The sequence below is a fragment of the Lactuca virosa genome, chromosome 9, assembly GCF_052849685.1.
Source record: "Lactuca virosa cultivar CGN04683 chromosome 9, Lactuca_virosa_CGN04683_v6, whole genome shotgun sequence".
In the NCBI taxonomy this organism is placed as follows: domain Eukaryota; kingdom Viridiplantae; phylum Streptophyta; class Magnoliopsida; order Asterales; family Asteraceae; genus Lactuca; species Lactuca virosa.
Genome location: NC_136434.1, coordinates 59,363,192 through 59,435,280, shown reverse-complemented (window position 1 = coordinate 59,435,280; position 72,089 = coordinate 59,363,192). Strand labels below are relative to the sequence as shown.

At 40.5% G+C, this 72,089-nt stretch overlaps 4 protein-coding genes across 5 annotated transcripts; all 4 read left to right on the top strand.

The window, feature by feature from the left end:
* Nucleotides 1-47,121: 47,121 nt before the first annotated feature.
* On the top strand, nucleotides 47,122-51,575 carry LOC145136641 (testis-expressed sequence 2-like protein (DUF2404)). Of its 2 annotated transcripts, none has more exons than XM_079070757.1 (7): nucleotides 47,122-47,772; nucleotides 47,946-48,184; nucleotides 48,442-49,051; nucleotides 49,127-49,463; nucleotides 49,541-49,638; nucleotides 49,731-49,925; nucleotides 50,721-51,575. In XM_079070757.1, exons 1-7 carry the CDS (start codon nucleotides 47,587-47,589, stop codon nucleotides 51,417-51,419), a joined length of 2,364 nt encoding a protein of 787 aa, XP_078926883.1. In that variant the 5' UTR covers nucleotides 47,122-47,586; the 3' UTR covers nucleotides 51,420-51,575. The 2 variants fall into 2 exon arrangements, with proteins under 2 accessions (XP_078926883.1, XP_078926882.1); XM_079070756.1 differs by having other exon boundaries at nucleotides 47,123-47,772; nucleotides 49,538-49,638.
* Nucleotides 51,576-52,788: 1,213 nt separating this feature from the next.
* SMU1 (transducin family protein / WD-40 repeat family protein) lies at nucleotides 52,789-56,549 on the top strand. Its single transcript, XM_079073933.1, has 13 exons — nucleotides 52,789-52,957; nucleotides 53,399-53,609; nucleotides 53,701-53,853; nucleotides 53,962-54,010; nucleotides 54,097-54,180; nucleotides 54,684-54,787; nucleotides 54,873-54,959; nucleotides 55,053-55,106; nucleotides 55,217-55,312; nucleotides 55,407-55,534; nucleotides 55,639-55,825; nucleotides 55,983-56,090; nucleotides 56,188-56,549. The coding sequence occupies exons 1-13, from the start codon at nucleotides 52,929-52,931 to the stop codon at nucleotides 56,437-56,439; spliced, it is 1,542 nt and encodes a 513-aa protein (XP_078930059.1). The 5' UTR covers nucleotides 52,789-52,928; the 3' UTR covers nucleotides 56,440-56,549.
* A 1,052-nt stretch (nucleotides 56,550-57,601) lies between these two features.
* On the top strand, nucleotides 57,602-58,800 carry BETA-TIP (beta-tonoplast intrinsic protein). Its single transcript, XM_079072255.1, has 3 exons — nucleotides 57,602-57,874; nucleotides 57,954-58,207; nucleotides 58,339-58,800. Exons 1-3 carry the CDS (start codon nucleotides 57,742-57,744, stop codon nucleotides 58,726-58,728), a joined length of 777 nt encoding a protein of 258 aa, XP_078928381.1. The 5' UTR covers nucleotides 57,602-57,741; the 3' UTR covers nucleotides 58,729-58,800.
* A 1,977-nt stretch (nucleotides 58,801-60,777) lies between these two features.
* On the top strand, nucleotides 60,778-61,743 carry LOC145139265 (uncharacterized). Its single transcript, XM_079073152.1, has one exon. It carries the CDS (start codon nucleotides 60,778-60,780, stop codon nucleotides 61,741-61,743), a length of 966 nt encoding a protein of 321 aa, XP_078929278.1.
* The last annotated feature ends 10,346 nt before the right edge of the window (nucleotides 61,744-72,089 follow it).

Sequence of the window (72,089 nt, the reverse complement as noted above, 5' to 3'; positions counted from 1 at the left end):
CTGCAATCATCCCGATCTCTTCCATTTGAAAATTGGAGTACCTGAAACATAAACTGAAAACCGTAAGCACAAAGCTTAGTGAGTTCCCCAAAAATACCACGTAACGTACAACTACGGAATATCATGCAACATGTATATAGTTGCCATGGGCTCCCCTCATGGTCTTTACCTGGAATGCCATAGGCTCCCCCCATGGTCTAATATCCAAGTGTCATGGGCTCCCCCATGGTCTTTGCCTGGAATGTTATGGGCTCCCCCCATGGTCTGATATCCAAGTGTCATGGGCTACCTCCATGGTCTTTCATGCAAGTATCACAGAGACAAATAGCATTCCACATAACATGTAATGGGCTAGCATTGGTGCCTTCGACCCATGGATATAGTGAGAAGACTCACCTCGCACTGTTGGATTCCACGGATAAATCTCTGGCTGCTGGCTAACCGAACCCCGAACTATCAATATCAAAACAACACCTCATTAACAATTGGGTTCCAATCCATAACCATAAATCCATGCTTGGGGTAAAAATACCATTTTACCCCTAACATATATTGGCCAAGACTTAGGCCCAAACTCACAATCTGCAAGACTCAAAGCCCAAATAATCAACCAAGGCCCAAATATGGCCCAATTTTCCAAATTGGGCCAAAACCCCTTACATGGGCCTTACCCTAAAGCCCAACCATTCTTCCTAGTCCAAAACACTTGTACTCAGATGGCCCATTAATAAATCAAACGCCCAAGCCCAAAAGAAAGCCCCAAATAAAGCCCAAGATGCAAAACCTCATCTGACTAAGTATGCCCCGCGTACTCAGTGGGTACGCTAAGCGTACGCCCAAGAAACCCAGTACGCCCCGCGTACTGACCCTTCCCACATCCAACCTAGAAACGTCTTAATCCAATAAGCCAACACGTCCAAAACCTCAGAATAGCTAAATATAAGTGACTTGATACATAAAGTCGAACGCTTTAAACCTTTGCATGGCTTAATGAAGCCCAACACCAAAGATGAACTCCAAATGTCAAAATCACTCCAAAATGTCTTAAAACTTCTTAATACCTTACGACCTTAGTCCAAACTTCCAGATATGATTCAAAGGGACTTCTTATGTCATAAAGTGTCACACCCCCAAACCGGAACGACGGAAACGTTCAGAGGCGGAGGACGTCATGTACAATATCACAACAATTGCATAATAGTAATCAAAGCAAACACAACCATTACATTGATAAAATATAGTATTTACATCTGTTTAATACATAATATGTATGACATCAAAAATGTATAGCAAAAGTATAAAAGACGCGACTCTATGATCTCCGTCTTCTCAAAACCTGTGGGTATACTTGTCTACCGGTTCCCTGAGAATACAAGTTATTTTGAAAGTGTATCAACATTAAGTTGGTGAGTTCATAAGTATGTTTTGAGATGGAAAGCTTGTTCTTGTTATTTGAAAATGTTATAGTGTACTTCCAGAAAATCCAATATTTTCTCTAGTAAATGAAATGTAGTCTTAGACCTTAAGACTAAAATGTATGTTTGTTACTGTACTCTGAAATAGTGATCCGTAGTCTTATTAATAGATTAAACTATATCATGAATGTTCTTGAAATTTTGTTTATTGTACTAGTATACTCGGTACTAGAAAAGTACTGTATTGTAGTAGTGTTTGTATGAATGCCTGGAATCCACCAGTTGTAGTGTATAATAGTGTACGGTAGTTTCATTATTTAAAATAAAACCTTTGAAGTAGTATTAATCCCATAAACAAATATTTTAGTTGATACTATTGTGAGTTTCATATAACCATGCTTGATATGACTAGTGGCCTCTACGACGTTCTTCAGGCGTCAGAATGTTATGACATTTGTCACCCCAGGCCTGTCGGCCTAGCTATTGCAAGCAGCTCAGGGGCGGGATTGTCAGTCCCGTATAGATCTATACACAAATCCACGCTCTCCCTCCAGGAGACTCTGGTTATAATTTATAGGACTTAGAACTGTACCCTGGTGGGTACTCCGAAGTAGTGCCTCACAACCATGTATTTACTAGTTTACGTGTAGTGTAGTAGTGTTCTCTTGTAATTGAAATTGTATGTAGTAGTAGTGTACTTTGTAATGTAAAATAATTATACATAAATAATTATTTTAGTAGTGTATCCTTGAGTTAGTGAAATAGAGTAGTGTTCCATAAACTATACCTATTATAGTTTATATACTTGTTCTTGTATAGTGTTCTTGAATTTGTAAAATAACATAGTGTTTCTCAAACTATACCAATTATAGTTTAAATGTATGTCATGTAATGTACTGAAGCATTTGCAATTTAACAGTGTGCATAAAGCAATAGTAAGATGTTTGTGGAAAAATACCCTTTTGCTCGACATGCTACAAAAGGGTTAAAAATATATATAATCATATTTTGATGAATGCAATGAAACAATTGCAAATGGTTTGAAACGGTTTTGAAATCGTTTGAATATTAACACAAGAGTCCTTGTGTTTAACTTGTATTCTCCCCTAAAACATTGAAAAATAGTGAAAACGGAGGGGTATGAACTCACCTCTAGTGTGTGTTCAAGTCTGGATAACGGAACTGTAGAGATGATCCTCGGGCTAGCGTACTTGGAAAGAACGGTATCCTAATATTATTTATACATGTAATCGTATTTAAATTAGCGAAATAATTAATTAAAGTGTTCAACAACACTTAATATATGTAAGGATTACTTACAAAGATTACCGAGGATTATTTTGGAGTGTTGATAGGGGTTTTCGGTCTAGCCTTCACCGCAATCACTTGATTTCGGTCTTAAATCTCAACCGAGAACCAAGTTCACGGTCTTAAAGGTGTTCTCGGTCAGGAGTGAGTTTTCGGTCTAAGCATTTTTCGGTCAGCTTGAAGATATGAAGATTGTTCTTGGTGTTCTTGGTGAAAATTATGAAGATTTGAAGAATTTTTCTTGAAGATATGAAGATTCTTGGGTGATACTTGAGAGCAAAATGGATGTGTTTTCGGCTGGAAAAGTGAGAAATGACTCAAGTTTTTGTGCGATATTATATATATCGAGAGGGTTCTCGGTCGGAAAGGGGTTTTTGGCCGAAATCTGTTTTCAGTGGGGGGGGGGGGTTGCGGTCCCGAAGGTTTTCGGTGCGAGGAGGGTTTTCGGTGCGAGGGTTCTCGGCTCCAAAGAGAAAAGTTTTGATTTTTAAGTGCATTTTATTCCTTTGCAATAAAATACTTATATAAAAACATCATTTATATAATTTAAATCATATACTAACCCTTACGAACTTAACGAAATAAATGAAACTCGGAATTTTATTTAAAGGGTTTGACTTTTATTGACTTGAAAATAACGGGTTGTTACATAAAGTTCCTGACTTTATGACTTAGCATGACTTAATGGGACCCAAATCAAAACCCTAAGTCCCAAACTTCACCAAAAGACTACCAAATCGTGCATGGAAGGTTTATACTCATCAAGATCCAAACTTTATGACTCCATAACCCAGCAAGGGCCAAAAATGAAGCTCAAAGGTTATGGAGTAACTTCTACTCACAAGAACCACCACAAAGGGACCAAAATCATAACAAAGTGCCACCTAGATAGATCTATAAGAAAGAGTTGTCAAGGTTGAGACTTTATACCTCCAGAAGTTAGATCTAGGTGAAAAAATCCTGGAGCCAAAAGTCCAAGTCAAGAAATGACTATTCAAGAAGTTCCTTCTTCCTCCTCAAGCACCAAAACACACTTAAATCACCTTGAACCTCAAGAATCACTCAAATGGAAGCTAAGGGTCGATTTGTAAGGTTTATTGGGATGGAGGCTGAAGATATTAGGTTTAGGTTATGAGATAAGGAGATTAAATATGGTCCAAGACCCTAAAATAGGGTTTGGGTCTGACGGGAGTACGCCCATCGTACATATGGTACGCCCAACGTACTCCGTAGAGCACCCACGACCATCCTGATCAGTACGCCCAGTGTACGCCGAGGTACGCCCTGCGTGCTGCCCTATTCACTAGTACGCTACGCGTACACCTGTGTACACCCCGCGTACCCGGCTAAGCCCTAAAACCACCAAACTTCCCAAGGCCATAACTTCTTCGTTATAAGTCTGTTTCCAACGAACTTTATATGCACGGAAAGGTGACGAGAAGCCCTACACTTCTATCAACTTACCTCCGCCTAAGAACTTTCTGAACAAAAACCCAAAATTCATAAAGGACCGAGATATCAAATTACGATTATACCCTTGGGCTCCGAAACACAAACGAACACCCGAATCACTTAGACTATAATACCCACATCCAAAAAGGGCCAAATACTTTCTTACGCAAGTCCCAAAGCCTTATGATGATTGATGACCAGGCCACGGCCTCGAACAATGAAACGATTCGAAACCGAGTGTTACAACAAGGTGGCAAGAACAAGGTCTCAAGCAAGGAGACCATTGGCATCAAAAGAGGCACATACTTTCTTTCTCACTCTTTTAGTAGTTGAAGTAATAGCGTGAAACTTTGATCCTATAAGTTGCATGAACACATATAAATTATTGTTATGTTTCCACTACACATAATCATGTGTTTAGATGTAGAAATCTTATCAGTAGTATCAGAGACATAGTTCATGATTACTTGCACTAATAAAATCCAAATTGATTAGAATTAATCTTTGTTTGTTGGTATGGTTTTTTGAAATTAGGGTTTCTATGGTGCGAAAGTTTTATTTTCGTTACTGTTGGTTATTTTTCATTTTTGCTTGTTCCCAAACTAGCGTTAATAACCATAACCCTAGAACTAAAATCAAAATGGAAACTTGGAGAATTGATAGGGTGTGGCGTGGCACGTTTTAGCCACTAGTTTCCTAACCTGTCTTGTAATGAGATATATACCCGATCTCACAGTTAAGTTACCCAGCTGCACCTATAAGGAGTAAGTATTGGATGAACCTACGCAAAGACGGACCTGCCTTCAAGAATGATGTAACATCCCGGAATTCAGGTACAGCTATTTAACCCTTCTCTTTTGTCAAGTTGTCAAGATTAGCCCTTGAGTGGAAATTATAGCAAATGAGTACGCTGGGCGTACTCAAGAGTACGCTGCGCGTACTCATGCGCTTATTTTGGACGCGGACTCGCCTAGGTACGCTGGGCGTACCCAGGGTTACGCTGGGCGTAGTTGGCCCAGGTGCAAAACCCTAATTGTGGCTTGAGGGCTATAAAAGGAATGAGATGGTCTTGTCCCCAGCCACCATCCCTCAGAGAGAAACCCTAGGAGAGCAATATTATCGTTCTAAAGCTAGTGTGTGTGAGTTCTTGAGCTAGAAAGTGCCTTTGTGTGTTAGTGAAGAAGAAGAGGAGGTTCTTGTGGAGGCTAGAAGTTGAAGTGCAAGTTTGGATCTGAGTTCTTCAGAGGGAGGAGCTTCATTTAGAGGTAAAAAGCTCAGAACTTTCCTCTTTATTTTGGTTTGGTGTTGCATGGACCATTTATAGGGTTAAAGTCCCAAAGGTGGAGACTTTATGAGCATAAGGGACTCCATGGACCTAGATCTGTTCCATTTCAGGGATATTTGTGTTATAGATCCATAAAAATTCCATCTTGGTCGTTGTTATGAGGTCATGCTTGAATTATGAGCTTTCTAGAGTTGGGAAATGGAATGTTATGGGTGTTAGTGACTTGTCCAGCCATGCAAAGGCTTAAAGTCACCAACTTTATGGATTAAGAGGCTTAGAAATGGTCAGATCTAGAAGTTGGACGTGGGTCTTAACTGTTTAAGACCTCAAGAGCTTAGAGTCTGAAACTGGGAGTTACGCGGGGCGTAATCCCAGTACGCGCGACGTAAGGGGTCGCGTACCCCGTTTCTGTGAGGACGTCGGGTACGCCCAGCGTACATGTTTGGTACGCACAGCGTAACCCGGAGAGTTGACTTTTGTTGACTTTTAGGGTTTGGTCAACTTTAGGGTCTTTGAGCCATGAGAGGGGTAAAATGGTCTTTTACCCTTCTGAGAGTACTAAGAGGGAATAGTCTAGCCTTGAGAGATGTATTGATTAGAGTGTTTATTTCATATGATTAGGCGGAGGCTAGACCATATTTTACAGAGTTCGAGATTACCGAGTTACCTGAGGTGAGTCTTCTCACTATACATTACCTAGAGTGGTATTTATGTGTAGACCAGAGGGTCTTGTATGCTATGTGTGTATATATATATATATATATATATATATATATATATATATATATATATATATATATATATGAGTTATGTGCATTGTGTTATATGTATGCTATGTGTGGAACAGACCGGGCTAGAGGGCCCAACGATATAGACCGGACCGAAGGGTCCAATGACACAGACTAGACCGAAGGGTCCGACGAGCTATGACCGGACCAGAGGGTCCAACGAGCTACGGGACTGGAGGGTCCCGCTGAGACACATCGACTGGAGGGTCGTATTATAGCCTCGAGTGGCGTATGTGTTGTATGTGGTATTTTAGGGAACTCACTAAGCATTTATGCTTACAGTTGTTGTGTTGTGTGTTTCAGGCACTAGCGAGGATCGCGGGAAGGCGCCGGCATGATCCGTACACACTGAGAGAATTTATGTATTTGAGGATCTTGGGATTTGTTTATTGTGATAACACGTGATACATTGGATTACTATGATATTTTGTGAATGAATTTATGTTTTTAAAATGAAAAAATATTTTGGAAATTTACGTCGTTACAAGTTGGTATCAGAGCCTTGGTTTGAGGGTTTCGGGTGCATCTTCGGATGAATCTGAACTCAAACTGATGAATTGAGAAAGTTTTCATAAAATAAACAATTTTTCTAAGAGAGTAAAAGATTTTGAGAAAAGCAGAACGGAGCAGTGTGTACGATCAGCCAGCGCCTGAACGATGATTTCCCCAAAATACCCTTACATTATGTGTTATGAGATATGTTATGATATGATATGCATGCTCGAGTAGGCTAGGTGTTCCTATTAGGACTAGAGTGGCCTGATCTGTGATGCCTTAGCCTAGGAGTTATTGCTACTATGAGATGCTTCGAGAGTAAGTAGGTAGCAACGAGGAACTTATGAGTGGTCTACTAGAGAGTAGCCTGAGTTTAGTGAGATATAGAGTACTTGTGATCTGGGATCCTAGGAGGAGGACTTGGGGTGAATACCGATGCGCTGTGGAAGGTAGTATAAGGGCCCGTACTACTGGAAACACCGGATCGGTGAGCAGTCCAAGTAAGAATCCTCAGGGTACTAAAGGACAAGTAGGGTTGAGTATCGAGTGCGAGTATGCTCGAACGAGTCTCTGATTCTTTTGTGTTGTGTTTCAGAGACATCATGGTTGGGACGCGCCACCACCCAGGAGGCAGTGGTACCAGTGGTACCAGCGATGAGGAGATTCGTAGGTTGATTCACGAGGAGGTGGCTGCGGCCATTCGAGCTGAGATACCAGAGATGTTCGGGTCTATCAAGACCACGCTGATCGAGTCTTTTGATGAGCGGTATGCTGCTCTTACTGAGGCTGCTGTTGCTGCGGCCACCGCAGCCGTCGCTGCTGCCAGGCCGTAGGGGGGGTGACTCGTTGCTGTACCGAGAGTTCAGCAACACGAAGCCACCAGAGTTTGATGGGACGCAGGACCCAATTGCTGCGATGAGGTGGATTTCTGATATCGAGGGATGCTTCTACACCTGCTCGTGTCCGGAGCATCTGAGGGTTCGGTTTGCGCTGAACCAGCTTCGCTTGGGAGCAAAGGACTGGTGGAAGTTTGTGACGGCAGACTTCACTACGGCAGAGCTTACTGTGGTGACCTGGGAGAGGTTCACCATGATGTTTCGAGATGAGTATGTTCCCCCTGTGGAGAGGCAACGTCTGGCCCAAGAGTTATTATCCCTCAAACAGGGAACTGAGTCTGTGACGGTGATTACGAGGATGTTTCACGAGAGGGCGTTGTTTTGCCCTGAGCACATGTCGACTGAGCAGGCACGTATGAGCCGGTACTTGAGCATACTGAGGAGGGATATCCGGGAGTTCGTGGCGAACTCGTCATACCGGACATTTGCCGAGCTTCAGGCAAATGCTCGGAAGAGAGAGATTGAGCTGGAGACTCAGGTCAGGGAGGAGGCCGAGTCTCAGAGGAAGGACAGGCGACCGGCACAGGTGCAGCCGGCAGCCAAGCGGGCAAAGCCCGCTGATTCGAGATCTGGGGGTCCGAAGGGCCGCACTTGTGGAAAGTGCGGCAAGAGCCACGAGGGAGTGTGCTGGGCTGGGGTGTGTTACAAGTATGGGAAGGAGGGGCATTACGCGAGGCATTGCCCCAAGGGATTCTCGGTTTGCTTTCATTGCAACCAGACCGACCATCGGAAGGCCAAGTGCCCACAGCTACTGCAGGGATCAGCGCAGGGATCTGCACCTGTTGCTCGAGCTACTGAGACCCGGCCAGCGAAGGCCGAGGCACCGAAGGCTCGCGAGAGAGCCTTCCAGTTGACAGCGGAGGAGGTCCGCGCAGCGCCCGATGTCGTGGCTGGTATGTATTCTTTCATTTATTTATGCTGAGTTTGAGATATTGTGCTTATATAATGTTATGCGTAGGTACTTTTCTTGTGAGTTCTGTACCTGCTTTGGTGTTATTTGACTCGGGTGCGAGTCGGTCTTTTGTGTCGTTAGCGTTTAGTCAGCACGTCAGTATCCAGCGGGAGGCGTTGAGTCGACCTCTACGAGTTTCCATAGCTGACGAGCGAGCGGTATATGCTACGGAGGTGATTCGGGGATGTGTACTCGAGATCTTCGGGGTTGATTTTCCGATTGATCTGGTCCCGATTGCGATGGGGGACGTGTGTGTTATAGTGGGTATGGATTGGTTGAGCCGTTTTGGGGCAGTTATAGACTGCGAGCGACAGTTGGTGACGATACGAGACCCTAGTGGGGGAGTTCTTACGGTGTACGGTGAGGGTACCCGTTCAGGGTCAGCATTCTGTTCGGCTGCTAGAGCGAGGCAGAGTCTACAGCAAGGCTGTAGTGGGTTTGTGGCCTATGTGATGGACATACGAGTAGCAGCAGAGAGACCTAGTTCTGTTGATGATGTGCCGATAGTACGTGAGTTCCCGGACGTTTTCCCCGAGGAGTTGTCGGGTGTGCCTCCCGAGAGGCAGGTGGAGTTTCGCATCGATTTGGTTCCGGGAGCGGCGCCTATCGCCAAGGCGCCCTATCGCCTTGCGCCACCAGAGATGCAGGAGTTATCCTCACAGCTGCAGGAGCTGCTGGGGAAGGGGTTTATTCGACCAAGTAGCTCACCGTGGGGAGCGCCGATCCTTTTTGTCAAGAAAAAGGATGGTTCACATCGGATGTGCATTGATTACCGGGAGTTGAACAAGTTAACGGTCAAAAACCGTTACCCACTGCCGAGGATTGATGATCTGTTTGATCAGTTACAGGGAGCGTCTTGGTTCTCCAAGATTGATCTGAGGTCTGGATATCATCAGATGAGAGTACGAGATGAGGATATCCAGAAGACAGCGTTCAGGACTCGTTATGGGCATTACGAGTTCGTGGTGATGCCTTTTGGGATCACCAATGCACCGGCAGCGTTCATGGATCTCATGAACAGGGTGTGTAGGCCGATGTTGGATCGATCGGTGATCGTGTTCATCGATGACATATTGGTGTATTCGAGATCCAGAGAGCAGCATGAGGAGCATTTGAGGGAGATCCTCGGAGTTCTGAGATCGGAGAGGCTTTAAGCCAAATTCTCCAAGTGTGATTTCTGGTTACGAGAGGTCCAGTTCCTGGGACATCTCGTTAATCAGAATGGGATATTGGTCGATCCGGCCAAGATTGAGGCGGTGATGAGTTGGGAGGTGCCGAGAACCCCCACCGAGATCAGGAGTTTTCTGGGGTTGGCCGGCTATTATAGGAGATTTATTAAAGATTTCTCCAAGATCGTCGTGCCTCTCACCAGGTTGACCCGGAAGGGCGTTACTTTTTCGTGGGGTCCTGAGCAGCAGGCCTCGTTTGAGACTCTTCGCCAGAGGTTGTGAGAAGCCCCGGTGTTATCCCTTTCAGAGGGAATGGAGGATTTTGTGGTGTACTGCGACGCATCGATATCAGGGTTAGGTGCGGTGCTTATGCAGAGAGGGCATGTGATAGCGTATGCATCGAGGCAGCTGAAGCCTCATGAGACGAGGTATCCCACCCACGATCTGGAGTTGGGGGCAGTAGTGTTCGCCCTCAAGATCTGGCGCCATTACCTATACGGGGTTCGGTGTACCATATACAGGGACCACAAGAGTTTGAAGTATCTGATGGATCAGCCCAACCTGAATATGCGCCAGAGGAGATGGTTGGATGTGGTAAAGGATTACGATTGCGAGATCTTGTACCACCCGGGCAAAGCTAATGTTGTAGCTGATGCGCTGAGCCGTAGGGCGGAGAGTGCTCCGATTCGATACATTTGTATGCGACTGACAGTGATGACTCAGGTGTTGGACACCATTCGGGAGGCCCAGGCAGAGGTTGTGATACCGGAGAACCGCAAAAGGGAGCGGGTGATCGGGCAGGTGTCCGAATTCGTTACCGATAGTCGAGGGCTGATGACCTTTCAAGGTCGGATTTGGGTGCCGTTTGCAGGCGGGGCACGTACCATTCTGATGGAGGAGGCGCATAGATCGAGGTTCTCGATCCATCCTGGGGCCACGAAGATGTACTTGGACCTGAAGAAAGATTATTGGTGGCCCTGTATGAAGAGGGATGTCGCGTGGTTTGTCGAGAGGTGCTTGACCTGTTGCAAGGTTAAGGCCGAGCACCAGCGTCCGCATGGCGAGTTGCAGCCGCTTGAGGTTTCCCAGTGGAAGTGGGAACATATTTCCATGGATTTCATCACCAAATTGCCGAGGACCACGAGGGGTGTCGATGCAATTTGGGTGATCGTCGACCGGCTGACGAAGAGCGCGCATTTTCTTGCTATCAGTGAGAGCTCTTCAGCTGAGAGGTTGGCAGAGTTGTATGTGAGGGAGGTGGTATCGCGTCATGGAGTACCGATCTCGATTGTGTCAGATCGACATATACGTTTCACTTCCAGGTTCTGGAAGAAGTTCCACGAGGAGTTGGGCACGAGGTTGCACTTCAGTACCGCTTACCACCCCCAGACGGACGGACAGAGTGAGCGGACGATTCAGACGCTCGAGGACATGCTTCGAGCATGTGTGTTGGACTTCGGAGGAAGTTGGGACATGTACTTGCCGTTAGCTGAGTTTTCCTACAACAACAGCCACCATTCTAGTATTGGTATGCCTCCCTTCGAGTTGTTGTATGGGAGGAGGTGTCGGACTCCCATTTGCTGGGGAGAGGTAGGACAGCGTGTGATGGGTAGCACTGAGATAGTGCTGCAGACGACATAGCAGATACAGCAGGTTAGACAGAGGTTACTGACGGCTCAGAGTCGTCAGAAAAGTTATGCGGATCGGCGACGATCCGAGCTGGAATTCCAAGTGGGGGACTTCGTACTCCTGAAAGTGTCCCCTTGGAAAGGAGTGATCCGATTCAGGAAGAGGGGCAAGCTGGGGCCCCGGTACATTGGTCCGTTCATGGTGACCGCGAGGGTGGGCAAGGTAGCATATCGGTTGGAGCTACCTGCGGAGTTGAGCCATATTCATGATACCTTCCACGTGTCTCAGTTGAGGAAGTGTATAGCCGACGAGTCGGCGGTGGTACCGTTGGAGGATATTCAGGTGGATGCGAGCCTGAATTATGCTGAGAGGCCAATCGCGAATGTGGATCGAAAGATCAAGGTTCTGAGGAACAAGGAGGTGCCCCTGGTTCAGGTTCAATGGCAACATCGGAGGGGGTCTGAGCTGACTTGGGAGACAGAGTCAGAGATGCGGGAGCAACATCCGGAGTTGTTTACAACATGAGACTTCGAGGGCGAAGTCTGGTTCTAGTGGGGGAGAATTGTAACATCCCGAAATTCAGGTACAGCTATTTAACCCTTCTCTTTTGTCAAGTTGTCAAGATTAGCCCTTGAGTGGAAATTATAGCAAATGAGTACGTTGGGCGTACTCAAGAGTACGCTGCGCGTACTCATGCTCTTATTTTGGACGCGGACTCGCCTAGGTACGCTGGGCGTACCCAGGGTTACGCTGGGGGTAGTTGGCCCAGGTGCAAAACCCTAATTGTGGCTTGAGGGCTATAAAAGGAATGGGATGGTCTTGTCCCCAGCCACCATCCCTCAGAGAGAAACCCTAGGAGAGCAATATTATCGTTCTAAAGCTAGTGTGTGTGAGTTCTTGAGCTAGAAAGTGCCTTTGTGTGTTAGTGAAGAAGAAGAGGAGGTTCTTGTGGAGGCTAGAAGTTGAAGTGCAAGTTTGGATCTGAGTTCTTCAGAGGGAGGAGCTTCATTTAGAGGTAAAAAGCTCAGAACTTTCCTCTTTATTTTGGTTTGGTGTTGCATGGACCATTTATAGGGTTAAAGTCCCAAAGGTGGAGACTTTATGAGCATAAGGGACTCCATGGACCTAGATCTGTTCCATTTCAGGGATATTTGTGTTATAGATCCATAAAAATTCCATCTTGGTCGTTGTTATGAGGTCATGCTTGAATTATGAGCTTTCTAGAGTTGGGAAATGGAATGTTATGGGTGTTAGTGACTTGTCCAGCCATGCAAAGGCTTAAAGTCACCAACTTTATGGATTAAGAGGCTTAGAAATGGTCAGATCTAGAAGTTGGACGTGGGTCTTAACTGTTTAAGACCTCAAGAGCTTAGAGTCTGAAACTGGGAGTTACGCGGGGCGTAATCCCAGTACGCGCGGCGTAAGGGGTCGCGCACCCCGTTTCTGTGAGGACGCCGGGTACGCCCAACGTACATGTTTGGTACGCGCAGCGTAACCCGGAGAGTTGACTTTTGTTGACTTTTAGGGTTTGGTCAACTTTAGGGTCTTTGAGCCATGAGAGGGGTAAAATGGTCTTTTACCCTTCTTAGAGTACTAAGAGAGGGAATAGTCTAGCCTTGAGAGATGTATTGATTAAAGTGTTTATTTCATATGATTAGGCGGAGGCTAGACCAGATTTTACAGAGTTCGAGATTACCGAGTTACCCGAGGTGAGTCTTCTCACTATACATTACCTAGAGTGGTATTTATGTGTAGACCAGAGGGTCTTGTATGCTATGTGTATATATATGAGTTATGTGCATTGTGTTATATGTATGCTATGTGTGGAACAGACCGGGCTGGAGGGCCCAACGATATAGACTGGACTGAAGGGTCCAACGACACAGACTAGACTGAAGGGTCCGACGAGCTATGACCGGAACAGAGTGTCCAACGAGCTACGGGACTGGAGGGTCCCGCTGAGACACATCGACCGGAGGGTCGTATTATAGCCTCGAGTGACGTATGTGTTGTATGTGGTATTTTGGGGAACTCACTAAGCATTTATGCTTACAGTTGTTGTGTTGTGTGTTTCAGGCACTAGCGAGGATCGCGGGAAGGCGCCGGCATGATCCGTACACACTGAGAGAATTTATGTATTTGAGGATCTTGGGATTTGTTTATTGTGATAACACGTGATACATTAGATTACTATGATATTTTGTGAATGAAAGTATGTTTTTAAAATGAAAAATTATTTTGGAAATTTACGTCGTTACAAATGATGCGCCAATAAGTCGGACGTGGATAACGATCGAATCGGACCTGTCATCGGTAAACTGTTCCTCACATTTAAAGGCTCACAATACTGAAGTTGACGTGTCATTATTAAGGCAATAAACAACTGTAAATTACCATTAAACATGACCACAATACTAGGAATCCATCAGAAATAACCACTGACTCAATTTAAGTACAATGGGAGGTATCATCGGCAGTCAGGTCATTAATGACAATTAGACCAAGGTCAAACAAGACATCCATTCCCGATAAGAATATATGTACAAAAGATCTACGAAATCAAGGATTCAGGTACGCTAACTCTGGGTAGAATATTTCTACAATATGAATTCGAATCGCGATTGATCACTAATTTAACCATTTGGGTGTTCTTATAGGTCTGACCTCTAAGAGCTTCTGAAAGGTTGTGTTGTAGTTCAGGCTCGGACTTCTCAATTTATAGGAGTGATCCAAGCTCGGCCTGCCAGGAAGAGGTTAGAAAAGCTAAGATTCATGACGTGGTGCCATCAGTGGGACCACACAACAAATGGCCACCGGTAGTGATCCGATCGATAACACTAGTTTGGTTCCATGGATGAAATCTCTAGAGCCCCCTGGAGGAACACCACAAGTAATGAAGGTGATCAGAGGTAGAGAAGCAAGAGGACCATCTGGTCCAGTGTGCAAGTCGAAGGAAATAAAAGTGAGTTCATGACCGAGATGCAAGAAATGGAAGAATATGAATCCTTTAAGAGATACAAGGCTATGAAAAGGCGACGAGAAGAACAAAAAAAAGTCAGCTGAGAAAGATCAGGAATATATGTTGGCAAACATATAACTCCAGCGACTCTAGCTGAAAGCAAAACAGTAAAAGAAGGGCAGACTCCAGGAAAGAATGAAGATATGGGAAAAACAAAAGACGAACTTGTTGGATTAGGTGTCTAAGACCATAAATATAATTGGTATGTACTTGACCCGATAGTAGCATGGTCCTTTTGGGTTGCCTTCACCATAGCAATTTGACAGGATGAATTATGAGAAAGAGGTTGATATATGATTTATTAATATATTATAAGAATAATATATTAATTGAGAAATCATATTATTTAATTGATCAGAAATTAATTTGGTGATCAAAAGAGACCGATTAAATGTGTGGGGACTGATATTGCAAGTTACTGTTAGTTGCAAGTTGGGTTGTGGACTCCTAATGGAAGGGGTGGACGAATTCTATGGGAAGCCCATAGAAGAATTCGTCCAAAGGGCCTTCTAGAAGGGTTTCATAGATTGCTTAAGGCCTACGCAGAGAATTAGGGTTTCAGTCTAAAACCCTAGCAGCACAACTATATAAAGACCCCATGGCATGAGGTTTTCGGCCACTTGATTCCTAGAAGAAACCTGGCCGAAAATCCTAGCCTTCATCCTCTCTCTCTTGTTCATCTATTGCTAGTTGGTGTTTGTGACTTCATTAGAGATGCAACAATTGAGGCACTAAGCTCTTGAAGGTCAAGATCAACCGATCAACAAAGAAAATGTATACTTCTAACTATGTTTAAGTTATCAATTTCAAAAATTGTATGCTAGATTAGTGTTTATGCTTTAGATAATAATTTGCATGTATAACATGAGAAAAACCTAGATCCAAAGAATTAGGGTTGCATGCGCACCATAGGAATGTTGTGGTGCTCAAAACCCATCAGAACTGAGGTTGAAAGTAATTCAGAAGACAATAGAAGTTAAAGGGTACAATAGAGCTTTCGAAAGCTTGAATTTCATAAACCCTTTCACATATGATATTAATGAGATGCCCATCCCGATAAGACTTGAAGGCCTAGAGTTAAACTGTATGATGGCATAGAGGATCCTGATGGGCCATCAAGATGATCTCGGTGGATCCTAAGTTATGGAGCCTTTACTTCGTGATAACATTAGATGGGTCTGCACGTTACTGGTTAGCTAGCTCGCCTGCCAAGAGCATTAGTACTCCTGAAGTACGCCCAGTGTACTTAAGGGACCATTATGAAATATTTATAATTTGAAGGGTTCCAAAGGTAATACCTGATTTGGAGTGTTACACGACCTCAAGCATTCGGGTCGCCACGTAGCAACAATACTCGTGGGTATCAGGTATCCTATTTATGGTATTAACAAGTTAAGATTTACCCATTGGAACTTTCATTACTTTGAATCCAATCACAATAATATACGAAAAAAATGACTTAATTCTTGTAATAAATCCAATTTTAACCACATGAACAAGTTTAGTCTCTAACAAATGTTGCATAAATTCATCATCACTGCAACAAAGTTATAATTTTCGAATTTTGTGATAAACTAATCAAGATCATGAATATTAAAAAACAATATCATTAATTTATATTTTCATAAGTAGTAATTGCATAAGAACATTTATATTTATAATATCCAATATAATGTTTTAGTATAACTTTGAAATCGTGTATATTAATAACAAAAGTATACGAACCATAATATATATATATATATATATATATATATATATATATATATATATATATATATATATATATATATATATGGTTTGAAGATAGATAAATTGGACCACGTATGGGATTAGGTAATCGGATGAGTATAACCCTAATACCATAACCATCCCAAACCCGTGAAATTTTTTAGAAAATTTCCCATACCCGATCCCATAACCATTTATACAACCCAAAAGTTTCTAGTTTGGTTTTTCCCATCGGGTTAGGATATTTTTTTCATCCTTACTTTAGACATAATTGTTACGACCTTTTTCATGTGCCTTGTACTTGATCTCCAAGGTGTTCCACAAATTGGTGTGTACAGATCATAAATGCGGTCATATAGTAAGTTTTTGATGTGGACAAGACAAAAGTCCTTAGACTGTTTATATAGTGCCTTCAACTTTTTTAGTTTGGAAATGACTTTTAGATATGTAGCCTTCCTGCTTCAAGGATCGGGTAAGCTAGAACGACGGGTAATTCATGTTCCAAAACATAGACAAGCTTAAGTACAACAAGCAAAAAATTGACCTTGTTAACCCATTGAGTGTAATTTTAATTGACAAATTGTTCCAGTTTGGAAAATTCTTGATTCTGTAACATTCGATTCCAGGTATGTTCTTGTTTGGTCCTTTAAGTTTGAAAATCTTTGCAAAATGGTCCCTTGTATGTTGGGCTTATGTTTGGTACGCTTAGCGTACATGTATGTTTAGAGTCGGGGAACTTAACCACGTACGTTGGGCGTACGTGGTGTACGCGGGGTGTACAACAGCCAAGACCAAACCCTAAATTTTAGGGCATGAGCCCTGTTTAAACATCATTATGGACTTTGGACACTTACCCTCATTATCCTCCACTGTTCATTACGTCCTATTTAACCCTAGTTCATCCTTTTGAGTGTTCTTGAGCTTTAAAGTGACTGTATGACATTTTTGGTGTGTATTCAAGAAGAAGGAACTTAGAGACCAAACATTTGTTGAGGTTGAGCTTCTAGATCTAGAGTCTTCATCAACTTTGGGAGCTATAGAAGGTATAAAGTTCTTACATTGATGATTCATTTGATAGTTAGGGTTTAGGGCTTGTTTATGAGCTTTATTTGGTCCCATGGGTTCTCTTTGTGAGTTTGGGCGACTCCAGGAGTTAGAGGTGTTATATCTCAGTCCCTTTGTTGTTATAGATACATAAAAATGTCATATTGATGGTTGATATAAGTCCATGCATGAATTTGAGTCCTTAATATGAGCTTTGATTGATAAAAATGGATGTTTGGTTCCATTAAAACATGTTAAGGGTTAAAGTTGCCAAGTTTATGTATTAGAACCCTAAAATGGACGAGATCTGAAACTTGGACTTAATGGCTGAACGCATTAAGCACTTATTGGCTTAAGGTGGCAAGCAGCCCAGTACGTCGGGCGTACCAAGGGGTATGATGCGCGTATTGGTGGGTGGTCGAGTACGCCAAGTGTACGCCTCACAGAGGCTTTTCCTTGGGCTTTTGGTCTTCGGTTGGACTTTGGACTTTTGGGCCTTAGTTAGGTTTTGGGCTTTGGACTGTTTGATACATAAGTGGAGCTTAGGATTTCGTTAGTGGGCCTTAAGTTGCTTGATTTCGGCCTTTTGGGCCTTAGGGTCCATTATTGTGTATTGGGCCAAGTTTGGTTAGGCCCATTACGGAAAGGGTAGTATGGGCTTTTATCTTAGGAGGTCTGGATTTGGGATTTAGACCCACGGTTATGGTTTATAACCTATTTCTAATTAGGGTGATTTATATGTGTTCAGTGTGGGATCTTCCAGTTCGGTAGCCGAGCATTTAGTTATTTATCAGCGGACTGAAGTGAGTTTTCTCACTATATCAATGGGTCGAAGGCACCAAGGCTGACCCATTATTTATGATATATGGTGTTAGCTATATTTCTGATATGTGTATGAAAGACCAGGATATGGCCCTAGAAACTGTATGAAAGATCTTTGGCATCTGTATGAAAGACCAGGATCTGGCCCCTGGCAACTGTATGGAAGACCGGGATTTGGCCCTCGACAGGATATTACTAGTAAGAATATGGTTTGGCTCATAACACTAACTTATTTATGTTTGTTATGTGGTACTTTAGGGAAACTCACTAAGCTTTTGCTTACAGTTTATATTTGTGGTTTCAGGTAGTTCTGGTGCAAAAGGGAAGGGCCCGGCGTGATGACACAACATTCTCTCCTCACTATTTTCTGCACTTTTGATATTGTACTCTGATGATTTGACATTATTGTTATGTGATGGTTTTGGAACAATGTGATGATTGTAACTCTTGTTTTAAAATGAAAATTTTTATCCTGGTTTTTGGGTTGTTACAAGTTGGTATCAAAGCGTTGGTTTGAGGGATTCAGACACACTTTCGGGTGTGTCAGAACTCAAACTAAGGAAATGGTAATCTTTTCAAAAGAAAAAAATTAATTTTTGAAAAAGATTCTTTTAAGAAAAATGGGAGTGCAATGTGTGCAATCATCCGAGCTCAAGTAAGTGTTTCCCAAGTTACCCATACTTATGTATTGTGATTAGTATACTTGATATGTGAAATGCCTACTAGATTAGGGCTCAGGATACCTTCAGGAATCATATGATAGAACTGCCTGATTTGTGTGATGCCTTGTAGCTCGATAGAACTTGATGCCATGTATTACTTGTAATTGATATCGGCTTAGTTATTTGATATGTGTATGCTTTCAAAGTTGTCTATGATTAGGATTTTATAGCCCTAGAATGATCGATTTAGCCTTATTTTCTATTCCTTGTTTGGTTGTGGACTTAGGGTAGTATCTTCATTCGACAGTCTATGCGATCCTATTTTGTGTACAACTTGCATGCATAGGGCAACCATCGGTGTTAATTGAGGTTCTTGGTACTGCTAGTGGTGAGGGTTGAGAGTTCCTAGACGAGTATAGGTTATGTATGATGTGTAGAATATGTTCGTTCTTGGTTGTAGTGTGGTAACTTAAAGGAATCAGATTTGACCTTGAGGAAGGTACATGTAGGTGTGGAAGGTAGTATTGGGCCTATACTATTGGAAGCACATGACCTGTACCTGAGACAAGTGTAGATCTGGGGATTCTAAGGGCATCTATGTGTTGCGAGCTTCCCTTGAGTGTTTGCTGATTGTTTATATCTTGTGTTTCATTTTGAGGATGATGGTCACTCGTTTGGGATCGAGAGGTACTAGTTCTAGCTCTAGATTGGGTTCAGGTTCTGGCTCTGGCTCAGAACCGATTGATGAGAGGTTGCATGAGCTTATTGCAACCGAGGTTACCCGCAATATTCTTGATGATACCCCCGTGACATTCGGTACCATCAAGGAGGGGATTTTGGAGCCCATGGAGGAGCGTCTCAGCTCTTTTCGAGCCGAGATTGCTGCAGGGCAGATTGGGGAGTGGACTTCCTCATTTCGGGAGTTCAAGGCGTGTGGAGTACCTGAGTTCTTTTAGGTTAAGGACCCTATCGCTCGCCGTTGCTGGATCGCTGACATGGAGATTACTCAGCGTACGAGTTTTTGCCCAGAGGGGGTAAAAGGTGGGATTCACGTCCTGCTTGCTGAGGGACAGAGCGTGGGACTGGTGGGAGGAGGTTACCCGAGTGGTAGGGACGGCGACAGTGGCTATGATGACATGGGAGGATTTTGTTCAGAGGTTTCAGAAGGAGTTTGCGCCAGCTATCGAGATGCATCAGTTGGCGAGGGAGTTTTAGGACCTTTGCCAGACTACAGCGACATTAGCGGAGATTACCGCCAAATTCAAGGATAGGGCATTGTTGGTCCCGTAGTACGCTGTGGATAAGGAGATAAGGAAGACGAGGTATCATGATATGCTGAGGGATGATAGCAAGGAGTTCGTAAGCTTCTCGGGATGCAAGACCTTGAATGGTATGATCGAGAAGGCCCGCGAGCGGGAGATTGAGTTGGAGCTTCGGACGAAGCGGAATCCGGAGCAGGTTCAGACAGCTGTGGGTTAGGCTAAGAGACCCAAGACCTCCGATACCCACTCCAGAGGCCAGCAGGCTCAGGGCCATTGTGGCAAGTGGGGCAAGCCGCATAGTGGAACTTTCCGATCAGCAGGTTCAGGATGTTTCAGCTGTGGCCAGTCGGGTCACGTGAGCTGGGATTGCCCCTAATAGGGCTCTGGTTTGCTTTCATTGTAATCATACCGGCCATAAAAAAACCTATTTTCCAAGATTGTATGGGGGAGCAGTGGTGGTGCTTGCACCAACCACCTTGAGGATTACCGATGGCCGCCAGGGAAAGGCGGAGGCTCCTGTGGTGAAGAGCAGGGCTTTTCAGCTGAACGTCTTTGAGGCCCATGTAGCACCGAATGTAGTTACTGGTATGTATTCTAACCCTATCTTTTATTGCTTTCCTTGTTTATGCTTATGTTTATTATGATCTTGTATATGGACCTTTTTGGTCAACGGTTTGTCTGCTCATGTTCTGTTTGATTCGGGGGCTACCCGATCCTTCGTATCTCTTGCACTCAGCAAAAAGTTTCGAGACGCTCTGGTGACTTTGGATTCCCCTCTAGAGGTGGAGATTGCGGATGACCGTGCTGTGAATGGTTTGAGGTTTTTCCCTGGGTGTGTCCTGAACATGTTTAGTGAGAGGTTCTCTATTGATTTGGTACCGATTCCCTTGAGAGGATCGAAGGTTATCATCGGGATGGATTGGTTGGGCCCCAATGGGGTCGTGATTGATTGCGAGCAGCAGCTGGTGAGAGTTCGAACCCCAAGTGGGGGAGAACTAGTTATTACTGGCGAGAGAGTTTCGCATGAGCCAACTCTCTATTCAGCTGCGAGGGCCAGGAGATATCTGCAGTAGGGTTGTTATGGGTTCTTAGCTTATGTTTCTAACACGCGGGTAAAGGGAAAGACGGAGTTGAGTAGGGTACCCATTGTGCGGGATTTTCTTGATATCTTTCCCGAGGAGTTTCCTGGAGTGCCTTCTGAGAGGCAGGTCGAGTTTTCAGATTGATTTGGTACCTGGTGCGGCTCCGATAGCCAAGGCGCCGTATTTCCTGGCACCGCCTGAGATGCAGGAGTTGTCTACATAGCTGCAGGATCTGCTAGACAAGGGTTTATTCGTCCGAGAAATTATCCGTAGGGAGCACCGATCCTATTTGTGAAGAAGAAGGACGGATCACAAAGGATGTGCATTGACTATCGGGAGTTGAACAAGCTAATGGTGAAGAACCGTTACCCACTCCCGGGGATTGATGATTTGTTTCACCGACTTTAGGGTGCATCTTGGTTTTCCAATATTGATTTGTGGTTAGGGTACCACCAGATGAGAGTCATAGAGGAGGATGTGTAGAAGACAACCTTCAGGACTCGTTATGGTCATTACGAGTTTGTGGTGATGCCTTTCGGGCTCACCAATGCACCAACAATGTTCATGGATCTCATGAATCGGGTCTGCATGCCAATGCTAGATCGGTCTGTGATTGTTTTCATTTATGATATCCTGGTCTACTCCAAGACCAAGAAGCAGCACGAGCAGCATTTCTGAAAGGTGTTGGAGACCCTGAGGAGGGAGAGACTTCATGCCAAATTCTCCAAATGTGAGTTTTGGTTGTGCAAGGTGCAGTTTTTGGGGCACATCGTCAACTAGAAAGGAATCTTGGTTGACCCAGCCAAGATCGAGGTTGTGATGCGTTGGGAGGTCCCGAGGACCGCATCGAAGATTCAGAGTTTCTTAGGTCTCGCAGGGTATTATCATAGATTTATCCATGACTTCTCCAAGATTGTTGTGCCATTTACCCGTTTGACAAAGAAGAATGTGACCATTTGGTGGGGGTCGGATCAGCAGTTGTCTTTTGAGACTCTGAGGCAGAGATTGTGTGAGGCCCCGATTCTTTCGCTTCCCGAGGGTTTGGATGAGTTTGTGGTTTATTGTGACGCCTCTATCTCGGGTTTGGGAGCTATTCTTAAGCAGATGGGTCATGTGATTGCTTACACTTCGAGGAAGCTGAAGCCTCATGAGGCAAACCACCCCACACATGATTTGGAGTTGGGGGTCATGGTTTTTGCCCTCAAGGTCTGGAGGTACTATTTGTATAGGGTCCGATGTACTATCTACACCTACCACAAGAGTTTGAGATATTCGATGGACCAATCAAATCTAAATATGAGGCAACATAGATGGTTGGATGTGGTAAAGGATTACGATTGCGAGATCCTGTACCACCTTGGGAAGGCCAATGTAGTGGCCGATGCTTTAAGCTGCAAGACGGCGAGTACTCCTATCAGAGACGTTTGCTTGAGGATGGTTGTCACCTTGCCTCTATTAGATCTGATCAAGGAAGCTCAAGTGGAGGGTTTGAAAAAAGAGATTTGGAAGGTCGAGCGGATCAGGGACAAATTCATTTGTTTTTCAGGGACAATCGTGGATTTTTGACTCAGTGTGGTAGAGTTCGGGTCCCAACATCAAGTGGGATGAGACAGTTGGTACTGGAGGAGGCACATAAGTCAAAGTTTTCTATCAATCCAGGGGCCACGAAGATGTACAAGGATTTGAGGTTGAGTTATTGGTGGCCCTGTATGAAAACGGAGATTGCTTGGTTTGTTGAGCGATGCCTGACTTGCAGGAAAGTCAAGGCTGAGCATCAGAGACCCCACGACAAGGTGCAGCCGTTACCCATTCCCATGTGGAAGTGGGAGGAGATTACTATGGATTTCATCACAAAATTACATAGGACGGCACGTAGTGTTGATTCTATCTTGGTCATTGTGGACAGATTGACCAAGAGTACACATTTTATCCCGATTGCCGAGATCATATCCACAGAGAAGCTAGTTGATATTTATGTCTGGGAGGTGGTAGGTCGACATAGAGTGCCAGTTTCAGTGGTCTCGGACCGGGATGTTCGCTTTACCTCCAGGTTTTAGAGGAAGTTTCATGAGGAGTTGGGTACTCAGTTGCATTTCAACATAACATACCACCCTCAGACCGATGGCCAGAGCGAGCAGACGATCCAGACGCTCGAGGATATGCTTCAGGCTTGTGTGTTGGATTTTGGAGGGAGTTGGGATACTTACCTTCCACTGGCTGAGTTCTCCTAAAAAAACAATTATCATGCTAGTATTTATTAGATTAGGTGTCTAAGCCCATAACTATATTTGGTATGTACTTGAACCGGTTGTAGCATGGTCCTTTTGGGTTGCCTTCACTAAAGCAACTTGACTGGATGAATAATAGAGAAAGAGGTTATAATGGTTTATTAATATATTATATGAATAATATATTAAAGGAAAAAATCATATTGTTTAATTAATATTGGTCAAGAATTAATTTAGAATTAATTTTTTGGTCAAAAGAGATTAATTAAATCAAGGGGACTGATACTGTAATTATAAGATAGCTACGAGGTTGGGCTTAGGATCCATAAGGAAGCAATGGACGAATTCTATGTGGGAGTCCACATAGAAATCGTCCAAGGGGACTTCTGGAAGGATCATTTGGGCTGCTTAAGGACTAAGCAACTGGATTAGGGTTTTGACTGAAACCTTAACTGCTCAGCTATATAAGGAACCCTTGGGGTAACCAAAATCGGCCACTAAACCTTAAGAAGGATTGCTAGCCGATTTTGAGCCTCCTCCCTCTCTCTCTAAGATTCTCCAATTGCTTTGGTGTTTGTGATTCATTAGAGGCATCACATTTGAGGTGCTAGGTTCTCAAAAGCTCAAGGTTATCAAGCTACAATCAAAGGTAACATTCTAACTTGTTTATTAGATGTTGATTTCGATTTTTTGTATGCTAGTATTAGGGTTTGTAAGCTTTGGATGTTTATTGCACGTACAATTAGAAAAACCTAGATACAAAGTTTTAGGGTTTGCATGTGCACCATAAGATTGATGTTTTGCTCATAACCCAACAGTATCGACCGGCCACCATTTGAGATGTTGTATGGGAGGAGGTGCAAGACCCCGATTTGTTGGGGCGAGGTTGGTCATTGGGTCATGGGAAGCACTGAAGTGGTGCTTAAGACCACAGAGTTGATCAAACAGGTGTGCGATAGGTTGCGGGTCGTGCAGAGTTGACAGAAGAGTTATGTTGATCGACGTTATTCAGACCTTGAGTTTCAGGTGGGGGACTTGGTGCTGCTGAAGGTGTCACCTTGGAAAGGTGTCATCCGGTTTCGGAAGTGGGGCAAGCTGGGCCCCCAGTTTATTGGTCCTTTCAGGATTACTGCCTAAGTGGGCAGGGTTGCATACCGACTAGATTTGCCTAATGAGCTCAGTCAGATCCATAACACTTTCCACATGTCTCATTTGCGGAAGTGTGTAGCCGATGATTCAACAACGATTTTATTGGATGATATTCAGGTGGATGAGCATCTAAATTATGTGTAATGGTCGATTGTGATTCTCGACAGGAAAACTAAGACTCTGTGTAATAAGGTGGTGAATCTGGTGAAGGTGCAATGGCAGCACCGAAAGGCTCTGAGTGGACGTGGGAGCCGGAGGGCGATATGAGGGAGCATTACCCAGACTTGTTTGCATCAACGGACTTCGAGGATGAAGTCTAATTCAAGTGGGGGAGATTTGTAACATTCGATTCCAAGTATGTTCTTGTTTGGTCCTTTAAGTTTGAAAATCTTTGCAAAATGGTCCCTCATACGTTGGGCGTACGTTTGGTACGCTTAGCGTACATGCCCGTTTGGAGTCGGGGAACTTAACCACGTACGCATGGCATACGTGGTGTACGCAGGGTGTTCGACAGCCAAGACCAAACCCTATTTTTTAGGGCATGGTGTAACATCCTGATTTCCAGGAGTGTGGTTTTAGTGATTTTATGGAAAATAAGGAAGCCCATTCGACGAGTTGGAGGCCCCAAATCGTCGTGTAGAGAGAAGCCGACCCGCGTGATTTATGAGGTCTACTCGACGAGCTAAAGGACCCCAACTCGACGAGTAGGAGCTAGAAAATGAAACCCTAATTTTTAGGTTTTACACCCTATATAAAGGACTTAATCCGCCCCTTGTGGCCTCCCTTACCACTTCATTACATAGAGAAGAAACCCTAGCCGTTATTTGTTGTTTCCTTGAGCTTGTAAGACGAAAGGAGTTCTTTTGGTGTATTTTGTTGAAGAAGTTGGAAGGTTGAGAAGCTTGGAACGGGAAAGAGCTTGTAGATCCAGCATCTACAATGTTTGGGCATCCATTTGAAGGTAACAAGTTGTTACCTTGATCATTCTAGCATTAGATCCCATTTTTCTTGGGTTTAAGGCCATTTTTAGTATATTTGTGGAGGATTTCGGGTATTGGTCATGATTTGAAGTTGTAACTTCAGATCTGGACTCCTCTATGTCCATATAGTCATAAAGTTATCAGATTTAGCAAGCCTTGGCTGTTCTCCTTGGGTTAAACCTTTCCCTTAGCTTGGTTTTGGCATTTAGGACCATGCATGTATGTAAAGTTTCCAACTTTATGTGGAAACCATGCCCTAGGAGGTTAGATCTGCAATTTGGAGCTTTGGGGTAGCTTAAAAACATCTGCATAAGAAATGGACTGCATGAACTCGACGAGTCGCATAGCCGGCTCGACGAGTCAGATGAAGATTGCCCGTATTTGATTCTGCATGAACTCGACGAGTCGGGTCAACTTGGACCGTTGACTTTGACCGTTGACGTTGATTTTAACCAAGGGTTGACCTGTGACATCCCCATTTCCACGGCCAGAAAATACCGATTTTGTTTATGCTTGTTTGAAAATCAGAGTAGCATTTTAAATAAAAGCGTTGCGGAATTTGTCCCAAAAACAAAATATGATAAAGATTTATCAAAAGCATTTCCAAAGAAATGTATTTCATTAAAAGACTCGGGATGTCATGTTCGATACAGATCAAAAGCATAAACAGTACAATATAAGCCTTACTACATTATTTCATATCTACATGCCTATATCCGTAATCCCTCATCCAAAACATCACATCTATGCTCGAACGCCACTACCTGTAATACATGAAACTGAGTGGGTCAGGCTTGGGAGCCTGGTGAGCACATAGGGTTTTCAACCCACAATAAATAATTTATTAAATTCATAAACCAACAATAACCCGATTACCCGTTCCCGTTATCCTCACATTACGTCCCTAAACACCTATCATAAGGGACCTAGACTAAGGATCATTATCGGGATGGATACCACTGCTAAGGGGGTTCATCAGCAATAAATGTCCTAAAGGCAACCATGAGGGGGATGGAGTACACCGGTGAACACATCGTTCACAAACACCTACAGGTTGCGAGCCTGCTAGCGTTCCACTGGACTGTCTAGAAGAGTCCGTGGTCGTCATCTATACTCCGCTGGATGACTGGATCACCAACAACATCGAGGCCTCTCATCATTTTATCACACATCGTCTTATTACATCTACCCATGTTTTACCCCAACATTTTGTAGATATAAAATACATATACAGTTTAAAACATTTAAAACATGTATAAAAATCTTTCATCAACATAGACAACAAGTATTCAGATAATATGCACACATAACACGTAGTTTATAATAAATATTTCATATCTATGTGTAAGATGAAAGAGACTATGCACTCACCTGAGAAGGTGGTGACTGGATACTCAGACAGCGCTTCGTTATCTCAAAACAATTTTTCCTTGACCAAAACCTAGTATCAATACCACTAGGGTTTAGTTTTAACGTTAACCGCGACTAATTAATAGTCTAGCTATTATTATTATTATATAAGCGTTAAATAACACTCAATATAACTCATAATAATAGTCCAAACAATTATTTTAAGGACCTAATAACATTACTATAATTATTTAAAAGTTATATTAAAAATTGCGTAGGCGTAGCTCACTTACAGCGAATTTTAAAGAAAACCGGGCTTTGCTCGGAGCAGCGTTTCCGAACCGAAAGACCATTTTTTTCGGGACTCCGGGAGCCTCGGGGCTTCCTTTGGGTGCTAGGGATTTTTCCTAGGGTTTAGGGGGTTAAAATAGGCTAGAGAGAGAAAGTATTTTAGAGAGAGAAGTGAATTGGTGTGAATTTTCCGGGAAATCTCGCAGCTATTTATAGGCTGCTGAACCTCAGACCTACGCTGCGCGTTCAACAAGTTATGCGGGGCGTAACTTCGGATAGGGTACAGGTGGCGAGGCTTCGGTGGGGCTACGTGGCCATCTCTCGGACCGTACAAGATCAAGTACGCCGGGCGTACCCAATTTCGGACGCGGGGCGTAGCGAAGGGGCGACGTGTCCTTCATCCGAAGCGAGACCGTGGGGAGCAAGCAACGGCTAGGATCGTGCCACGTCATCACAGTTTCGCAAATTGCACTCTCGACTTTAAAAATTTGTAACTTTTATATACGAGCTCCGTTTTCGACGTTCTTTATATCCACGCGTAGGCGGGAACGTACTCTACAACTTTCGTTTAGACTCCGTTGGCTAATTTTGACTTTATTTTAAAAGTTATATTTTTAACAGGCCGGTACAGGATTGGTCCGTTAAAAATTCATAGCTTCTTCATCCGACTTCCGATTTCGTCTATCTTTTTATCGTTATGCTACTATTAACGAGATCTTTGATTCTCGTTTAGGTTGTGTTGGCTAAAAACCGCTCGATATAATATTCGAACTTCGGGCTGTACACTGCTATGCCGAAACTTCGAAAAATCATAACTTCCTCATACGAAGTCAGATTTCGGCGTTCTTTTTATGGACGCTCTCGGTTTAACGTTTTCTACGACTTTCGTTTAGATCGATAAGGCTAAAAATCGCTTTATCGTAAATTCACTATTTACGCTTCCTGGTGTCGTGCCGGTTTCATCACGAAACTTCGACGGGTCACAACTTCTTTGTTATAACTCGGATTTCGGCGTTCTTTATATCCCCGGAATCCTTGTTTCGACTACTACAACTTTATGTAAAGATATCGGGCTTATCTCACACTTTAATTTTGACGCTTATTTTTATCCTTTATTAATTATACATTTATAATTAAACAATAAGCATATAAATTCACATAATTAACAAAATACTCAAATGTTTCATCTTTATTATATCAAAAGAGTTATAATAGTTGACCTAGACTATTACATCGTCTAAAAATACTTGGCCCCGAAACCCGGGCGTTACAATTCTCTCCCCCTTAGGATGATTCTGTCCCGGAATCATGCGTCAGCAAACAGATGCGGATAGCGACTCATCATGTCATCCTCTGTTTCCCAAGTGAGATTCGGCCCATTCGAATGTTTCCATTGGACTAGCACTAAGTCGACCATCTTGCGTCGTAACTTCTTAGTCTTACGGTCAACAATTGCCTCGGGCTCTTCAATCAGCCTCTTGTTTTCATCCATTCTTAACTCTGAGATCGGAATTATGTCGGGAACTTCTCTCGTGAATTTTCTCAGATAACACACATGGAAGGTGTTATGAATACCATCGAGTTCTTTGGGCAATTCCAGCTTGTAAGCTTGGTTCCCAATCTTCTGAAGAACTTTGAACGGTCCAATAAACCTTGGACTCAACTTTCCTCGTTTCCCGAATCTTATAAGTCCCTTCTGTTGGATATAGTGTCTAAGTCCATAACTATATTTGGTATGTACTTGACCCGACCCGGCATGGTCCATTTGGGTTGCACTTCACCCGAACAATTTATGGATAATCGTTTGAGAATAGTATAAGTTATGATTTATTAATATATTATAAGTCCTAATATATTAATATAAAATCATATTATTTAATTAGTATTGATCTATAATTAATCTAGAATTAATTTAGAGATCAAAAGTATGACTAATTAAATATGGGCTCTTGTATTTATATAGTGTGGGCTAATGCTTATTTGGAATGGGCTAGGCTTGCATGGAAAGTCCATGGATACTCCATGGAGCTTTAACCCATGGATCTCATGGAAATGAAAAGACATGGGTATTAGGGTTTACATGAATGTAACCCTAATCCACCACACTATATAAAGGAGGCTTTGGTTCTTGAAATCACACGAGTTGTGGTGAGTAAAGTAAGAGGGCCGATTTCAAGAAGGTGATTACTATTCTCTCAAAGTTCCAAGTTTGTGGTGATTTGTGATTTCCATTTGAGGCATCCACACTATTGGTGCTAGGCTCTAAAACTCCAAGCAATCAACTACAACTACAAGGTAAGTAATTCTACTAGCTTTATTTGATTCAAGTTCCCCATGCCATGCTAGATAGGATAAGAACCTTGGAAAAATAATTATTTGCATGTATCATAGTCAAACATAGATCCAAGGTTTCTAGGGTTGCATGTACACCATAGGAGTGTTAGAATGCTCAAAAACCCATAAGTGGTATCAGAGCCAGGTTTGTTTATTTGATACTTGATGCAAAAAAAAAAAAAAAAAAAAAAAAAAAAAAACTTGAAAATCGAAGTTTTGTTCAAAAGCTCGTATCAAAATTTCATGTTTTGTATATGTTCTTACGATTCTTGAAATTTTTGATATGAACATTCATAAACATATGAGTTTAGAAGATCATAGAAATTATGTGCTAATAATTGATTAGATTAATTCTTGATCTTTATGTGTTTTAATGGAGTCCATAACTAGTTCTTAAGTTATGGATAACCAAAAGTCACATTTATAAATAACCATTAAAAGAACACATAGGTTACAAAAAAATGAAGAGTCTTCATTTTTAATAACCATTAACTCATAAGTTATGAGAAATGAAAAGTTTTGAAAGTTTACAAAACTTGCCCTAAAGTTTTGGAACATGTAAAGTCATATTAAAAACTTTAGTTCCAACCCCTAGAATTTTAAAAGTTAAAATTCAACCCTTATACTTTATAATATTATAAGTTAATAATATATATATATATATATATATATATATATATATATATATATATATATATATATATATATATATATATATATGTAAGATCAAGTCGTCTTACCGCTAGTACGCCTCATTCACGAAGCCGGTCTATAAGGGGGGTATAAGGTTGTTGCCTATAAAATGGCAACTTAATGGGTGTCCACTCTCAGCCACTGCTTCCTTGATCGGTGGAGGGTCGTTAGCCGAACGGGTAGGACAAGGACTTATAAATTCTCATTAAAAGTATAATGATAATACTAAAGTAACTAAACTTTATTGAATTCCCAATCCTAGTTATTTTAGGAAAATGTGAATAAGGTGCTAATCCATGAAATTACACTTTACACTTTGTTTAAGTCGTTAGTGGAGCGTGTGTGGTTAACCGGCACACTAACTTGAACTTAACAAGGTAGGTAAAGGGTGACTTAATGCTTATCATAGTATCGATGGAGCGTGTGTGGTTAACCGGCACATCGATTGAGGGGTAATACATTAAGGGTACCAAGTAATATGGTTACTTCACACCTTGTTTTGTGATCCTCGGCATCCCAGTCACAAAACTTGAAGGGCACACTCGAGATTGAAACATGCCATTGAAGAAAGTTCAATGAATCTCAAAGAATCTAGGAGTTTCTAAACCAATTAAAACCTAATTAAATATTTCGTTTTTCATGGTGGAAATTGGTGAATCGTCATTCACCTACCTTCAAATATCTTATAGCTTAGATTACGACATCCCTCTTCTAAGTTATAAAATATTGTGTTGGGTCCTAGCCTTAATATTACATTTGGGTGTTTTGTTAAGGAATATCTCTATATCTAATCTAATATATTCCCTCTTCTTTTCAGATGTCTTCCAATAACAATGCTTCTGGCTCAAACCCTACTAGCTCCTTCTCTCTCATGAATCTTTGTGGGAGAGTCATCTTTGATGGGTCCAACTTTACAGATTGGATCAGAAACATCAGGATGGTCACTCGGTATGAGAACAAAGAATATGTTCTCGACAAGGAGCTGAAGGTACCCGAGCCAACTGCTACTCCTGAAGAGCTTGCTGAATATGAGGTACATGAAAGAGATGCTACAAAAGTGGCATGCAACATGATGGCCACCATGACAGCCGAGCTCCAAAAGTCCTATGAGGACTATTATCCTTTTGAGATGTACCAGGACTTGATGGACCGCTACCATTAAAGTGCTCGTCAAGAGCGATATGAAATAATCTCCTCCATGATAACAACCCGAATGAAGGATGGTGAACCCATCACGGGCCACATGCAGAAAATGCAAAGGTATGTGGACCGTTTACTGAAGCTGAATGTGAACTTCCCTGAGGAGTTAGCAATAGACATCATTTTGCACTCCTTGCCATCGTGTTATGATTAATTCCGCATGACATATCACATGAACAAGGAAGAAGTCACCCTCAGCAAACTTCAAGGACTCTTGAAGACCACCGAAAGTGGTCTAAAGGGTAAGTCGGTTGTTACTAATCCTACTCCTACTCCAACTGCGGCCAATGTCTTGGCAATCGGGCATGGCAAAGGGAAGAAGAGAAAGAACCCTTCTAAGGGTACCAAGAGTAAGACCCTTGAAGGCTCCTCTTCAAGCAAAACCAAGAAAGGTTTTGTCACTCCTTCTGCTAACCCTAATGAGGTTGAATGCTTCTATTGCCATGAAAAGTCGCACTGGAAGCGAAACTGCCCAAAGTACCAGCAAGATTTGAAGGATGGGAAAGTAAAACCCAACCATGCAGTTATATACACTATATTGTCTAATAACTCACCTCATTCTAAGTCTTGGGTCCTTGATACAGGTTGTGGTATTCACATATGTTGTGATTTGCAGGGACTAAAAAGAAGTGAGAATGTGGAGCAGGGAAAGATAAACTTGATCATGGGAAACAGGAAAGCTTCACATGTCACCAAGATAGGAGTTTATTCCTTAGTGCTAAATAGTGGGTGTACATTAGATTTGAATAAATGTTATTATTCGCCAGAAATGGCAAGAAATGTTATTTCCTTTCATGCATTCTATAAACAAGGTTTTACCTTTTATTTTGATAATAATAATGGTAGTATTGATGCTTTCTTTAATAATGTTCTTTATTTTAAAGCATTACCTTGTGATGGCGTGTATGAAACTGTATCTGTTGTAGATAATCTAGGAAATAATGTACTGTGTATTAACTCTTCCACTAGCTTAGATAAAGCATCCTTATGGCATTGTCGTCTTGGACATGTAAGCAAGAAACGCATAGGCCAACTCCAAAAGGATGGAGTCTTGGAGTCATTTAACCTAAAGTCAGATGATAGTTGTGAATCTTGTTTGCTTGGTAAAATGACAAAGTCACATTTTACTGGCACTTGTGCTAGGTGTGAAGGTTTGTTGGACCTCATACATAGGGATGTGTGTGGACCCTTCAGAACCGCCACAAGAGATGCTAATCGGTTCTATGTGACTTTTACTGATGATTTTAGTAGATATGGATATGTCTACCTAATCAAGCATAAGTCAGAAACCTTTGAGAAATTCAAAGAGTTTAAGCAAGAAGTGGAGAATCAGTTGGGCAGGAACATTAAGATGCTTCGATCCGATCGTGGTGGTGAGTATCTTAGTACTGAGTTCCTTGACTATCTTAAGGAATGTGGGATTGTCTCACAATTGACACCTCCTAGGACACCACAGTTGAATGGTGTAGCTGAGAGGCACAATCGGACCTTGTTGGACATGGTTCGTTCCATGATGAGTCGAGCTTCGCTACCAATCTCATTTTGGGGGTATGCCTTAGAGACTGCCGCCCATATCCTTAATCTAGTCCGTACAAAGAAGGTTGCCAAAACACCTCACGAGGTGTGGACTGGAAAAGTTCCCAATCTAGACCACATCAAGATTTGGGGTTGCGAGGCTTTTGTGAGACGCGAGACTCACGATAAGCTCGAACCCCAAAGCGAAAGGTGTATTTTCATCGGCTACCCACAGAAATCCTTTGGTTACATCTTCTACAGACCCAGTGATAATGTGGTCTTTGTAGCAAGAAGAGGATTCTTTCGAGAGAGAGAGAATTCATGAGCCAAGGAGACAGTGGGAGGCAAATTGACCTTGAGGAAATTCAAGAGTCAAGTGGTGAAGGAACCTCAAACTCTAGCCCTCAACCTGAGGAGGAAACTCCTGTTGAGCCGACTGAAGAATCTATACCTCTGAGGCGTTCCACCAGAGTTAGGAATGCACCTGAGCATTATTATGGTTTTCATATTACTGCAGAAGGTGAAACACTTATCAGTGATAACACACTGGTAAATCTGGATGAGCCTAACAGCTACACGGAAGCCATGGCAGGCCCTGAGGCTGCTAAATGGAAAGAGGCTATGGATAACGAGATACAGTCCATGTATGACAATCAAGTTTGGAACTTGGTTGACAATGTACCTGATCATAAGATAGTTGGGTGCAAATGGATCTTCAAGAAGAAGACCGACATGGATGGTAATGTACACACTTATAAGGCACGACTGGTTACAAAGGGTTATTCTCAAACTCCGGGAGTTGATTATGATGAGACCTTTTCACCAGTGGCCAAGATTAAGTCTATTAGGGTTCTGTTAGCCATTGCTGCATTTCATGATTATGAAATATGGCAAATGGATGTCAAAACCGCTTTCCTTAATGGAAAGTTGGCTGAAGATGTTTACATGGTTCAGCCAGAGGGTTTTGTCAGTACAGAGTACCCCAGTAGAGTGTGTAAGCTCGAGAAATCCATTTATGGATTAAAACAGGCACCTCGCAGATGGAATCTTTGCTTTGATGAGAAAATCAAAGAATTTGGCTTTTCAAGGAGTGGGAGTATAGTTAGCTTTTTGGTACTGTATGTGGATGACATACTACTCATAGGAAATGACATCCCAACCCTGCAGGAAGTAAAGTCCTGGCTTGGGAAGTGTTTCGCTATGAAGGACCTTGGAGAAGCTGCCTATATCCTAGGGATAAGGATTTTGAGAAACAGGAGTAAAAGACTAATTGGACTTAGTCAAAGAACCTATGTGGACAAAGTGTTGAAAAGGTTCAACATGCATAACTCCAAGAAATGAGAGTTACCCATCCAGAGTAACGCCAGATTGAGTAAGACACAAAGCCCTAGTACTGAGGCTGAGATAGCAAAAATGAGTCGAATACCTTATGCTTCAGCTGTAGGATCGATCATGTATGCTATGACGTGTACTCGACCTGATGTAGCCTTTGCTTTGAGCATAGTTAGCAGGTATCAGGGAAACCCTGGCAAGGCACACTGGACTGCGGTAAAGAATATCCTCAAGTACCTACGGAGGACTAAGGACTGGGTCCTTACCCTCGGTGGCAGTGAGGACTTGAGAGTTGTAGGGTACAGTAATGCTAGCTTTCAGACTGACAGGGATAATTTCCGCTCTCAGTCGGGCTGGGTCTTTACTCTAAACGGAGGGGCAATTACTTGGAAAAGTTCCAAGCAGGAGACAGTGGCAGATTCCACTTGTGAATCAGAGTATATAGCAGCAAGCGAGGCAGCAAAGGAGGCTATATGGCTAAAGAACTTCATCGGAGACCTTGGAGTTGTACCAGCTATAAAGGAGCCAATGGAGATTTTCTGTGACAGCAATAGTGCGGTTGCCTTAGCCAAGGAACCAAGAGATCATGGGAGATCCAGACACATTGACAGAAAATATCACTTCATTAGACATCAAATAGAAGAAGGAATCCTCGTGGCAAAGAGGGTATCATCGGATGAGAACCCAGCAGATCCTCTCACGAAGGGACTGACTCTGGCTAAGCATCTCCAACATGCTCGGAGCATAGGGCTGAAGGATGATATTAGTTTTAGTAGTTAGATAATCTTGAAATTTGTAAAATGTAATTGACATTTGATGATAAATAAAAGCTGTTATTTATGAGTAAAGTGTTGCTATCTCTTGTCAATCGTTTACTATTATTTCTTTTTGCATGTTTTGACTTCCAGAATAATTATGTTATTGTTTATATCATAATATTCAAACTCTCCACAGTCGGTCATATGTTGGAAGTAGATATGAATCAAGACTGTCATGGGTTGGCTTGTAGAGGTCTAAGATGTTAGACAAAGCGGGGCTACAGCACTCATGAGTGCTCATAAGTTCTGAGTATTGGATTCAACCCACGCTCACTTGTATCACTTCATGGAATTTATCTCGAGTGATCGTGAGACGGTAATATCATATAAGTCTTCAAACCTAGAGATATGATTTGTTGCCTATGAGTTGGTTATGCATTGATTGCACGAAAACGCATTGGTAACTCGATGTTATAAACCGTGCTTTTGTGTGTAATTCAACAAGTAGTAGATCAAACATATGAGTCGAAGTTTATCTGTTCCTTCTAGGATTAGAAGTGATATCTGGGCCCCTCGATGATTTTGTTTTGACCTATGTACCGGGCCCGGTCAGAACTAAATTGATGTGTTCAGTTAAGTTCTATGTCAAACAAATCGGAAATCAGGAAACAAATGCAGGACAATAAGCAAGACCATGTTCCATGTATTTGTCCGACTGATATCTAGAACAGAGGATTATATGATCACTTATCTAAAATGGCGCTTCATAGTTCAACAGAGTTTAAAGAGCTACGATTGCTGATCGGTTCCTGAAGTCATACTTGCAACTATAGTTATTAGACTTATCCAAGTGGGAGACTGTTGGATATAGTGTCTAAGTCCATAACTATATTTGGTATGTACTTGACCCGACCCGGCATGGTCCATTTGGGTTGCACTTCACCCGAACAATTTATGGATAATCGTTTGAGAATAGTATAAGTTATGATTTATTAATATATTATAAGTCCTAATATATTAATATAAAATCATATTATTTAATTAGTATTGATCTATAATTAATCTAGAATTAATTTAGAGATCAAAAGTATGACTAATTAAATATGGGCTCTTGTATTTATATAGTGTGGGCTAATGCTTATTTGGAATGGGCTAGGCTTGCATGGAAAGTCCATGGATACTCCATGGAGCTTTAACCCATGGATCTCATGGAAATGAAAAGACATGGGTATTAGGGTTTACATGAATGTAACTCTAATCCACCACACTATATAAAGGAGGCTTTGGTTCTTGAAATCACATGAGTTGTGGTGAGTAAAGTAAGAGGGCCGATTTCAAGAAGGTGATTACTATTCTCTCAAAGTTCCAAGTTTGTGGTGATTTGTGATTTCCATTTGAGGCATCCATACTATTGGTGCTAGGCTCTAAAACTCCAAGCAATCAACTACAACTACAAGGTAAGTAATTCTACTAGCTTTATTTGATTCAAGTTCCCCATGCCATGCTAGATAGGATAAGAACCTTGGAAAAATAATTATTTGCATGTATCATAGTCAAACATAGATCCAAGGTTTCTAGGGTTGCATGTACACCATAGGAGTGTTAGAATGCTCAAAAACCCATCACCTTCCATGGTGAGACTTTAAGCAAAACCGAGTCCCCAACTTCGAAGGTCATCGGTCGTCTTTTCTTGTCAACATAGCTCTTCTGACGATCCTGAGCTGCTAACATTCTTTCCCTAATCACCTTCAGTTTCTCAGCAGTCTCATGGACTATCTCGGGGACCATAAACTGATTTTCTCCGGCCTCAATCCAACAAGACGACGTACGACACTTCTGTCCGTACAAGGCTTGATAAGGTGTCATCTTGATGCTTGAGTGGAAACTATTGTTGTAGGAAAATTCTACCAGAGGTAAGTGTTCATCCCATTTACCTTGGAACTCGAGGGTACATGCTCTCAACATATCTTCAAGCGTTTGAATCATTCTTTGGCTCTGACCATCAGTCCGCGGATGGTAGGTCGTACTCAAACACAACTTCGTACCCAATTCCTCTTGTAGACTTCTCCAAAACCTTGACGTGAAACGACTATCACGATCCGATACAATCGTTAGAGGAACACCGTGAAGTCTCACAATTTCCTTCATGTAAGCATTTGCAAGCTTATCCATAGACCACCTTTCGTTGGCAGCTATGAAGTGTGCACTCTTTGTGAAACGATCCACGACCACCCAAATCATTTCGTGACCATTCTTCGTCTTGGGTAGTTTACTCACAAAATCCATGGTGATGTCCTCCCATTTACCCATGGGTACAGGTAAGGGTTCTAAACTCCCATACGGTTTCTGATGTTGTGCCTTAACTCTTGCACAAGTTACACACTCGACCACATACTTTGCAACATCGAGCTTCATCGTCGGCCACCAGTAGTAGGGTTTTAGGTCCCTATACATTTTTATGCTACCGGGATGAATCAAGTACATGGTCTTGTGAGCTTCTTCCATCAGAAGATCTCTTATTCCTCCCGTCTTAGGTACCCAAATCCGATCTTGGAATACCTTCAGTCCTTGACGGTTTGTACCGAATACCAACGTTTTTCCCAAACGTTCTTCCTTTCGGTCATTCTTTTCTGAGGCTTCTTCTTGAGCTTTCTTGAGACTTTCCACAATTGTCGAGACAACTTCAATTCGCAATGCTCTTGGCCTTTTCCTTTCAAGATTGACTTTCCGACTGAGAGCATCAGCTACAACATTTGCTTTACCGGGGTGGTAAAGTATCTCACAGTCGTAGTCCTTGAGTAATTCTAGCCAGCGTCGTTGCCTCATGTTCAATTCTTTCTGATTAAAGAGATACTGGAGACTCTTATGATTAGTGAAAATTTTGCACTTCGTGCCATAGAGGTAATGCCTCCATATCTTTAGAGCAAAAACTACCGCTGCCAACTCCAAATCGTGAGTGGGGTAGTTCTTCTCATGCTCCTTCAATTGTTGAGATGCGTATGCTATCACCTTTTCTCTGTGGGTCAGAACACAGCCCAACCAGACTCCAGATGCGTCACTATAGACTGCGAAGTCTTCAACTCCATCGGGTAGAGAAAGAATTGGTGCTTCACATAACTTCTTCTTTAGCTTCTCGAATGCTTCTTCATGCTTCTCGCTCCATGTATAAGTAGCTCCTTTATGGGTCAAAGCAGTCAATGGAGCAGCTATCGAAGAAAAGCCTTAGATAAATCGTCGGTAATATCCGACTAATCCTAGAAAGCTTCGAATCTCTGTGGGACTCTTCGGTCGTTCCCACTTCATTACAGCTTCGATTTTTGCTGGGTCAACCATTATTCCCTCCTGGTTAACCACATGACCCAAGAATTGGACTTCTCGGATCCAAAAATCACACTTGGAGAACTTTGCATACAATTTCTCCTTCTTCAAGACTTCCAACACTTCTCGTAGATGCTGGCCATGCTCCTTCTGGCTTTTCGAGTAGATGAGAATGTCATATATGAATACTATCACGAACTTATCGAGGAATGGTTTAAAAACCCTGTTCATCAGATCCATGAATACTGCTGGAGCATTGGTTAGTCCAAATGACATAACCAAGAACTCGTAGTGTCCATATCTCGTTCTGAACGCAGTCTTCTAGATATCCTGATCTCTCACCTTCAGCTGATGATATCCTGACCTAAGATCGATCTTTGAGAAATAGCTCGAACCTTGCAGCTGATCGAATAGGTCATCAATCCTTGGCAATGGATACTTGTTCTTCACTGTTTCCTTGTTCAGCTCTCGGTAGTCTATACACATTCTCATGCTTCCGTCTTTCTTCTTCACGAATAGCACCGGAGCTCCCCAGGGTGATGAACTAGGTCGAATGAAACCGTTGTCCAACAACTCCTGAAGTTGAGTCATAAGCTCCTTCATCTCCGTCGGTGCTAATCGGTATGGTGCCTTTGCTATCGGTGTCGTTCCTGGTAACAAGTCTATACGAAACTCCACTTGTCTATCAGGTGGTAATCCGGGAAGATCTTCGGGAAAGACTTCCGGATAATCACACACGACTGGTATACTCTGCACCTCCTTCTTTTCCTTCTTAGCATCGATAACGAATGCCAAGTATGATGCACATCCCTTGGACAAACATTTTATGGCTTTCATCAGGGAGATAATTCCAGAATTCACTCTGTGTTTGTCCCCGTACACCATAAATGACTCCTTTCCGGGTGTGTTTATTCTTACTATCTTCTTTCGGCATTGAATCTCAACATCGTTGGCGCTAAGCCAATCCATTCCCAAAACGATATCAAAACCGTTCAACTCTATGGGCAACAGCTCTTCGTGGAATTCGTTTCCATTTAGGTCGATGACGACGTTCTTAATACGATTACTAACAGGTACGAACTTGCCACTGGCAACTTCCACAATTAGGGTATTATCAAGTTTTTCTACAGGCAATGCTAATTTCCCACCAAATTTATGCGATACAAAGGAGTAGTTTGCTCCGGAATCAAACAGTATATTGGCAGGCAATCCATTTACAAGAAAGGTACCTGAAGCGACGTCTGTTGCCTCCTTTGCAGCCTCGAGCGTCATCTGGAAGGCTCTTGCCTTCGGCTTCGGTGGAATGTTGGGTCTTCCTGCTTCCTTCTTCTTTGGACAGTCTCTCGAAATGTGCCCTTCCTCGCCACACCCATAACAGACTTTCTTGGTGAGGGTGCATTCATTGGCATAGTGCCCAGGCTTTCCACATTTGAAAAAAGTGACTTCTCCGTCACATTTCCCCTGGTGCTTCTTCTTGCACTTGTCGCACCATTTGGCTTCACCTCCTCCAGACTTCTGCGTACCAGACCTTGAGAACTTGCTTTTCTTACTGAATTTCGACGACCCATCAAATTTCCTTTTCTCTCCCACCTCCGCTCTCTCCAAACCCTTCTCTCGTATCTGGGTCTCCACATTCTTAGCAGCCCAGATCGCGGCTTTCAGAGTGGTTGTTTGCTTGACCGTTGGACCGAAGTCCGCTGGTAATTCGAGGGCAAACTTGTTAACCTTGGAGAGTTCAGTTGGGACGAGGTGAGGAACAAGCTTCATTTTCTCTGTAAAGCTTGCAGCGTATTCAGTAACGCTCATTCTTCCCTTCTTCAGATTCTGGAACTCATTGTTGATCTCCAGAAGATCCTGCTCAGAGCGGTATTGCATCTTTAGTTGCACTAGAAAATCCTCCCAAGACATCTTGCTCGCTTCACCCTTGGGCATTGAATCAGCTAGCAGCTTCCACCAGCTTAGTACTCCAAATTTTAATAGAGGAACCGCGAGAGTGGTCTTCTGCCTGTTGCTGCAATCGCAACTCTCAAACATTGTCTCCATCTCGGAGATCCAGTTCATGACTTCCACCGGTGTCGGGTTTCCAGATAGAGGTTTGGATGCCATGAAATCCTTGTATTTGCATCCACATCCATCATTTCCTTCATCCTGGTGGTTTCGCCTAACTATCGGTGGGTTGGCTTGACCAACAGTCCCACTGCAGTTTCCTCCTTCAGACGGCCCATCATTCAGCTCGGGCTCTACGATTGGTATGGTAGCTTCCTCGCGATTTTGTTGGAGCAAACGCCTGGTTTCCTCCATTTGACGATCCAACATCATCTGGATCATCGATTGCACTCCGGCCATTGTGATTGGCTCAGGAACATCTGCTACAACAGGTATTTGTTGAATCACTGGGGGTTGATTCCTATTCCCATTTGCATTCCCAGCTCCACTGCGGGTTCTTGCCATTTTGATCTATACACCGAATAAGGTGAATTTAGATCTTTATTCAGGATAGTCGTTTAAACCGTCCTTATCACTCCGAAACGTTTACATGTTAGTTCTAATATCGTAGTCGTACGTTTAGAATCCTAAACACATAAGGTTTCCAGATCTGGTCGACAATAGACCATAGATCCGAACAATTAACAGCACATAAGGCATAAAACATTTAGCACATAAAAACATTTTAGGCATAATTCCTAAAATAAGCTAGTGCTCACATCTCACCATCATCGCTTAGCATTCTAAGTTTAAGTCTAGAAATCCTACAAGTTCCTAGTTCGCTTAAACTAATGCTTTGATACCAACTGTGACATCCCCATTTTCACGGCCAGAAAAGACCGATTTTGTTTATGCTTGTTTGAAAATCAGAGTAGCATTTTAAATAAAAGCGTTGCGGAATTTGTCCCAAAAACAAAATATGATAAAGATTTATCAAAAGCATTTCCAAAGAAATGTATTTCATTAAAAGACTCGGGATGTCATGTTCGATACAGATCAAAAGCATAAACAGTACAATATAAGTCTTACTACATTATTTCATATCTACAGGCCTATATCCGTAATCCCTCATCCAAAACATCACATCTATGCTCGAACGCCACTACCTGTAATACATGAAACTGAGTGGTTGAGGCTTGGGAGCCTGGTGAGCACATAGGGTTTTCAACCCACAATAAATAATTTATTAAATTCATAAACCAACAATAACCCGATTACCCGTTCCCGTTATCCTCACATTACGTCCCTAAACACCTATCATAAGGGACCTAGACTAAGGATCATTATCGGGATGGACACCACTGCTAAGGGGGTTCCTCAGCAATAAATGTCCTAAAGGCAACCATGAGGGGGATGGAGTACACCGGTGAACACATCGTTCACAAACACCTACAGGTTGCGAGCCTGCTAGCGTTCCACTGGACTGTCTAGAAGAGTCCGTGGTCGTCATCTATACTCCGCTAGATGACTGGATCACCAACAACATCGAGGCCTCTCATCATTTTATCACACATCGTCTTATTACATCTACCCATGTTTTACCCCAACATTTTGTAGATATAAAATACATATACAGTTTAAAACATTTAAAACATGTATAAAAATCTTTCTTCAGCATAGACAACAAATATTCAGATAATATGCACACATAACACGTAGTTTATAATAAATACTTCATATCTATGTGTAAGATGAAAGAGACTATGCACTCACCTAAGAAGGTGGTGACTGGATACTCGGACAGCGCTTCGTTATCTCAAAATAATTTTTCCTTGACCAAAACCTAGTATCAATACCACTAGGGTTTAGTTTTAACGTTAACCGCGACTAATTAATAGTCTAGCTATTATTATTATTATATAAGCGTTAAATAACACTCAATATAACTCATAATAATAGTCCAAACAATTATTTTAAGGACCTAATAACATTACTATAATTATTTAAAAGTTATATTAAAAATTGCGTAGGCGTAGCTCACTTACAGTGAATTTTAAAGAAAACCGGGCTTTGCTCGGAGCAGCGTTTCCGAACCGAAAGACCATTTTTTTCGGGACTCCGGGAGCCTCGGGGCTTCCTTTGGGTGCTAGGGATTTTTCCTAGGGTTTAGGGGGTTAAAATAGGCTAGAGAGAGAAAGTATTTTAGAGAGAGAGAAGTGAATTGGTGTGAATTTTCCGGGAAATCTCGCAGCTATTTATAGGCTGCTGAACCTCGGACCTACGCTGCGCGTTCAGCAAGTTACGCGGGGCGTAACTTCGGATAGGGTACAGGTGGCGAGGCTTCGGTGGGGCTACGTGGCCATCTCTCGGACCGCACAAGATCAAGTACGTCGGGCGCACCCAATTTCGGACGCGGGGGGTAGCGAAGGGGCGACGTGTCCTTCATCCGAAGCGAGACCGTGGGGAGCAAGCAACGGTTAGGATCTTGCCACGTCATCACAGTTTCGCAAATTGCATTCTCGACTTTAAAAATTCGTAACTTTCACATACGAGCTCCGTTTTCGACGTTCTTTATATCCACGCATAGGCGGGAACGTACTCTACAACTTTCGTTTAGACTCCGTTGGCTAATTTTGACTTTATTTTAAAAGTTATATTTTTAACAGGCCGGTACATGATTGGTCCGTTAAAAATTCATAGCTTCTTCATCCGACTTCCGATTTCGTCTATCTTTTTATCGTTATGCTACTATTAACGAGATCTTTGATTCTCGTTTAGGTTGTGTTGGCTAAAAACCGCTCGATATAATATTCGAACTTCGGGCTGTACACTGCTATGCCGAAACTTCGAAAAATCATAACTTCCTCATACGAAGTCAGATTTCGGCGTTCTTTTTATGGACGCTCTCGGTTTAACGTTTTCTACGACTTTCGTTTAGATCGATAAGGCTAAAAATCGCTTTATCGTAAATTCACTATTTACGCTTCCTGGTGTCGTGCCGGTTTCATCACGAAACTTCGACGGGTCACAACTTCTTTGTTATAACTCGGATTTCGGCGTTCTTTATATCCCCGGAATCCTTGTTTCGACTACTACAACTTTATGTAAAGATATCGGGCTTATCTCACACTTTAATTTTGACGCTTATTTTTATCATTTATTAATTATACATTTATAATTAAAAAATAAGCATATAAATTCACATAATTAACAAAATACTCGAATGTTTCATCTTTATTACATCAAAAGAGTTATAATAGTTGACCTAGACTATTACATCGTCTAAAAATGCTTAGCCCCGAAACCCGGGCGTTACAGTTGACCAGTTTGACTTCAGGGGATATTTTGGTAATTTGGTAATTTATGGAAGTGAACCATTGGTGGATGTAGGTGTTGGACTTGGAGCTGCATTTGGTGGAGTTTGACCTTATCACTTCGAGCTACTTGTGAGGTGAGTTCTTCTCACTATATCAACGGGGTCTAAGGCACCAATGCCGGCCCTTTTCGGATTTGTATCTGGGTTTATTGCATGATATGCTTTATGATTTGTATCCTGGTTATAGGACGGTTGCTATGTTAGTGATCCATTAGATCAGTATCCTGGGTGTAGTATCATTGTTATGTTAGTGATCGGTTAGATCAGTATCCTGGTTATAGGATGGTTGCTATGTTAGTGATCCGTTAGATCAGTATCCTGGTTGTAGGATGGTTGCTATGTTAGTGATCCGTTAGATCAGTATCCTGGTTATAGGATGGTTGCTATGTTAATGATCGGTTAGATCGGTATCCTGGTTATAGGATGGTTGCTATGATTAGTGATTTGTTAGATCTGTATGACTATATGTACTTGCTAGCTAGCGTATGATATGTATGTGCACATGCTTGTTAGTTTGGGGGATTGGGTTGAGGCAGGTCCTACTTTGTGCTGTAGGCCAAGATACCCAGGGCGGACCGGATAGACTGCAGACCCGGTTAGGGCATACTAGTCAGGCCGAAGACCCGGCGAGCGGTCCGGATAGGCTGAAGGCCCTGAGAGGCGGTCCAGACGTGTCGATGGCTCGGAGAGCGGTCCAGATAGACTGATGGCCCTGCGAGGCGGTCCAGTCAGGCTGATGGCTCATATGCATGTTGTATTTGTTTATATGATATGATTATGATTGTTTGACGTTGGTATTTTGGGGGAACTCACTAAGCTTCGGACTTACAGTTGTTGATTATGTTTCAGGTACTTCTGATGATCGCGGGAAGGTGAAGGCGTGATCGTGCACCTCCTTATATTTTTCATGATTTGATTCTAAGAATACTATGATGTTTAAACTATTTTGAAAGCAAATTGTGATAACTTAATGGTTTAAATGTTTTAAAAAGTTTTAAAATTGGCTTGAATTTTATGGGTGTTACACATGGGCCCTATTTAAACATCATTATGGCCTTTGGACACTTACCCTCATCAGCCTCCACTGTTCATTACATCCCATTTAACCCTAGTTCATCCTTTTGAGCGTTCTTGAGCTTTGAAGTGACTTTGTGGCATTTTTTTAGTGTGTATTCAAGAAGAAGGAACTTGGAGACCAAGCATTTGTTGAAGTTGAGCTTCTAGATCCAGAGTCTTCATCAACTTTGGGAGCTATAAAAGGTATAAAGTTCTTACCTTGATGATTCATTTGATAGTTAGGGTTTAGGGCTTGTTTATGAGATTTATTTGGTTTCATGGGTTCTCTTTGTGAGTTTGGGTAACTCCAGGAGTTAGAGGTGTTAGATCTCAGTCCCTTTGTTGTTATAGATGCATAAAAATGTCATCTTGATGGTTGATATGAGTCCATGCATGAATTTGATTCCTTAATATGAACTTTTATGGATAAAAATGGATGTTGGGTTCCGTTAAGACATGCTAAGGGTTAAAGTTGCCAACTTTATGTATTAGAACTCTAAAATGGACGAAATCTGAAAGTTGGACTTAATGGATGAACGCATTAAGCAGTTATTGGCTTAAGGTGGCAAGCAGCCTAGTACGCCGAGCGTACCAAGGGGTATGTTGCGCGTACTGGTGGGTGGTCGAGTACGCCAAGCGTACAATGCGTACGCTGAGTAGAGGCTTTTCCTTGGGCTTTTGGTCTTCGGTTGGACTTTGGACTTTTGGGCCTTAGTTAGGTTTTGGGATTTGGACTGTTTGATGCATATGTGGACCTTAGGATTTCGTTAGTGGGCCTTAAGTTGCTTGAGTTGGGACTTTTTGGGCCTTGGGGTCCATTATTGTGTATTGGGTCAAGTTTGGTTAGGTCCATTACGGGAAGGGTAAAATGGGCTTTTATCTTAGGAGGTATGAATTTGGGATTTAGGCCCATGGTTATGGTTTATAACCTATTTCTGATTAGGGTGATTTGTTTGTGTTCATTGTGGGATTTTCCGGTTCGGCAGCCGAGCATTTAGTTATTTATCAGCGGACCGATGTGAGTTTTCTCACTGTATCAATGGGTCGAAGGCATCAAGGCAGACCCATTATTTATGATATAGGGTGTTAGCTATATTTGTAATATGTGCATGAAAGACTAGGAATTGGCCCCTGACAACTGTATGAAACACCGGGATATGACCCATAACATCTGTATGAAAGACCAGGATCTGGCCCCTGGAAACTGTATGGAAGACCGGGATTTGGCCATCGGAAGGAGATTACTTGTAAGACTATGGTTTGGCCCATAGCACTAACTTATTTATGTTTGGTATGTGGTACTTTGGGGAAACCCACTAAGCTTTTGCTTACAATTTATATTTGTGGTTTTAGGTACTTCCACACTTTTGATATTGTACTCTGATGATTTGACGTTATTGTTATGTGATGGTTTTGGAACAATGTGATGATTGTAACTCTTGTTTTAAAATGAAAAATTTTATACTGGTTTTTGGGTCGTTACAAATTCATTAATAGACAAAAAATCAAACCGACGAATAATATTGAAAGTTATATGTCGATTAGTCGCAAATAATAAAACTCAATTATTATTGTTTAATCACCATATTTCGTCTAGAAATCAATTTGATTCTTCGTGACCAGATCTATCTGATTGGATGAAAGATAAAAGAAAGTTGTCCCGTTGTTAGTAAAATAAAAAAAAAGACATATCTAAAACCAACATGTTGATTGTTGATCTTGACTGTTGAATGCTGCACAAAATGAATTTTGTCCTTAAATGTTTTTACATCGCTCTAGGTTGTAAGATTCAATGTAAAACCTCATGAGTTAATGCAAAACTACTACTTAGCTCCCAACAGTTTTGGCGTGTGAAGTGCAAAGTACGCGATGAGCCTAAATTTTGCCATCTTACAAACTCTGCATCCACGACCACGACCCAATTAGGTGCATGTACAGGCTTGACACATCCCTTCGCCTCTATTAGAGCATGCGAAGACTTAAAGCAAAGGAAGCCTTAAAAACCCACTTGAGGCTCTATTCCCACCAATGTGTGATAAGAAAAATAGCCAACTTGCTATCATTAATTATTTCTAACATATTGTTTGTTTATGTGTGAATACTAAATGCATGTGTCATCTGCATATGTGTGTATTTAGAATGCATGATCGTGTGTGCATGCATGCATATTGAATGTATGCGTTATATCATCTAGTTACACCAAACTTGCTCTTAAGAAGGGTTAATGATGGTTAGGACAACATGATCAATCAATTTTATGTAAACAAGATTTGTTATGTAAGAGAAATATGACCATCAACTTCTTTTTGTATAATTAAAATGATTATAAAAATACTAACTTTTTTTTTGATAAATATGATATTTTTAAAGTTAAAAAAAACAAAATATAATATTCACATTTAAAATATACAAATACAGTATGTGAAAGTTAATAAAAGCATATACAAAATAATATTTTTAAGTTAATAATAGCATATACCAAATAACCACTCAAATGAAAGCAATAAATACACTTTCATCGACATGTTATTTTGTTTTATCATTTTAAATGAAATTATTTTTATCCCAAAATGGCTAGGTTCAAAATTGTTGAATGGGAAAGTCATTTTCCAATTTTCGTTATGTTGATTGCGACGATCAGCATTCACCACGCCATATGCTTATGCTGCTCCATTCTGGTATACTACTTCTAACTTGGAATTGGGGTAGAAAATAGACGAAATCCAAATATGCTCACCGGTGCACTCCATCATCAAATCATCTTTGATTCCCTAATTAAAAAGCAACCGCGTCCGACGTCCTCCTAATTCCACGTCTTTGCCGTCCTCCACTCTTACCTTGCCTCTCTCGAATTTCAAGTTCAAGCAGGAAACCCCACTTCTAATACAACTCCTTTGCATCGATTTTTGATTCGTCAGTCCCTTGGAGCGTAAGTTTTGACACCTTGTTGCGTAGTTTTGATTGATAATGAGGAAGATTCCGCCGATTTGATGTTCGATGTGTGTTTTTGTGCATTATTGAAACTGGGTTTTGTCTGTAGTCTATATGATCAGTACTTAAAACACGGTTATGGTGGCCTTTGCATTGTTTGTGGGGTTCGTTGTTGGGGCATTAGCTGTAATCGGTGTTGAAGTTGTGGGAGTTTTGTTCTTTATACAAAAATTGGGTAGAAAAACAAAGGAAGATGCTGTTAAGGTCGCCAAATCCAGATCGCATGAAAGAGAGGAACCCCCGTTTTCATTTCCTGATAAACAGGTCAGTTTTCCTCCCGTTTTCATTTCGCTATTTGCAATTGGTTGTTATAGTTGTATTGTTCTTACTTGTTTATAGAATCTAGTCTTCTAATATATGATGGATTTGAAGAATTTGGTTATGAATAGAACTACTTCATTTATGTAAAATTCTTTACAAACTGCTTGCGTTTTCAGGGTTGGGTTTGGATTTTAGAAAAGGAAAAGATCCCAAAGACTTTACCATCATTTGATAAAGGATCACGTTCACAAAAACGTAAAAATGAGATTGTGGAGGTTTCACCTGTGCGGAAGCATGCAAGCATCAAGGATCTATCACTCATCCTTATCGAACCAGATGGCACCCTCACGAAGATTCCTCTTTCAGGCTGCACTGTAGAAGCTGTTTCTGCTACAAATTTACCCACCAGAAAGTGGTGATGCTCTCTTGCCTAGAAACTCTGTATTGTGATTGTTACATCCTTAAAGAGACTGTTAGACATACATTTATATTGCAGCTGCATAACTTTTTAAAGCCCTTCGTCTTGCTTCTTTGGTAGGTTGTTTGTTTTAGCCTTTTAGGTACCTCAGATGATTTCCCTTAGAGTGACATGGATTTCTACTTGTTTGAAATACAAATTACACACGAATTCATGTACTATTGCTAAATCTTGGTGTTGTGTTTATCCCACAGGGCCAAAAAATATCCTGTCAGAGTGGAAAACAAGTCATCAGTATTATACCATGGAAGCAAGTTATTCTACTTATATTTTGAGACATCTTCTGAAAAGGAATCATGGTGTAAAGCCCTACGACTTGCTTCATGTGATGACAAAGAGAAACTCAAATGGTTTCACAAATCGCTTTCAGACTTTCACAGTTACCTAGGATCCTTAAATGTTGAATACCCTTCATTTCTAAAACCCTCCATAGGTTTCAATCCGGAAACAGGTGATAAAACAATCAAGATAGACACTTCATCGTCAAAAGTTCGCCACTTTTTAAAGAAACTTGCCAAAAAGACTTCTAAAGCTGGTAGAGAAGATAAAAAAGAAAAATCTAATCCAGTGCAAGACTCGAGTTCAGTTGGTAGCTCTTCAAAACACAAGAAACAGAATCATTCTACTGAAGAGGAAATTGTTCAAGCATTATTAACACCAAGATCTGATACAGATTCTACTCATTCTATTAACAAAATGGCTAGTGATGATGGAACATTATGTTGCAATTTGTTAATATCACGGTTATTTTTTGATGCCAAAAGCAATGCGGATTTGAAGAACTCTATACAAGCACGAATTCAGGTGTATAACATTTTTCTTGAAATAAAAGATTTAGCACATAGTTTATAACTAATTTATAAATTATTTTGTGTATAGAGGACACTCTCTACTATAAGGACCCCAAGTTACATAGGGGAGATAGTTTGCACAGGGGTAAATCCTGGAAATATCCCGCCATATATTCATGGAATGCGGGTCCTACCATCAGATCTGAAGGAAGTGGTTGCCATGGAAATTGATATTGAATATTATGGTGGAGCAGTGTTGGATATTGAAACAAGGCTTGAAGTACAAGAGCTTGAAAATCCAGAAACTATGAATTCAGATTCCAAATCTGTTAATGATGTCACCTCTGATCTTCTAGAAGGTGTTGGGTACTATGAAAAACAGTTGAAGCTTAATGAACACAAGGGTGATGAAATACGCAAATTGGGTAAGTTGAGTAATCATTGTTTTTATTTTGTAAGTTGATCAATTAGAAAAATATACTAATTTATCTTGTTACAGAAGAGGTAAAAAGTTTTAAGGGAGATGAACAAGCATCTTCAAGTTCTGCTGTATCCAAGTGGAAATCCGTGTTAAATTCTGTCGCGAAACAAGTGTCTCAGGTTTTTATAACAATAATTTTGGATTTAAATGTTTATTGATTATAGATATGAAGTAAAAATGTTTATAAAAATTAATCTTGTGATTTGTGAAGGTGCCTCTTTCAATGGCAATACGGGTAACAACTCTTAGAGGAACTTTAAGGGTGCATATAAAACCTCCTCCTTCAGATCAATTGTGGTTTGGTTTTACATCTATGCCTGATATAGAATTTAGTTTGGAGTCTTCTGTTGGGGATCACAAGATTACAAGTGGACATATTGCATTGTTCATAATCGGTAAATTTAAGGTTAGATTAAAATGCTCTTATGCAACTTTTGTTTTTGTTTTTGTCTTGAATTGCGTGCATCTTTGGTTACATGTCTTGAATTGCTTCCAAAAATGGTGATCTTTTACTTTTGAGGTCAAAACACTTTCCAAATTTCAGAAAAGGGCTTATGTTACTAAAATAGCAATCAGCTCCTCTAAACTAATTTTTGTACACTATTCCTTAGCTGTTCTAATGTTGTAAAAATTCTGTTTATTTTTGAAAAAAAGAATGTATAATACACTAATTAAATTTAGGGGGTATTCTTGCACCATTTTAATAACTTAATTAAATTTACCCAATCCCATTGCCCATTGCCATCAATGATGAAATCCTGCTTTCCATCTCTTTATCTTTTTCAATTGTGGTTCACAAAAGCTTGATTCTTGATCTGGGTTTGGTTCAATATGTGATATTTTTAAGGTTTTTGATATGGGTTTTCCAAAAATGTGATCTTTTTTTTTTTTAAGTTTTTGGTATGGGTTTCCCAAAAATGTTATCTTTGTTTAAGTTTTTGATATGGGTTTTCCAAAATGTGATTTTTTTTTTATAAGTTTTTGATACGGGTTTTCCAAAAATGTGATCTTTTAAAAGTTTTTGGTATGGGTTTTAGGGAAAAATGTGATCTTTTTTTTTTTTTTAAAAGTTTTTGATATGGGTTTTCCAAAAATGTGATTTTTAAAAGTTTTTGATATGGGTTTTCTGAAAAAAGCATCAAGTGGATAGAAAATCTTTATTTTGTGAAGCTTCTGATATATGCATGGTTTACTTTCACAGACAGCTATTCGTGAAACCATGGTACTCCCTAACTCTGAAAGTGTAACCATTCCCTTTATGTTAGCCGAAAAGAACGACTGGATCCCACAAAAAGCCGCCCCTTTTATATTTGCCAATTCTGAATCTACCACCAACTCCACCACCACTACCACCACCACCACCAACACCAACACCACCACCACCACCACAACTACCACCACCACCACCACTACCGAACCCACTATTGTACACGAACCTCATCCCTGCCAACCTTCCCAAGAACCTTATCCACAAGAACCACAAGATGTCCATAACACCAGCAATCGTAGCTTAGAAAGCGTATCTGAAACTGATGAGCAAAACTTGGGAGCAAATGAAGATCCTGTTTCTGTAGATGAGAAAACTCCATTGTTGGAAAGTGAGGAACATGGACAAGAGGCGGATCTTACTGTGTCACTCCGGTCGGTTGATGAGAAGAGAGAAGTTAAATTGCCAAGCTGGCAACTCCACCCATTGCCACCTCAGCCAGTGGTGGTGACGAGTGAAGAAAGTAATGACATGGCGGAAGGGGAGGATGCGAGGTTAAGAAGAATGGGAACCAAGGCCAAGATGTTGGGGTTGAGGAAAAAAATGGGGGAGAAACTTGAAGAAAAGAGACGGAATATTGAAGAGAAAGGAAGACATATTGTTGAGAAGATGCGAGGTCCAGGAGGGAGCTAATTCATTCGTGTTTTTATATGTACATTTATCGCATTTGTGTTCCGTGTACGTTGTTGGAGATTGAATACATTGTTAAAGAGTTTTGAATCATTGATTTTTCAATTCAAAACATGTATACTTTTTCTTAGGGTTAATGTCATAACTCTCAATTTGCTCTTTGAAGTAGCTAGATTTTTTTTTTGAACAATGATATGTCTGGGATTGAACCCAAGACCTTGTTAGTAACACCTTCTCACTAGATAATTGTACCGAATAGACCAATAGAGTATTTTTTATGTTTTCTTGCTCCATTCGGGTAGATTTCAACATCTTTAAGTGGTATATGAGATTATGTCATACCATTAGAGTACACTAGGAAAAAGTACTCAATACTGGTGTCATTATGGGGTTAGTTTAACTTTGTCCTTTTTTAATAAGATACCTAGTTGATGGTATACATTAAAACTTTGGTCTTAGAATGGTGGAATCGTTGTAATCATTTCGTTTAATTCAATAATTTAGTTCAATTATTGTTTAATTTACATGTTTCAAACCTAGATCATACCATATTTTTGTAGTTATAGCTTGCATACAATTTTCGATTTGGATGAATAATTAACTTATTTTATTTTGTTCAAGATCAAACGTGTTGTTGTCCCACAAACATCTACAAAGTTATATTAAAGAAAAAACAAAAAAATAAAACATGTATGGAGCAAAATACACAAAAATAAAATGACAGAATTGTCATTGAATTAATTCAATTGAATTATCACATTTATAACTTCTGTTTTGATTATTTAAATGTCATGTACATGTTGAATACAATTGAAACAACTCACGGGTTGGTATACCCACTCAATGAATTAAATGTTATAAACGCCACAACTCATCCTCAAAACCGACGACGACTTTGTGTGCCATTATAAGGTGATTCTAATGAGTTATTTCTTGCAATCAATCAATAGTTTATGAGGAAGATAAATAGATAGATAGATAGTTGATAAGATGAGTAAAGAATTGGTTTTCATATTCAATTTTTTAAATGTAATGACATGGACATGAAAAAATTTTGGATTGAGTAAACCAATATGCATCAAAAGATTGTACATAAGGATTAGTTAGTCATTATTATTACACTGTAACAATCAATCTATTACATATAAAAAAAAACTTAGTACGACATCTATATTGCCTAACATTACAAATATTTTGTTGGAATTTTCATATTTGAAAGAAAAAGAACACAATATCAGAAAAAAAAAAAAAAAGAACATAACTTTTATGTAATTTATCCAAATTTAAAAGGTTAAACAATAAGTTCAGCATGAACTTAATTAGCACCGGACCCGGATCCGACAATTTTACCGATATATCGTCTTTTACGTTATTTGGGTTTCTGAAATCAAAGGTGAGAACCTGCTAGGCTGCTACGCCATTGCCTTGTTGTTGCTTAAACCAAACTGACAAAAGGCTCGCTGTTATTACCCAAAACCCTAAATCTTCCACCGATAGGGACGACCCAGTACGATGTCTGCCCTAGAAATCGAAGCTCGAGAGTAAGTAAAAGTAGATTCTTTCGTCAATTTTATGTCACTGTGTAATGCATTATTTGTAGAGTCATGTAAATTGATATACCTTAAGCTATGATAACGAGATGATTGAAACGAATCCATCTTATAAACCGACCGAAAATACATCGTTGTGCGAGTACAATTTGGAGGTAATATTGAGGAACCCTCTTGTATGCGCTAAATTATGACCCGAATCGTAAGCTCAGCTCATGTATCACGTATGACTGAATGATTAAAGCTATTACCAAATTAACAACCTTTCGTTAGTGATAAACCTTATATATAAATACTTGCCTTGGTATACTTTGTGAATTCGTTCTTTATAGTCCATGAATGAGCAACGTATTGTGAATTCGTCCAGCTACTTTTGTTAACTGGAAGCACATTATATGCTTTTATATAATTTTATTGTACTTTTGGTTACAGTGTGATTAAAATAGTTCTTCAGTTCTGCAAAGAGAACTCTCTGCATCAAACATTCCAAACACTGCAAAGCGAGTGCCAAGTATCTTTAAATACAGTGGACAGCCTTGAAACATTTGTAGCAGATATCAACAGTGGTAGATGGGATGCAATATTACCTCAAGTGGCACAGCTTAAGCTTCCAAGAAAGAAACTTGAAGATTTATATGAACAAGTATGTAACACCTTATTGACTAGTCAAAGGTTGTTCTTGTGATTCCTATATCTTGCATTGATGTCAGTTATCTATTTGAATTCCACTGTAGATTGTTCTAGAAATGATTGAACTTCGGGAGTTGGATACTGCTCGTGCTATATTAAGGCAAACTCAGGCAATGAGTGTCATGAAACAAGAACAGCCAGAAAGATACTTAAGACTTGAGCATCTTCTTGTTAGAACATATTTTGATCCCCATGAGGTTAGAATCGTAATTTCTTCATTCTATAAAAATTCCAATAACATAGCACAGTATTTTGTTTAGTGATGGTGCTAATTATGCTGTACCTTTTTTGTTATTACTCTTCAGGCTTATCAGGAGTCAACAAAAGAAAAAAGACGTGCACAAATTGCTCAATGTTTGTAGTTTGTACTATACTACCCTTTCCAGATATCCATGAAATAGAACAAAAAAAGTTAATTTTTCCCGTTTTGCCCTTTTCAGCTATTGCGGGAGAAGTCTCTGTAGTTCCACCATCACGTTTAATGGCTCTAATTGGTCAAGCTTTGAAGTGGCAACAACACCAAGGTTACACCATTATCTAATGTCTAATTCTAAACTATAATCTTTGCCCTTTCCTCATAGATTTTGATAGATCCTTGTTGAATCTATCGTAAACCCCAGGCATTCTAACAGATTCACAGCAACAAAACACTCAATAATACCAGAAAATTAAGATAGAATTCCCATTCATTCGAGAGGAATGGACTCTCCAAAAGAAGAACAAAGTTCTTTACAAATCAATTCTTAGCTACCTAAACAATAACCCCTGAAGGGTATATATACTAGACATGACCAAGGAAAGATACTCCAAAAGGAGTGGTCCCTCAAACAAACAAGGGACAAAGATAGTGCTCCTAACATAACAAAACAGCCAATAACAATCATAATACCAAAAAAGACCATTCTACCCCTAAAGCTCAATAGGTAACGGAATGATTCTAATAAAGCAAATCAAATATAAGCACTCTAGGATTAGTTGGGGCTTATCAGATTTGTGTTATTGATAATACTTTACTTGGCTCTTTTAGGGTTACTGCCACCTGGAACACAGTTTGATTTGTTTAGAGGAACAGCTGCTATGAAACAAGATGTAGATGATAAGTACCCAACAACTCTTGGTCATACTATTAAGGTGATTTCTTAGATATTTTTTTTTTCATGTAAGTAATTTAGTTCCACTTCCATTGTTAACCTTTCTGTTTTTAACTTTATTGCAGTTTGGAAAGAAAAGTCACCCTGAAAGTGCAAGGTTCTCACCAGATGGACAATTCCTTGTTTCTTGCTCTGTTGATGGGTTTATTGAGGTTAATCTTGTCATTTACATGTTAAATTATAGTTTAGATTATGAGATTATCAATGATATGGAATTTGCTACATTAATGTGAAATATTTACCAGGTCTGGGATCACATAAGTGGGAAACTTAAAAAAGATCTTCAGTACCAAGCAGAAGTGAGTGATACTTTGTTTTTTAACATAATAATAATAATAATAATAATAATAATAATAATAATAATAATTTCTTATTTAATTTTTTAAAATATGGTGTTTTCCTTCTGTAGGAATCCTTCATGATGCATGATGATGCTGTTCTGTGTATCGATTTTAGTAGAGATTCAGAGATGCTTGCTTCTGGATCACAAGATGGAAAGATTAAAGTAAGCATACATTGTCTTGTGTGTTTTTATTTTTTATTTTACACACCACTTATTCAATTGTAAATATAAAATCTGTTTAATTATATAATTATAGGTTTGGAGAATAAGGAATGGGCAATGTTTGCGACGCCTTGAAAACGCTCATTCTCAAGGTGTCACAAGTGTTGTGTTTTCGCGTGATGGAAGTCAGTTATTGAGCACTTCATTTGATGGAACTGCAAGGTCTGTTTTACATATTATAAATTAAAAAAAAAAATCAATTTATTTAAGTTGAAATATACATAATAAACACACATTTGGTTATTATGTATTGTATTGAATACCAGGATCCATGGGATAAAGAATGGAAAATTGTTAAAGGAATTTCGTGGTCATTCTTCTTATGTAAATGATGCCACTTTTACAACTGATGGACTTCGTATCATTACTGCATCAAGTGATTGTACAGTAAAAGTTTGGGATTTGAAGACTACAGATTGTCTACAAACATTCAAGCCACCACCTCCATTGAGGGTAATTTAGTCATTTACTCATGTTCAGACAGTTCATTCAGTTTCTAAAAAGAAACAATCTCAACACTTTCTCTATTAAGTCATTCTTTCTGTATCAAATATTAAGTCAAAGATTCTTTGAAGTTTGACTTTACAGTTGCTCTGTGTTTGACTTACAGGGAGGAGATGCTTCAGTAAATTCAGTTCACCTTTCTCCAAAAAATCCAGACCATGTTATAGTTTGCAACAAGACATCATCAATTTATCTCATGACTCTTCAAGGACAGGTGGCTTTTTGTTTTTATCAGAAGTTCTTATTAATTAAGATGCATGCGTTCAGTTATAAATATAATATAACAATATATTTGTGTTGAAAATATGAAGGTGGTGAAAAGTTTCTCATCTGGTAAAAGGGAGGGTGGAGATTTTGTTGCAGCTTGCATATCACCTAAAGGGGAATGGATATATTGTATTGGTGAAGATAAGAACTTGTACTGTTTTAGCCATCAATCTGGGAAACTGGAGCACTTGATGAAGGTGCATGAGAAGGACGTAATCGGTATTTGCCATCATCCCCACCGGAATCTTGTAGCCACTTATGGTGAAGATTGCACCATGAAACTATGGAAGCCTTGAAGATGCTCTTTTTTCAATTACCCCTTTTTCTTTTTTCTTTTTTGGCTTTCAAGGATTCGTGTAACAATAGTTGAATGCATTTTGATTTTGTATGTCACTTATTTTTTTCACTTCCAGTATTCATGTTGTTAGCAATGCATTTAATAACCATAATCATGAAGTACTTTATATATTTTGTTAGAAATATGGGTAATGTGGTTTATTGGTAAATATTGTTGTTATGTGTAGAGAAATGTAAGTATGTGGTTTTTATGGGTAAGGAATTGTAAGTGCATTGCTACTATTATTTGTGATTAAAAATACAAGTTGTAGCAACATATTTGAAATAATTTCATTAAATAATGCCCAACTTTTAACTTTGTTACATTTATGTACCAAGCATTTCTTTTAAAAGGTTCAAATGAAAAAAATCAATTGCATTGCTGGTAGAAGAATACAGTAGGTTGTTATATTTTTTTGCTCATAATTTTGTTCTTATAAATGACATTGATACTTTTAAGCAATTATTATCAAACTAATTAAACATAAATTATCAACCAATGGATAATAATGCATGCTCTCTTTTAATTTGTGTTTTCCACTGAACTTGATTAAAACGGATTGAAAAAGATGTAGTTGATATTATTAAATTTGATATTCACCAATCGTTTTTTTACTAATACGACCATAATTTTGTGTGTTTTCTCCAAAAAAAAAAAAAAATAGTATGTATATGCCCATGTGACCCGATCAAGTATGGCCAAGGCCCAAGGTCTCAAAGTCCGTATAACCCGAATCTGAAGGCAATCAAGACTGGAGTATAAAAGCTCCTGAAAGTTGAAACCATAATACTCAAAAGGCCAAAAACCCATATGAATATATGATCCGAAAAGTCAAGACCCTAATCAAGATCAAGAATTACAATTAAAAAAAAAAAAAAAAAAAAAAAAAAAAAAGTGTCTCCAAAACCTCCACATGACCCAACAGATCAAACCAAACTTTGTAAGTTATCCTTTTTAGTTTTAAACAAACATATCCCATAAACTCAGCTTGGATTTCAACATTCATGCCAACACACACACCTACGTGTCGTACTCTCTGCAGTTCTTCACCCAAGTGTCCATACAATGGCGTTTACCTTCGCTTCGTTTTAAAAACCCATCCATCATCCTCATCTTCATTCCACTTCTTCCTTCCCAATATAATTTACAGGTTTCACTTCCAATCTTGCGTGGTTAACATTTCATAATCAACAAAGGTTTCTATCACCGATATCCGTCATCACATACGGTAAAAGTTAGATTACATAAAGCAAACGAAGCTATGCCGCAACGTAGATACGCCATCGGGAGAGCCGATGAAGCCACACACCCAGACTCCGCTCGCGCCACCTTGTCGGAGTTCCTTTCCACCTTCGTCTTCGTCTTCGCCGCCGAAGGCTCCGTCCTAGCTCTCGGTAACTAACAACTATCATTTCCGATCATCATTGAAAGTTCAAATTTTTAGTGTTAATTTTGATTCGAGTTTGAATGCAGATAGGATGTACGGTCGTGACCATGCACTGGGAGGAGCCGGGCTGCTGCTGGTGGCGCTGGCTCATGCTCTGTCATTTTTCGCCGCCGTGGCCTCGAGTTTGAACGTGTCAGGTGGACACTTAAATCCTGCTGTCACTTTCGGTACTCTGGTTGCCGGAAGGGTTTCTGTGGTTCGAGCGTTGTACTACTGGGTGGCGCAACTCCTCGGCGCCGTCGTTGCCTCATTGTTACTTCGTCTAGCCACCGACGGCATGGTATTAATTCCATTAGTTAAAGTTTCTTGATTACAATTGCTTCTCTAAACACTATACAAACTGAACTTTCTTTCGGAGACGGAAGAATCAAGAGCTGACAAATTAAAATGATCGGAATTAATTTTTTGCAGAGACCGATTGGGTTTTCAGTGGCGACTGGTGTGGGAAACTTGAATGCGTTATTAATGGAGATAATTCTAACATTCGGGTTGGTGTACACCGTATTTGCGACGGCGATAGACCATAAGAGAGGAACGTTGGGGACGATTGCACCACTGGCAATAGCGTTTATATTGGGAGCCAATATTCTGGTGGGAGGGCCTTTCTCGGGGGCGGCGATGAATCCGGCAAGGGCTTTTGGACCTGCGTTGGTTGGGTGGCGGTGGAACAACCATTGGGTGTACTGGCTGGGACCGTTCATTGGGGCGGCGATTGCAGGTTTGATCTACGAGTTCGGGATAATCCAGCCGGAGGCGCCGGTGCATACACACCACCAGCCATTGGCTCCAGAAGATTACTAGGAGGTGGTCGTCGTGGTTTTGGCTTCTGAGCCATGTGTTATGATGCTATATATTAGTGTATAAGTAATAAAAAAGGGGTTGCGTTTAATTTACTTTTGTGTATTTTGTGGTGTTTTCCGACGTTGGTTAATGTTTATGTGAGTTTTTTTTTTTTTTTTTTTTTTTTTTTTTTTTTTTTTTTTTTTAATGTTTTCTTTTTGATGTGTTGGAGTTTGAAGAAGACAAATAATGCCGCTCACCCTTTCCCCTGGTTTTGTTGGAGTATGTTCGATGTTCACATTTGCATAGGAAATTACATACACGTGTAAAGATTTTGATATTTTTACATATATATACACGTAGCTAATGCATGCATACTAATTTGCCTATTCGGCATTAACATATCGAATATGTAAAATATCAACATATATATACACGTAGCTAATGCATGCATACTAATTTGCCTATTCGGCATTAACATATCGAATATGTAAAATATCAACAAGTTATAACTTGTTTGTAGAGTATCAAATTATTTCTGGTAATTCAAGTATTAAATATGTATATAAAATTTAGAAATATATTGTGGCTTACCCCTATATACGGCCAAGTTGTGCGTGAGCCGTGTGGCCATCACTTGTTCACTTTTCTGAACGACTTCTTTTTTGGCTTCCAGAACTTGTGGCCAACTTGCACAGAGCTTACACGGCCTCATCGCAGCTCTTTGATGATTAAACCTTATTTTGACAGTTTTTTTATTAAAAAATGACTTCTCTTTTGCTGTCTAGCTAGATCTGTCAGTTTAGGGGGATGAGTCGTCCTTCATTTTTTCCTTATTTTATGAAGCATGCATGTTGTAGATTAGTAGTTGGTACTTTTGCACTTAAATATTAGATGTAATACCTATTTAAGGTGCATCTTTCCTTTGATTTAGTAATGAAATCGATCAGCAGTAAATTTTTCCTTTTATAAGACTATATTTTTTGTATCGACAATAGCTAGCTATTATGTCTCCTGTTTTTCCCATGTCTTTCTCAGCAACAAATCTGCATTTTTGCCCACTGATTGGAGACCACCGACATACTTTGAACTTTTTACTTCCGGCAAGTGGTATCCAAGTCTAGTTATTGTATTCCCAAGTATATGCCAAAAATGGCTGATTGGCCACACTTGAAGGTGAGGGTGCCCAAAGGAGAGTAGTGTTATTGCACTGTCCACTTAGGTGAGGGTGCCCAAAGGAGGGCAGTGTTATTTTGCATTGTCTAATGCTCACGAAGATGAACAGTTGAGTGTGCGCTATAAAAATACTGGTGAATTTGCAATTTGGGAATAAGAATGTTGGATGCAATTCAAAACATGGAAGTGGAGGGGCAGAAAGATTGGATGGCGCTTGCGGCCGTTTACCAAAGCAACTTATTGGAAGTGAAGGCTGCGGTTTGGAGCTGTGGGAATGAGTGGGCCCCAGGACCGGATGACTTCTCATTTAAATTTCTTAAATCTTTTGGATATTTTTTAGAATGATTTCATGGGTATTTTTCATAATTTTCATTCCACTCGTATCCTAAACACCGGATGCAATTCATTATTTATTTTATTGGTCCCGAAAGTAAACGACCCTCTCTCACTCTCGGATTATAGGCCAATTAATTTAAGGGAAAACTGCAATAACGTCCCTATGTATTGCCCGTATAATCGATTTAGCCCCTATAGTTTGTTTTTTTTTTTTTTTTTTTTTTTTGCAATTTAGTCCTAAATACTGGTAAACGTAATCAAAACGGGATATTTAATGGGTTAGCCGGTATCCCACCGGTACTATGCGCATGTGGCACCTTACGTGTACACGAGAGTTTTACCCTTCCATTTCCACTGCATTCGTCGTCCGGTAAACCAATTCAGAGAAAAAGTTAGGGTTTTTACAGAGTGAAACACGAAGGAATTAGGGTTTTACTGAGAGAAACGAAAGTAAAACCCAATGGCTATCGATTCAGAGGAAGTTCACCATGAATCATCTAAAGAATACGACTCTGAAGAATATGAAGATGATGAGGAGGTGCGCACATAGATGTGGAAATGGAAGAAGATGATTTCAAGACACAGGGTAAAGTGAGATGCAAGGATGCTTTCTTTAACTTCAGTTCTGATCATGAAGATAATGAAGCTGATGAAGAGAATGACGTTGCTGATGAAGATGAAGAAGGGTTTGGGTCAAAAGAGGAAATCGATGACACAACAGGGGCTAATGATCTTCATTTGGGAGATGCGGTTGGTGCAGGCTTCCCTATTCACGATCCATCAGTTGAGTGGAATAAGATGAAGCCCCTTCTTGGTGAAAGGTATGAATCACCACATCAGCTGCAACAATGTCTCACTAATTATGCTATTAAGTCAGGGTATCACATTAAATTTGCGAAGTGTGACACTGTGAGATTAGTTGCCAAATGTGGTTCTAAGATGAAGTCTCAACCCTGTCCATTCAGAGTTCATGCTTCCTGGATGACTCAAGAAAGGTCTTTTCAGATTAAAACCTTAGTCGATGAGCACAAATGTGTAAGAAATTTCAATATTTCAAATTTACTGAGTCCTAGATGGCTAGCAAGACACTTTTTGAAGGAGTTGATAATGAAACCTAACTTGAAGTGTAAGGAGATGCAATCAATAATTAGGAACAAATTTCATTGTGGGGTGTCTTGGTCTAAGGCTTACAGAACAAGGTGTAGAGCAATGAGCATTATAGATGGTAAACTCACAGACCATTATGCTAGGGTGTGGGATTATTGTCATGAATTACTAAGGTCAAATCCTGGTAGCACTGTCCAAGTGGGTGTCATTGTCAATCCAGATCAAAGAACATACTTTCACAGGATGTATGTGTGTTTTAAAGCAATCAATGAAGGTTGGAAAATAGGGTGTCGTAGGGTAATTGGTCTAGATGGATCTTTCTTGAAAGGGACATGTAAAGGAGAATTACTCACAACAATAGGGAGGGATGCAAACAACCAAGTTTATCCAATTGCTTGGGCAGTTGTTGACATTTAAAACAAAGCTAATTGGAAATAGTTTTTGGAACTGCTCACAAAGGATCTTAATCTGCAAGATGGAGGAGGGTTTACTGTAATTTCTGATCAACATAAGGTTTGTAATTTCTTAGCATATTTATGATTTTTCCTTATCATCATCTTATATGTTTATGTATTTATTACATTGCAGGGATTGCTTGAAGCAACCAAGGAAGTACTGTCACACCCCCAAACCGGAACGGCGAAAACGTTTGGGGGCGGAGGACGTCATGTTCAGTATCATAACCATAGTGAAGAAAGTAAACACAACCATCATACATATAATTTAAAAGGTTACATCATTTCAAAAGTATATGTTTCCAAATAAATTACATATGATGTCAAAATATAGCAAAAGAATCTACGCCTTAGCGTCTTGACTTCAAAAATCTTGTGATTACATGTATCACTGATTACCTGAGAATACAAGTTGTTTTGAAAGAGTATCAGCATAAAGCTGGTGAGTTCATAAGCAATTTATGAATGAAAAATGAATGATGTTCCTTTTTGTTTGTTACAAGTTTGTTACCAAAAAATCCAATATTTTCTAAAAGGTTTGTTGTAGTCTTAACTAGACCAAGACTTAGTATATGTAAGTAAATCGTCATACTTATGTGTGTGGTTTTATATTTAAATAAAACTCCTTAACTCCCCGTGAACTGTGTGTTTTGTTAATTCCCCATGTGAGATGTTATAACCATACTAAAAACTCGAAGACCTCGTACTCGACCTTCTTCAGGCGTCGGAATGTTATGACACTTGTCACCCCAGACCTGCCGGTCTAGCTGTTGCAAGCAGCTTAGGTGCGGGTTTGTCAGACCCGATGTAGATCTATACACAACTATCACACTCTCCCTCCAGGAGATTCTGATTATAACTACAAGACTTTTCTGTGGCACTTAAGAGTACCCCAAAGGAGGATGTCTCACAAATTTATTCATTAACAAGCTCACATAATTTGTAATGAAATACTCGGTTTGTAAATCGATTGTGTTACTGTTTTCTTTGTTAAACGAAGTGCTCAAACTATACCTATTATAGTTTATCAAAAGTGTTGTGTGTTTGAATGAAACCTTGTTATGCATGTCTTTGTATTTCAATAAAATGACATTGAAACTACTAAATGTAAACCTTACACACCTTGCTCAACATGTTACAAGGTGTAAATAACTAATAAATTTTGTGTTTGACAGTTTTACCCTCAACTGTCACTGTTTTAGAATAATTATAGAAAAATCATCGTAAGTCGAAAACTGAATCCGTAAACTCTGAGTGTTTGGAAAAAGAGTCTACTATGTTCATAAATGTTTTTATAATTTTTGGTGGTCTCAAACCAGTGCGAAAATGTTCATCTTCACAACCTGGTCCGACTTTGATGCTGAAGTGATAGGCAGTTTTGTAAAAATCACCATAAATTGTAGAAAAATCATATGGAGATGTGCAAGTAGTCATTTTAAAGGTATAAACAACCTGAACTATTTTCATATTAAACAGTTTTGAAAAATATTAAGTTTAAGTTGGGTAAAACAGTTCGTGAACAGGTCACAACTTTTCTGTTGTAAGCTGTTAAGTTAAGTTTTAAATATGTTTTGGTGTTTTAACTTGTATTCCCCCCCCCTGAAAACTAAAGAAAACTTGAAAATGTAGGGGTATGAACTCACCTTGAGTGATTTCTTGAAGAATGGAAGGTCGAAGACGAGGAGTATCAAGTCAAGAACACTTGATGAACACGCGAAAGCTTGGGTGATCCTAAGAACGATTTTTGGTGTTAAAATGTGGGTTGATGATTCAAGAGTGTTATGAAAATATGGAATAATACTTGAGTTTAGATGGAAAACTTACCAAAAAGTGGAGTAATAGCTCAAGAACACTTCCAAAAAGTGGCTGGAAGTAGTGTGACATCCCCATTTTCACGGCCAGAAAAGACCGGTTTGTTTATGCTTTGTTTTTAAAATAAGAGTAATCTTTTAAAGAAAACAGTTGCGGAATTTGTCCCAAAAACAAAATATGATAACCATTTATCAAAACATTTCTCAAAGAGAATATATTTTCATTAAATAATAAAATCTTGAGATGTCATGTTCCGATACAGACCAAAAGCATAAACAGTATAAAATAGACCTTACAACAGTTATTCATAACTATTGGCCTATAATCCAAAATCTCTCGTTATGTCAGCCAACTTATGCTCTCGTGCCATAACCTGTAATGCAAAGAAAACTAAGTGGGTCAGGCTTGGGAGCCTGGTGAGCATATAGGGTTTTCAACCCACAATAATATAATTATTATTTTCAATCATCAAACAATCAACCCAATTACCCATCCCCATTATCTTCGTTTAATCTTCCCTAAAGATATTATCCTAAGGGTCATCTCCTATATCATGTTTACCTCTCATCTCCTTACATCTTATTTCCTTATATGTTTGTTCCTAAGAACTTTTCCTAAGGATCATCGCCTACATCGCATAGACAATACTAATTCGGGGATCACTCCCTCAATATGTGTCTAGTAAGGGTTAGGGTATCATCGCATGATTACGCAGCCACAACATCGCCTGGACTCGTAAATCATAATAAGGGTTAGACTATCATCGCATGAATACGCAGCCACAACATCGCCTGGACTCGTAATTCATAATAAGGGTTAGACTATCATCGCCTGAATACGCAGCCACAACATCGCCTGGACTCGTATTTCATCACCTATCTATCATCACCTTATTTCATCACACACCAACTATTTCATCTACCCATGTTCTACCCAACATATTTGTAGATATACATTACATATACAGTTTAAAACTATTTAAAAACTCGTATAAAACATTCATTCAGCATCCATCTCAAGTAAACAAACAATGTATAAATACATAGCACGTATTTCATAGCAAATACTTCATATCTATGTGTTAGAAGAAAGTAACTACACACTCACTTGATCAGAAGATGATCGGGCAGCACTACGGCTCTAAGAGTAGTATTTCTTCGGTGAAACTAGAAGATCTTCACACACCGGGCTTCTCGCAGGCAGAGCTTCGGCTCGGAAACTCTTTTCTTCTCGGGATCTTCGGCTTCGGGACTTGCTTTGGGTCTCGGGATGATACCGGGGCTTCGGGGGGTTAAAATAGGGCTTAGAGAGGGTATCGGGAGTGGGAGAGAAAAGATAGAGCAACCAAAATCGGCTGACCCTCGATTTCTATTTATAGGGTCATTTTTCAGCTCTCACGTCGTGAATTTTAAGTTCTCACGTCGTGAATCCAATAGTCATCAGGTGCGTCAACGCCACTTGCGTCTTTCAGGCTCCAGAAGTCATAAATACTGAGTTCACGTCGTGAACACCGTATTCACGTCGTGAACTCTGACAGTTTTGGGGTTTCGCACCCCGAACTTCAGAAATTCATAACTTTCGCATACGAACTCCGTTTTCGACGTTCTTTATATCCACGCGTAGGTGAGATTATGCTCTACAACTCTCGTTTAGACTCCGTTGGCTAATTTTGACTTTAAGTTTAATATATTATTAATATATTATTTTTAGTGGGCCGGGACAGGAAAACTCCGTTCGAAATTCATAACTCCTTCATCTGAACTCCGTTTTCGTCTGTCTTTTTATCGTTGGACTACTAATGATGAGATCTTCAATTCTCATTTAGAAAGTTTTGGCTAAATATCACTCGACCTCAATCTCGAGTTTCGGGCTGCATACTGCTAATGCTGAAACTTCGAAAAATCATAACTTCCTCATCCAAAGTCAGATTTAGACGTTCTTTTTATGCACGCTCTCGGTTTAACGTATTCTACGACTTTCATTTAGATCGCTAAGGCCAAATATCGCTCTAACGTAAATTCACTATTTACGTCGCGTTGTGTCGTGCCGGTTCTGTCGCGAAACTTCGACAGGTCATAACTTCTTCGTTATAACTCGGATTTCGGCGTTCTTTATATGTACGGAATCCTTGTAACATATACTACAACTTAGTTAAGATTACTCCTTCTAAATAATCTTCCATCAAAAAGTCATTTTTGATGCTTATCGTCTCTAAATTGACTAGCCCTGATCTACGGGCGTTACAAGTATCACCCCCTTAGGATGATTACGTCCCGAAATCATCAAAGAAATAGGGCTTGTAAAATGATTCCAATCTTCTGACTTAAGTCAGATGTTACATCGAACTTGGTCCTCTGGACCATGTAACCAACTCATCGCAGTCGGACTCAATTTAATATGACCACTAGGGTCGGAATAACCATCATCCTACTAGCCATTACCAAAACAAGGGTAACGGCATACTTGAATAAAACGGAATCAATTACTAGCTTCTTGGTAACCATGCGACTTTCCCTGATCCAAGTGCGAGTCCCGTGCTTCCGGTAGTATAGATCTCTACTACCATTCACACCTACTCATACTCGTCCCAAGTATTGTCTCACAGTCAACCAAGTCACCATACATAAATCGTATAATCATTCAACACATCAGATAACAAAACCAGGGTTTATATTATTTCTTGAAACGATTACACAAAGGTTCAAGTTCACCCTATACTATGCCTCTAATAGGCTACACTTCCTGATACAGACTTTATATATTGATATGAAGTCTTCATCTTTTAATCCTCCCATCCGTTTCTGCTTCGTCGAGGAGCATGTGGAATGCCCTTGGCTTTGGCGGTGCGTTTTTCTTTGCAGCTTCGTCCTTCTTTGGGCAGTTCTTCGAAATATGACCACCATCTCCACATTCGTAACACTTCCTATTGTCGAACGTACAATCTCTGGAATAGTGACCGGTCCTACCACACTTATAGGAGGTCACTTCTCCATCGCATCTTCTGAAGTGATTCTTCTTGCACTTTTCACACCACTTGGTTTCATCTCTTCCTCCCGATTTCGAGAGTTTGGTTTCTTTGTTGATCATTGAAGATCCTTCATGTTTCCTTTTCTCTCCAACTTCAGCTCTCTCCAGACCCTTTTCTTTTATTTGGGTCTCAACATTTTTGGCTGCCCAGATGGCGGCTTTCAGAGTGGTTGCTTGCTTGACTATCGGACCAAAGTCCGCTGGTAATCCATTGGCAAACTTGTTGACCTTGGAATGTTCAGTTGGAATTAGGTATGGAATAAGCTTCATCTTCTCCGTAAAGCTTGTAGCGTATTCAGTGACGCTCAATTTTCCCTTCTTCAGATTCTGGAACTCATTGTTGATTTCCAGAAGATCCTGCTCAGAGCAGTATTGCATTTTCAGTTGCACCACGAACTCTTCCCAAGACATCTTGCTAGCTTCCCCCTTGGGCATCGAACCGGCCAGTAACTTCCACCAGCTCAGTACTCCAGATTTTAACAAAGGAATTGCAAGAGCGGTCTTCTGTCTGTTGCTACACTCGCAACTTTCAAACAATGTCTCCATCTCGGAGATCCAGTCCATGACTTGCACCGGTGTCAGGCTCCCAGAAAGACACGGTGGTTTGGATGCCATGAAATCCTTGTACTTGCATCCACATCCGTCATTTCCTCCATCCTGGTTGTTTCGGCGAACTATTGGTGGGTTGGCTTGACCAACGGTCTCATTGTAGTTCCCTCTTTCCGAATGCCCTCCATTTACTTCGGGCTCTTCCACTTGAATTGACAGTTCTTCACGATTCTGTCGAAGCAACCGCCTGGTCTCCTCCATTTGACGATCCAACATCGCCTGCATCATTGCTTGTACACCAGCCATCGTCATTGGCTCAGGTGCTGCAGCTACAACAGGTATTTCCTCAATCACTGGTGGTTGATTCCTGTTCTCATTTGCGTTTCCAACTCCGCTTCTAGTTCTTGCCATTCTTGATCTATACACCGAATAAGGTGAATTTAGATCCTCATTCACGATAGATACATATATCATCCTTATCACTCCGAAACGTTTACATGCTAGTTCTAATGTCGTCGTCATACGCTTAGAATCCTAAACACATAAGGTTTCCAGATCCGGTCGGCAACAGATCATAGATCCGAACAAATAACATCATATATGGCAAACATAAAACATTTAGCACATAAAAGCATTTTAGGCATCATTCCTAAAATATACTAGTGCTTGTGTCAATTTAGGTGTACTGCCTAACATATTTTGGACACACTCCTCACAATCATTACTTAGCATTCTAAGTTTAAGTCTAGAAATCCTACAAATTCCTAGTTCGCTTAAACTAATGCTCTGATACCAACTGTGATATCCCCATTTTCACGGCCAGAAAAGACCGGTTTGTTTATGCTTTGTTTTTAAAATAAGAGTAATCTTTTAAAGAAAACAGTTGCGGAATTTGTCCCAAAAACAAAATATGATAACCATTTATCAAAACATTTCTCAAAGAGAATATATTTTCATTAAATAATAAAATCTTGGGATGTCATGTTCCGATACAGACCAAAAGCATAAACAGTATAAAATAGACCTTACAACAGTTATTCATAACTATTGGCCTATAATCCAAAATCTCTCGTTATGTCAGCCAACTTATGCTCTCGTGCCATAACCTGTAATGCAAAGAAAACTAAGTGGGTCAGGCTTGGGAGCCTGGTGAGCATATAGGGTTTTCAACCCACAATAATATAATTATTATTTTCAATCATCAAACAATCAACCCAATTACCCATCCCCATTATCTTCGTTTAATCTTCCCTAAAGATATTATCCTAAGGGTCATCTCCTATATCATGTTTACCTCTCATCTCCTTACATCTTATTTCCTTATATGTTTGTTCCTAAGAACTTTTCCTAAGGATCATCGCCTACATCGCATAGACAATACTAATTCGGGGATCACTCCCTCAATATGTGTCTAGTAAGGGTTAGGGTATCATCGCATGATTACGCAGCCACAACATCGCCTGGACTCGTAAATCATAATAAGGGTTAGACTATCATCGCATGAATACGCAGCCACAACATCGTCTGGACTCGTAATTCATAATAAGGGTTAGACTATCATCGCCTGAATACGCAGCCACAACATCGTCTGGACTCGTATTTCATCACCTATCTATCATCACCTTATTTCATCACACACCAACTATTTCATCTACCCATGTTCTACCCAACATATTTGTAGATATACATTACATATACAGTTTAAAACTATTTAAAAACTCGTATAAAACATTCATTCAGCATCCATCTCAAGTAAACAAACAATGTATAAACACATAGCACGTATTTCATAGCAAATACTTCATATCTATGTGTTAGAAGAAAGTAACTACACACTCACTTGATCAGAAGATGATCGGGCAGCACTACGGCTCTAAGAGTAGTATTTCTTCGGTGAAACTAGAAGATCTTCACACACCGGGCTTCTCGCAGGCAGAGCTTCGGCTCGGAAACTCTTTTCTTCTCGGGATCTTCGGCTTCGGGACTTGCTTTGGGTCTCGGGATGATACCGGGGCTTCGGGGGGTTAAAATAGGGCTTAGAGAGGGTATCGGGAGTGGGAGAGAAAAGATAGAGCAACCAAAATCGGCTGACCCTCGATTTCTATTTATAGGGTCATTTTTCAGCTCTCACGTCGTGAATTTTAAGTTCTCACGTCGTGAATCCAATAGTCATCAGGTGCGTCAACGCCACTTGCGTCTTTCAGGCTCCAGAAGTCATAAATACTGAGTTCACGTCGTGAACACCGTATTCACGTCGTGAACTCTGACAGTTTTGGGGTTTCGCACCCCGAACTTCAGAAATTCATAACTTTCGCATACGAACTCCGTTTTCGACGTTCTTTATATCCACGCGTAGGTGAGATTATCCTCTACAACTCTCGTTTAGACTCCGTTGGCTAATTTTGACTTTAATTTTAATATATTATTAATATATTATTTTTAGTGGGCCGGGACAGGAAAACTCCGTTCGAAATTCATAACTCCTTCATCTGAACTCCGTTTTCGTCTGTCTTTTTATCGTTGGACTACTAATGATGAGATCTTCAATTCTCATTTAGAAAGTTTTGGCTAAATATCACTCGACCTCAATCTCGAGTTTCGGGCTGCATACTGCTAATGCTGAAACTTCGAAAAATCATAACTTCCTCATCCGAAGTCAGATTTAGACGTTCTTTTTATGCACGCTCTCGGTTTAACGTATTCTACGACTTTCATTTAGATTGCTAAGGACAAATATCGCTCTAACGTAAATTCACTATTTACGTCGCGTTGTGTCGTGCCGGTTCTGTCGCGAAACTTCGACAGGTCATAACTTCTTCGTTATAACTCGGATTTCGGCGTTCTTTATATGTACGAAATCCTTGTAACATATAATACAACTTAGTTAAGATTAATCCTTCTAAATAATCTTCCATCAAAAAGTCATTTTTGATGCTTATCGTCTCTAAATTGACTAGCCCTGATCTACGGGCGTTACAAGTAGAGAGAAAAGAAGCTTTATTGAAGGGTAAGAGGAGTGTGTAAGTGAAGGAAGTGATCAAAGTAAGCCAAGAAATCCTCCAGGGATTTCTTTATATAGATGTTGTTGGAGCAAGTTGCAAGGATGAGGGGATGTTTGCCTTGGTTTGTGTGATGTGGATAAGGTTGGGCCAATGGGAAGATGACACATGGAGACAAGTGAGCACACTTGACCCACTTGTGGGGTAGAATACTCTTCTTAATATAAATTAATGATTTTTAATTAATAAATTCTTGAGAAATGAATAAAATATGAGTTCAGGGGGTTTAAAATGGTAACAATATGAATTTGGTGAAAAATCCCCGTCAAAATCGTCAAAAACGGGCTTAGGAAGCGAAAGTAGTCGAAAACCAGGCTTAAGGAGCGAACCTGCAAGGTTCGGCTCTTGGAGGTGCTGAGGACCGAAGGTAGGGGAAGGAACCGAGAGAAGGGAGAAGGGACCGGAGGTGGGTCTCGGTCCGAAGTGGTGAGGGAAGCGAAATAGACCGAGGGCTCAGTCTATTTCGATCTACTGAGGTTCGGTCCGAGGAGTCTGGTTCGCTTCTGACATCTTCGGTTCTGACAGCTTTGGCCCTAATAGAAGGGTTCGGTTCCTAAGAGGTTCAGTTCCTAAGAGGTTCGGTTCCTAAGAGGGGTTTCGGTCCTATTTAGCTGTTTTTCAAGATAACTCCCCGTTTTAAGTGGTTTTTGGCCAAGTTAGGGGTCGGGATGACCCGGATGGTCATAAAAAGTTGAGAGAGATTTTGAGAGAGATTTAGGAGAGATTTCACATACTTGGAGAGATTTGGGAGAGATTCCACATACTTGGAGAGATTTGGGAGAGATTTAATTTTAGCCATTATTATCGTGTAATCTAGTAATGCAAGGTTCGTGGAGCTCGTTATGCTTTGTTTATGATTGTTTTAAGTCCCCGAAAGGGTCCTTAGTCGTGTTTTGATGCGTTTAACTCCCCTTTTTAAGGTTTTACATTGATAATGTAACACCCGTCAAAATTAGGTCAATAACAATGACATGTGATTATGCTAATCATGTAATGTGATGTTGTTAAACTAGTAATATGATAAACTTACTATGTAGCTCATGATAAATTCTAATACAAATATGAACTTTCTTTATGATACAACTCAAAGTATACGTCCATACGATTCCAAAAATATAGAGAACGTCTAAATCTGACTTCGCGTGAATAAGTTATGATAAACCGAACACTATAAATCTATATAAAAAGAGGAATTTAAAATAGACTTAGAATTAGCTATTGGAGTCTAAAAGAGAGTTGTAGTACTCGTAAATACCTACGCGTGCATATAAAGAGCGTCAAAATCGGAGTTCATATGCAAAAGTTACGACCTTCCGAGGATTCTGTTGTCAGAAACCCTAATTTGACTGAACTCACGACGTGAGCACAGAAACTCACGACGTGAGGAGTCAAACCGCCACATTTCGGATCTAGAAGGTGCGTGACGAGGCTACGAAGCGATAAGATCCAAACTCACGATGTGAACATTGATATTTCACGACGTGAGGAGTCATATGGCCACCTTCGGAAGCTAGAAGACGGATGACAAGTCTACGAAGAGATAAACTCGAAACTCACGACGTGAACAATGAGTTTCTCACGTCGTGAGGGTCCAAAATCCTTCCTATAAATAGCAGGTCCGACTTCAGCTATTCCTTACACCATTTCCCTTTCTCCTCTCTCCTTTTCAGAAGCCCTCTTGCATCCCGAGCCCCGACGACCTCGTACCGCTGACCGTTTCTGCTTAGATTACATAAAATCACGCTATTAAGGTGAGTTTCACGGCCCCACTTTCTAATATTTCTGAGGAAAACGCATGATAAATGTTATATATACGTTATTATTATGTCTATATGATAGTATATTAGTATCAACGTAGATA

Coding starts and splice junctions, on each gene's coding strand:
- LOC145136641 (XM_079070756.1), top strand. CDS start 47,587: ATGGTGGCCTTTGCATTGTTTGTGGGGTTCGTTGTTGGGGCATTAGCT. Junction 48,185..48,441: donor AATTTACCCACCAGAAAGTG/GTGATGCTCTCT, acceptor TTTATCCCACAG/GGCCAAAAAATATCCTGTCA. Junction 49,639..49,730: donor TCGCGAAACAAGTGTCTCAG/GTTTTTATAACA, acceptor TGATTTGTGAAG/GTGCCTCTTTCAATGGCAAT.
- SMU1 (XM_079073933.1), top strand. CDS start 52,929: ATGTCTGCCCTAGAAATCGAAGCTCGAGA. Junction 53,854..53,961: donor CATATTTTGATCCCCATGAG/GTTAGAATCGTA, acceptor ATTACTCTTCAG/GCTTATCAGGAGTCAACAAA. Junction 55,313..55,406: donor CACAAGATGGAAAGATTAAA/GTAAGCATACAT, acceptor ATATAATTATAG/GTTTGGAGAATAAGGAATGG.
- BETA-TIP (XM_079072255.1), top strand. CDS start 57,742: ATGCCGCAACGTAGATACGCCATCGGGAGAGCCGATGAAGCCACACAC. Junction 57,875..57,953: donor AGGCTCCGTCCTAGCTCTCG/GTAACTAACAAC, acceptor GTTTGAATGCAG/ATAGGATGTACGGTCGTGAC. Junction 58,208..58,338: donor GTCTAGCCACCGACGGCATG/GTATTAATTCCA, acceptor AATTTTTTGCAG/AGACCGATTGGGTTTTCAGT.
- LOC145139265 (XM_079073152.1), top strand. CDS start 60,778: ATGGAAGAAGATGATTTCAAGACACAGGGTAAAGTGAGATGCAAGGAT.